We start from the raw sequence: 72,089 nt of genomic DNA, 5'->3' as shown, positions 1-72,089 counted from the left end.
TTTACTACTGTGTATCATATACCTAATCTTTTCCACTGATCCACCAATCTATTTTCTTAGCCAGTACCAGATTGTTTTGGTGATTACTACTTTATAATACAGTTTGAGATCTAGCACAACTAAGCTACTTTCCTTCACATTTTCTTCACTTATTCCATTGATGTTCTTGACCTTTTGTTCTTTCAGATGAGTTTGTTATTATTTTTCTAGTTATATAAAATAATTTTTGGTATTTTAACTGGTAAGGCACTAAGTAATTTAGGTAGGATTGTCATTTTTATTATATTGGTTTGGCCTACCCATGAGCAATTAATGTTTCTCTAATTGTTTAGATCTATCCTTATTTATGTGAAAAGTGTTTTGTAATTGTGTTTATATAATCTCTGGATTTATCTTGGCAGGTAGACTTTCAAGTATTTTAAATTGACCATAGTTACTTTAAATGGAATTTCTTTTTCTATCTCTTGCTGCTGTACTTTGTTGGTAATATATAGAAATTCTGGTGATTTCTGTGTCTATTTTATATCCTGCAGCTTTTATGAAGTCATTAATTGTTTCAATTAGTTTTTTAGTTGATCTTCTAGTATATCATGATATTGTATGCAAAGAGTGAGAATGCTGTTTCCTCATTGCTTACTCTAATCTTCAGATTCTTTTTCTTGCCTTATTGCTAAAGCTAGCATTTCCAGTACAATATTGAATAATAGTGGTGATAATGGGCATCTTTGCTTTGCCTCTGATCTTATCATTACAGATAATACTTGGTTTTAGATAGATACTACTTATCATTTTAAGGAAAGTTCCATTTATTCCTATGCTTTCTAGAGTTTTTAATAGGAGGGCATGTTACATTTTGTCAAAAGCTTTTTCTGCTTCATTTGAGATAATCATATGATTTTTTATGTTTTTTTTATTGACATAGTCAATTATGCATCTGCATTCCTGGTATAAATTTCACCTGGTCATAACATATGATCTTTGAGATATATTGCTAAAATCTCTTTGCTAATATTTTATTTTTAAAATTTTCATCAATATTCATTAGGGAAATTGGTCTATAATTTCTCTGGTTTTGCTCTTCCTGTTCAGGTAGTAGCACCATATGTGTGTCATAAAAAGAATTTGTTACAGTTCCTTCTTTGCCTGATTAACTGCCTCAACACTGTTTAAAACTCAAAGAGTTTGAATTCTTAACATGGGGGCATCTCAGCAGAGAAGAGGATATAAGATGCATACAAAGAAGTATTTTAAAGCCATCTTATTTATTCATGAACCTGTGCAAGCAATATAAGATGACAGGGTAAATGGAGAACTCCTAGAACTATCTGTCTGATGGTCTAGGTAGCACGTTGGAGGATCAGTACTTCCTCTTCTCAAGGGAGTGGCTTAGAGAATTAAGCATGACCATTAAAAATGTTTTGACCATATAGGACATTGTTTCCCATTCCCTGTGGTCCAGTCAGACTGGCCTTTTTGTTGTTCTTCACATATGGCCTTCCATTTCCCATCAATGTCTGTTTGCTTTTTCTCCCTGCTGCAGATAGCTGGTTGTTGTTCAGTCCTGGCACACTCTTCATGACCCCATTTGGGTTTTGGGTTTTTTTGGCAAAGATGCTAGAGTGATTTGTCATTTCTTTCTCCAGCTAATTTTACAGATGAGGAAACTGAGGCCAACAGAGCAAAGTGACTTGCCCAGAATCACACAGTTCATAAGTGTCTGAGGTCAAATTTGAACTCAGGAAGATGAATCTTTCTGACTCCAGACCAGGCTATTCTTTCCACTGTGCCACCTACCTGCCTTACAATAATGTTTTTGTATTGTCTAATATAATACAGATGAACTTTTCATAATAATGACAGCTAACATTTATAGCACTTTAAGCTTTCCAAAAGGCTTTGCACATATTATTCAGTTTGATTCTTACCAACAACCTGGTGAGTCAGGGATTATTATTACCCCTGTTATACATACGAGGAAACTAAGGCTGAGAACACCTTGCCCATGCTCACACAGTAAGTTTCTGAGGTAGGATTTGAACTGAGGTCTTCCTGACTAGAAATATGTATACTAGGTTCTAAAGATATCTGAATTTATACAAATCTTTGAGTCAAAAATGTTTTGGATAGATGTCTATCTTTCTCTCCAAAGCTCTACTTTTCCCCACAAGTGCCAGAATTTCTCTCTTTTTTCTTTTTTAGTTCTTCAAGTGAATAGGAGGGAGGGGGAACCAGATTTTTATGTGCTAATATTTAACAACTCTCTTTACCACTCACCCATCTCCCTTCTAATGAGGAAAGGGGGTGTGCCCAATCTCAGGGCATTCTCCAGACCAAAGGAACAACTGCAGGAGACAGCAAAGCCAGGGTGGGACCAGAGTGGAGATCCCCCCAGAATTCCCCAGGACTCAGGTGGGTGTGTTTGTCCAAGAGGGGTTGGTAATTAAAGTCCCATTCAATTCAGTAAACATTTATTAAGTTCCCAGAGTGTGTTCCATACTGTGGCTCTATCCTCATGAAACATAATATTGGCATTTACAGTCTAATATTTTGGGAGTTAGGGCAGGTAGGTGGCAAAATGGATAGAATACCAGTCCTAGAGTCAAGAAGACCTGAGTTCAAATTTGACCTCAGATGCTTACTAGCTATGTGACCCAAGGCAAGTCACTTAACCCTGTTTCCCTCAGTTTCCTCATCTGTAAAATGGACTGGAGAAGGAAATGGAAAACCATTCCAGTATCTTTGCCAAGAAAGCCCCAAACAGGGTCACAAAGAGTCAGACATAATTGAAACCACCAAACAACAAGATGTTTAGGATGGTCAAGGGGTGTGGCCCATGGTTATAGGAGTGGTAACAACTTGAGAGTATGAATGGGTGAAAAATTCAGGTCAGCATGGATCAAAGGCAGGAAACTGAGTGCAAGGATAGAAGTTCAGGTTTAATCTAGGAAAAGGAGATGTGAGGTTGAGGCCCTCACTGGACAGGTGAGTAGGGTGGTTAATGGGAAGTCAAGGGAGTGTGGCCAGCTGGCCAATCAGGATCAGATAAGTCTTAGTGGTGTAGTAGCACAGAATTAGATGACTGGCTCAGTGCCAGGATGACTAAGGAAGTTTCTTGGTGCTCTTCAGCTATTGAAGAATCTCACAAAAAGATTCATAGATACAGAAGTAGAAAAGATCTCAGAGGCCATCTAGTATAATCATTTCATTCTACATATAAAGAAACTTAGGAACAGTGAGTTTAAGAGACTTTCTCAAGGTCACACAGGTTATAAGTATCAGAGGTAGGACTTGAACCCAGGTCTCCTGACTCAAGACCTCTTTCCACTGTACCATGTTACCTTCTTTATGTCTTCTTCTATTTCTCTGAAATATTTATGTGCCCTTTCTTAAAGTGATACCTAATAATTCTTGCTAGGTAGATGCTACCGAAGGATTGTAAATGCTATCAACGCCCTCTCAATTTTGGCATCCTGTGACAAAGTCTCCACTGCTTCACTCTAGTTATGGGTCTGCTGGGGGTTTCAGCTTGGATGGCTGCTAAGAACACTAACAAAGGTAGCCATAAGGAGTTTAAAGGAAGATGTGACTGCACACCTGAGATTCTTAAGTGAGCAATAGGAAAAAAAATTGTGGGAAGGATTGCTTTTGTAAACAATGAATAGCAGGGAAACTGGCAACTAGCAGGAAAGACCCCAGGAGGGACAGGAATCAGATCAGAATTTAGACTAGGTTTTCTTCTTCAGAAACTCTAAGAGAAAACTGTATCTTTGCCAAGAAAACCCCAGTTGGGTTCACATAGAGTCCAATATGATGGAAACAACTGAACAACAAAATTATCCTATTTTCAGAGGAAGTCCCACTTCCTTGTGAATCTCTAGTTCCCATAGGGTGACATCTTTTTTTTGTTTTTGTTTTTTGCTTTTTGGAGGGCAATTTGGGTTAAGTGACTTCCCAAGGTCACATGGCTAGTTTTTGTGTTAAGTGTCTGAGGCCAGATTTGAACTAAGGTCCTCCTGACTCCGGGGCAGGTGCTCTATTCACTGCACCACGTAGCCGCCCCCCATAGGGTGACACCTTCACTTCCTCTTCCAAGAAATCTGTTGATTCTGGAGATGAGAAGACAGCTCTGGATCAAACAGAAGACTGTCCCCTAAAAGCAAGACCCTTTCTGGTATCCTTGGGGTTCCTTGCTGGGAAGCTTGGAAGGGTGTGACAAACTACAGTAGCTTTCCAGAGTTGTACAGTATGATCTCATCTTTTTGCTATGCCTCCAAATCTTAGGATCAGAAATTTTTAGCTAGGAGAAATGTTAGAGATTATCTAGTTTGACTCCTCATTTTATAAATGAAGAAACTCAGGCCCAGAGAAGTACACTAAGACCTGCCCAGTGTCACACAGCCCATGAGTGTAGGACTAAGATTTGGCCCCACGTTCCACAATTCCAAATCTAGTGTTCTTTCCACTAGACTACACTGAGTTAAAAAAATCTCTTTGATTAAGAAAGTAAAAAACAGATGCCGTCATCCTCTCCCCCTTCCTGCCAACAATCACGTTTAAAAGTTCTGACATCTGTTGTTCTTTTGCTGCTTTGAGAAACAACTTAACTTTCATCCATCTTTAAAAGTTGGCAAAAAAAAAATATCTCAGATGAAAGCCTTCCAAGAGACTGATTGCAATTGTGAAACGGCTGTGTGTTTTAGGTGCTCCAGTGGGAGCGGCATCCCACGTTTACCACTGGAGGGAAAAAATGTTGGAGGCAGAGGGGTCAGTACCGGTTGGGAAGGACAGCTGTGCATGCAGCTCACTGGAGACTAGCACCATCCAGTCTTCTTCTGGATCTGCTCAGGCACCAGCATGCAGGACAAACATCAATAGTGACTTTCCCTATTTATCTTTATCTCACTGTGTGATGATTCTGGCTTAAACCTGTGACTTTCAAGAAAGAGGTGACAGATCTGTGGTTCTGCATCTTACAGAAGAAAGAGGCACTGTACGTATGCTATGCATAAGAACACAGCTGACAACCCAGCAGCAGTTTGTTTGGAAGGGGGTGTATGCCCAGGCGTCCAATGGGAGCAAAGCAAGCTTTGGGACTTGATCAGCTGCCAGATGAAGATGTTCATTTAAAAAAAAACATTTCCCTTTTGGTCTTTCATTTGCCTAAAATGTTTACCCGGAAGTTGCCTGCTGTTTTATAGACTGGACATTCAGTTATATGCCTTTTACATCTAGGTAAATACTGATATATGAAGACTCTCTACAAAGATCTGAACTTCAGAACTGTCTAGATTGGTTCTGTGATTCATTCATTCACTCTAGGATTTCATTAGACATGAACTACACAGTGAGCTTCCTGAGCATAGAGACCACATCTTCAAAATTTTTTACCCCCTGCAGGATCTAGCAGAGTGAATGAGGCAAGCACTCAATCAATACATGCTGATTTGACCTCACTATTTTTTTCTTGATTATTTTATCTTTTTTTTTTTTGGAGGGGGGAAGGCAGGCCAATTGGAGTTAAGTGACTTGCCCAAGGTCACACAGCTAGTAAGTGTCAAGTGTCTGAGGTCAGATTTAAACTCAGGTCTTCCTGACTCCAGGGCCAGTGCTCTATTCACTGCCCCATCTAGCTGCCCCTTGATTATTTTGTAAAGTAGTCAATAGCTCTAAAAGTGGTGGGCCTGTGTGCAGTTAGCTCCCTCCCCACCATCCCCCTCTGTTTTTGCTGGGATGGTGAAGTAGTGAGTTATATGGTGGGAGAATAGGAGAAATATTTCCATCAAAAGTTGAGGAGATTTTACTCTATATTGTCCTCTGGTGAAATAGATTGGGAGAAAGTTTCTCTGCTATATTACAGAAGAGAAATGGGAACAGAGTCAAGCTAGAGACTCACAACCTGATTGACTAGGCACCACAGTTACTATAATGTAGCACTAATAAAATGTCTCACTACTGGATTAAGTCTTCTGACTCCAAGATCAGTGTAAAGATATAACAAAATAGAAAAAGAAAAGGTTAACTAACTGCATGTGCATTTTAAAATGTTACAAAGTCAACAAATAAATTATAAGCACAGAAAAGAAGATATTCAAATTTAGAGGGGAATTAGATAAGTTAGGAAAATAACCATAAAAATGATAAATAAAACTAAAAGATGGTTCTCTGATAAAAATTAATAAAATTGATAAACCCCTTAGTTAATCTGATTATAAAGAAGCAAGAAGAAAATTAAATCCATAAAATACCAAATGAGCAACGTGGAATCACAGCAAAACCAGAAGAAATAAAAAGAATAATCAGAACATATTATGCACAGTTATATATTTAACAACAATAAAAAAAAACCCAAGGACACAAAAGAAATAGAATACCTTTGAAAAGGTAAAATACCCAAACTATCAAAAGACCTGATAGAGATCTTGAATAATTCAACCTCAGAAAAGGAAATTGATCTAGCTCTAAAAGAACTAATTTTTAAAATGGGTTATCTATGGTGATCTAAGAAACAAGACATTAATAAAAACTTTTTTTTGTTTGTTTTTTGGAGGGCAGTTGGGGTTAAGTGACTTGCCCAAAGTCACATGGCTAGTGTATCAAGTGTCTGAGGCCTGATTTGAACTCAGTCCTCCTGACTCCAAGGCCAGCGATCTATTCACTGCTCCACCTAGCCACCCCATTAATAAAAACTTTTTAAAAGGTTCAGAGAATACTAGATCCTGCTGCATTAATTAGTTGTTTTTTTTAAAGCTTTGCCCAACAGTAAAAGGCTCTGCTTCATCACTGATTCTCTCATGCATATGCTAAGATTACATAGAATTCCTTAATAAATATGATTACAGAAGTAATAGTTAAATAACTATTTGATTATTCATACCAAAAAGAGCATAAAACAGAAAGATAAGTGCTCACCAGAGTGCAAGATGTCCATTAGTAGATCAAATGAAAAGGGGCTCCTCCCTTTGCTCCTGTTTTTGAATGACATTGTGGTAATTACATCAGCACCCAGAAGCTTATAGGACTTCCTCAAAGTGATCCACAATTATTAAAAAAAATTACCAGCTAACTATTCCCCAAAAAGGTTAAAGAAAGAGGAAAAGGACTCATGTACAAAAATATTTGCCTTTACTCTTTATATTACTCATTTTATAGTGGCAAAGAACTGAAAACTAAGGGAATATCCATCAATTTGGGAATAGTTGAAGAAATTATAATAGAAAATTGTAATAGAAAACCATTGCACCATAAAAAATATTTTTTAAAATGTTTCCAGAGAAACCTGGGAAGATTTGTATGAATTGATACAGAGTGAAATAAACAGAATCAGTAGAACAACTTATATAATAACAACATTATAAAGATAAACAACTTTGAAAGACTTAAAGATTATCAGTCCAATGACTAAGTATGATTCCAGTATGATGAAGCACGTTACACATCCTGAAACAGACACATGATGGACTGAAGATGAAAAATGAGACATGTTTTTGGACATGACCAATGCCAGAATTTATTTTGACTGACTACATATTTGTTACAAGGGGTTTTTTTTCTTTATTTTTTATTGGAGTGGAGTAAGGGAGAGATAGGAAGGAAAGAAAATGAATCTTTATTGAGAGATAGAGAAGAAATGAGAAAGGGAATAAAGGGAGTGGTGGGGTAAAGAGAAGAGAAAGAGAGAAAAGAGACTAATAATACATAGAGGGGGAAAGAACAGATAAAAACAGGTAGTCAAAACCATGATATACAGTTGCATGGCCAGTCCACTGGTTCACCTATCAGGTAGAGGCATTGAAGATGAACAAGCAGTTGGACCCAGAGTTTTGTAGGCAGAATAGAGTGGGCTAGATTGCATTTTAGAAATTGGTAGAACTTTTACTAAATCACACACACACACACACACACACACACACACACACAACTTCTGGATCAAAAGCCTCTTTTTAATGCAAGTATCCTCCCAAGGATGTTACATGGTTTTTCACAATCCGCAAAGAATCAAAACTGTGGGTGATATAAAGAGCAATAGAGAGACATGGTAGGCACAAGTAATAAGAAGTACACTCTATCCCTCCATGGAAGAAGTGGCCTAAATGGAAATGTATGACCCCAGGTAAGTAGGTAAGCCAATCATATACAGAAAGTATGGTACAACACACAGAGAGAGCCTTGAACACACAAAATGTAAGATCTACAAGAACATCTCCAAATGCATTGGGTAGATCCTCTATGAAAGATCTGTGGAAGAGGGCAGAGCAGGATGAGAAAGCATAGATGGGTCATAACCTAAACCAATGGAGAGAATTTCTACCTAATCATAGACACTCTTGAAACTGTAAACATTAACTATATTACTGATCTTATGTGAATATATCTTGTCTTCCCAACTAGGCTATAAGCTCATTGAAAGGAGGTATAATGTTATTCTTTGTATTGATCCAAATACAGGCTAAATGAATAGGTGCCATATGAATATATATGCCACATCCATCAACTGAAATCTCCATGAAAAGTAAAATATCTAAGAATCCCCTGAAAAAAGAAAATTTCTTAAAAATATAAAGTTGTATTACTCATTTTTAGCATCTCTGCTCTCTTTACCTTCATTACTAATATTGCTGTCTTCTTCAGGATTCTTCAGATCATTCTTCTAGAAGTGACCTCAAAGGTCATCAAGTTCAACTCTCTCGTTTTACTAATGTAGTAACTGAAGCCCAGTGAGGTCAAGCAACTTCCCCAAGGTAACACAGGAATAAGCATCAGAAGCAATATTTGAATCCAGGTGCTCTGACACCAGAAAAAGTGCTCTTTCTTTTGCACACAATTGCAAACTTCACACCAATCATTGCATTTGAAAACTATCATGAATGTAATTATAGGTCATACTCAGGTTTTGGATAAGTTAAACCTGTGTGTTGTATGTTGTACAATGTATGGTGCCTATTTGTACTCTCTATTGCCGCCCCTCCTCCCATTTCCCAGAACAACTAGCACAGCAAACTTTAATTGACTGATATGCCTAAAAAATTCTGCCACCAAAAATCCATCTTGTTTACACAGGCAATTCTGTATCTTATAAAATTCCCTTTTAATTTGGGCAGCTAGATGGACCAGTGGGTAGAGCACCCAGGCCTAGAATCAGAAAGTCTCATTTTCTCGAGTTCAAATTCAGCCTCAGACACTCATTAGCTGTGTGACCCTGGGCAAGTTACTTAACCCTATCTGCCTCAGTTTCCTTATGTGTAAAATGAACTGGAGAGGAAGATGGCAAATCACTCCTGAATCTTTGCCAAGAAAACCCCAAGTGGGATCATGAAGAGTAGGATGTGACTGAATGATAACAAATCTTTTATTTGCATAAGGTTTTAATAGATATGTTGTCCATGGATTGTTAGCTCCATGAGGACATGGAATGTCTTCTAATTTTTCAACATCTTCCCAAAATGTTTATTTTAGTGCATTTGATGAAAAAAAATCTCACATGGCAAGTATTTACATACAAGCCATCTGTTGGTATAATTATTACCCTTTGTGAATCTATGCTAAATTACTATAAATATAAACACATATTAACAAAGACATAAAGGACAAAGTTAAGAGTTAAATAACTCATTTTCTATAGAGTAAATAAGAGATGTCCCCTACCATACTAACTTCCTGCCCCACTTGCTAGACTGACTGACTTTTAGAATCCTACAAATAAGGGATCCCTGATGTAATTCTAGGTTCCCATCTATATCAGTGCCATGAACTCCCATAGTGCATGGATTTTGTACAATCTCTAGCTCATTAGCAATCCATTTCATAAATTATGTGTGTGATGAATATGAAATAATACATAATTACCACTGAGGTTCACTTCAAGTATGCATGATTTCCTCTCTATCTGTAGTACACAAATCTCCACCCACACCCCCAACCTGGGTCCAATGAATTAAAATTCTGCTTGCCTACACATCCATCCATCAGAAGCTGATGGGTTTGGTTCACTATGCTCTTATCAACCAGAGCTCTTGCTTCATTCAGTATCTCAAGGAGAGAGACTACAGAGGAGGTCTTTGATCAGCCAGTCACATATACCAAGTCACTATAGTACAAAGTACAGTCAGGTCTCGTTAATCCACACTCATTCCGTCCAGATGTCCAAGTTTCCAAAGACATAAGTTTACAGGCTTATATTATGCAGCTACTTCTGATTTGTTAACAGGAGTTTGGTTTTGCTCAAATAAAACTGTCTCTAAAGTTCAAAGGTAAAGAACAGAAAAGATTAGAGTCATATCCCATAAAGTTGCTCCAATCAATATACTTTCTTAAAAACATCATTAATAAATTCTAATCAAACCCCATTACAATGTCAAAGAGCTATGCTATAATACAGTTCAGCCACGCCTTAGATGTGCATCAAATAATTGGAGACAATCCAGTCCTAAAGCTTAAGCCCCAACAGCATTCATCCAGGGAATGTCAGTCTGTTTATCTTCACCAAATTGTATAACATTAGTGATTTTTATTAATTTTATTAATCATTTATTAATTATTGAATAATGCCTATAATATCATTCAAGAATACTATAGTAGTAAAAATTAAAGTTTTATTTCAAATCTTAAGTTTATTTTATTATGTTCATTTAATGTTTATTACCATTGAGAGGCAGCTGAGAGTAATGACTAGAGGGACCGCTTTCCCAAAGATTCAGTATCTAGTTGCACCTATAACACACCCTAGTTATGTGACCATGGGAAATCTCTGCCCCTCCTCCTCTCCCCTTCCATTCCCCCTTTCCTCTCTCCTGCCTTACAGCCCTCTCCCCCTTTTCTCTCCCCCTCCCCTCTCTCCCCTGTCTCCTGTCCCTGCTCCCCCTTTTGGATACTAGGTCTCTACATGTCTAGAAATATAGGAGCTACACACAGGTCTGATTCTACTATTTATAGGTATGGGAGCTTTGACCTCTTCTACTTCTGACCTGTGTAGCTAAGGTAACAAAATGGATAAGGGGACATGGCCTGGAGTTGGGAAGACTCATCATCCTAAGTTCAGATCTGGCCTCAGACACTTACTAGATATGTGACCCTGGGCAAGTCAAGGAAACGGCAAACCACTCTAGTATTTCTGCCAAGAAAACCCCAAAGAGGGCCCCAAACAATCAGACATGACTAAAATGGCTAAACAACTTCTGACCTGGCTCATCCTTCCTTAGACAACTGGGTTGCCTCTATTTACTGGGGGTTCATCATATTGATGCTGGTCTTAATGTGAACACCTGATCAGCTTCATCCCCTACAGCTCATAACTCCAGAGTTCAAGATATTCAACAGCTTCAGCCTACCCAAGACCTACAATTACAGACCTGCTCCACCATGCCTGGCCATGGATGAATCCCTTAAACTCTCAGTGCCCCCAGGCATTTCTCTAAAACCACAAGTTACTTATCCATTGAGTTATCAGTTGGTAGAGGGAGCTTTCACACCAAGTGTTATCTATACCAATGAAGTAACAGGTCAAGATAAATTTTAAAAATTGTATTTCCATTGTAATAAGATATTTTGATGGGCTTCAGAACCACTTCTTGTACCTGAGCAGCATGCCCTGTTCCACTATTATTAGGATTCTATGGTCTCAGGTATTTATAAAGTTCTATTTTAATCTTTTGTAGCCCGAATTTTGCCCTCCCAGGAATGTGTCTCCTATTTATAACACTGCTCCTGTTGAACTGTCCCCTGTAATGGGGCTGTAACCTACATTTCCATGCTTTTTATAAATTACTACCCTTTCAGTACTCTCTGATTCCATCAAATTCACCTTCTTGCTGTTCCTCACATACCACATTCCATTTTCTACCTCTGTGTCCTTGCAGATTGTCTTTCATGCTTTCACTCCCTCCAAAAAGCCACTGAAAATCTACTTCTTTTAAAAATCAGCTCAAGGGCCTTCTCCTACATGAGGTTTTTCCTGATTCCATCTCTCATCAGATGCTCTACCTCCCCACAAAAAACCAATTAGTTGGAATATATTTTTGTATTTGCTTACAAGAATACACATTGTTTTCCCAATACACTGCAAGCTATCTGGGGGCAGAAACTCTTTTATTTTTGTCTTTCTCTTTCCAGTGACTAGTAGAAAGACTATAACTACCCCATGCCACATGGTGCTTAATAACTGAATGTGGACTGATTGATTTAACCTTATATAGAAGAACCAATTCAGGGCAGCTAAGTGGTGCAGTGAATAGAGCACTGGCCCTGGAATCATGAGGACTTGAGTTCAAATCTGGCCTCAAACACTTATCACTTACTAGCCGTGTGACCTTGGGCAAGTCACTTAACCCCAATTGCCCTATTGGCAATATTCCCCCTCCAAAAAGGAAAAAAAAAGAACCAATTCACAAAATTAGACAGGTATGCCTGTAATCTCTTAGGAATCATAGATCTATCCATCCTTTAAAGTCCAAAGAATACTTCTGCCTTTAAAATATATTAAAAAATTATAGTGTGAGAGATAAGCTTTAAAAATGGATAGGGATTTAAGAAGCCGGAGGAATATAAGAGAAAGGGGAAACCACTTGAACAATGGCATCTTAAATATAACACAGGCTGTGTGTGGAGGAAAGACAAGAAGTCGGTTTTAATTTTACTGGAAGTCAAGGGGGTGGAAAGGCATAGTGTGGCTTCAGGAAAAGAGAGCCAGCCTTGAATTAAAGAAGATCTAGGTTCAAATTCCATTCCAATATATACTGGCTGTGTGACCCTTGATAAGTCACCTGATCTCCTAGTTTCCTTGTTGGAAGTTTCTTACACTATTGAAATCACAGGTCTGATGACACATCAGTTAGGAAGTAAGTTGGCAAGCACTGAGGATACAAAGGAAGGCAAAAACACAGTACCTGTTCCTGAGGAGCTTGTGTTTTAGTGAAGGAGACAACAGGCAAGGAACTCTGTAACACACAAGATATATCTTGTTGTTGTTTTCAAAGAGGACCGATGATGTGAATTAGATTTAAGCAAGGCAGAGTTCACAAAGTTATCAGCCTCACTCTCTCTTCTAGAGTCATGGATGTCCAGTGGCAAGACTAAACTCAGGATGCCTGTCGATGGCCCAGGATGCAGTGGATGACCTTGGCATCTTTGATGTCTGACCATGCTCTAAGAGCTCCACAGCACCTTCTTCAACTACCTTCACTGTCAAAGGAACAAATTGTTCTCATCTACCCATTCCACCCAGGAAAGTCTTCACGTGCTTGGGGTAGATATGTCCCTAACTCACTGATGGGTTTGAGACCCCTCAATTACCCTCAACCTGGTCTACCTGCCAGTTTTTCCTCTTAAGCCAAAGACAACTACCACATTCCTCAGTTAGTTTCATGGATACAGGAAGGGACACAGTTTTCCAAAATAGACATTTCTAAACTTCATTTGCCCAAAAGATCTGAATCAGAACATGTGATGAGATAACTTTATTTACTAGCTGCCAGCCAGCAATAAACAGAAGGTCAGAGGGAAGGCACTAGCAGCTGGAGGAACCAGGAAGAAGAACTATAGAAGATGAACTTTGACCTGAGTCTTAAACAAAACCAGGAAAGCTAGGAGACAGAGGTAAGGAGAGAGCATTCCAGGCATAAAAGATAGCCAGGGCAAAGGCCTAAAGGCTAGATATTGACTATTGTGTACAAGGCTAATGTATTTGGGTTGTAGAGTATATGAAGGGGGACTAACAGTTAACAAGACTGGAAAGATAGAAAGGAGCAAGTTTGTGAAGGGCTTAAAAATAAAATACTTGATATGTGAACTTTACCAACAGTGCATGTGTGTTCCAATTTTCCCACATCTTCTCAACATTTGTCATTTTCTTTTTCTATCATATTAACCATTCTGATAGGTGGGAGTTAGTTGCTCAGAGTAGTTTTGATTTACATTTCTCTAATCAATAGTGATTTAGAGCATTTTTTTCATGTAATTATAGATAGCTTTAATTTATTCATCTGGAAACTACCTATTCATTCATATTCTTTGATCATTTATCAATTGGTGAATGACTTGTATTATTACAAATTTGACTCAGTTCTCCATATATTTGAGAAATGAGGCCTTTATAAGAGATACTGGCTATAAAAATTGTTTCCCAGTTTTCTACTTTATTTCTAATCCTGGTTGCATTGGTTTTGTTAATGCAAACCCTTTTTAATTTAATGTAATCACAATTATCCATTTTATATTTCATAATGTTCTCTACTTTTGTTTCATCATAAAGTCTTCCTTTCTCCATAGATCTGACAGGTAAATTATTCCTTGCTTTCCTAATTTGCTTATGGTATCACCCTTTATGTCTAAATCATGTGCCCATTTTGACCTTGTCTTGGTATATTGTGTGAGATGTTAGTCTATGCCTGGTTTCTGCCATGCTATTTTCCAGCAGTTTTTGTCACATAATGAGTTCTTATCCCAGTAGTTGGAGTCTTTGGGTTTGTTAAACAGTAGATTTTTATAGTCTTTGATTACTATGTCTTATATACCTAATCTGTTCCACTGATCCACCACTCTTATTTCTTAGCCAGTACCAAATAGTTTTGGTGATTGTTGCTTTATACTACAGTTTTACATCTGGTATGGGCTAGGCCATCTTCCTTTGCATTTTTTTCATTAATTCCCTTCATATTCTTGACCTTTCATTCTTCCAGATGAATTTCATTATTATTTTTTCCTACAAATAATATAAATATAAAATAATTAAATAATTTTGGTAGTTTAATTGATTGGTATGGCTCTGAATAAGTAAATTAATTTAGGTAGAATTGCCATTTCATTATGTTAGCTTGGTCAACTCATGAGCAATTAATATTTTTCCAACTATTTAGATCTGACTTTATTTATATGAAAAGTGTGTTATAATTGTGTTCATATAGTTCCTGGGTTTGTCTTGGCAGGTAGACTCCCAAATATGTTATATTGTCTACAGTTATTTTAAATGGAATTTGTTTTTCTGGGCTTTGTTGGTAATGTATAGAAATGATTATGATTTATATGGGTTTATTTTATATCCTGCAACTTTGAAAAAGCTGTTAATTATTTCAAGTAATTTTTTAGTTGATTCTCTAGGTTTCTCTAAGTATACCATCATATCATCTGCAAATAGTGATCACTTTGCTTCCTCATTGCCTATTCTAATTTCTTCATTTTTTTCTTCTCTTATTGATAAAGCTAACATTTCTAATCCAATATTAAATAATAGTGGTGATAATGGGCACACTTGTTTTACCCCTGATCTTACTGAGAAGGCTTCTTCTACCTTATCCCCATTACAGATAATGCTTGCAGATGGTTTTAGATAGATACTACTGAACTTTTTTTTTTGCTTTTTAGAGGGCAATTGGGGTTAAGCAACTTGCCGAAAGTCACACAGCTAGTAATTGTGTCAAGTGTCTGAGGCCAGATTTGAACTTAGGTCCTCCTGACTCCAGGACCGGTGCTCTATTCACTGCACCACATAGCCACCCCATATACTACTTAACATTTTAAGGAAAGCTCCATATATTATGCATCTGCTTCCATTTTTTGGAGAGTTCATGCTATTCATATTCACAGCTATGATTACTAACTGTGTATTTCCCTTCATTCTATTTTTCTCCCTATTTATACTTTTTACTTTCACCTGGTCCTTCCTCACCAGTGTTTTGCTTCTGACCACTACTTTCCTCAATCTGCCCTCCTTTCTATCAGTCCCACCCCCTTCCCTTTTCTTTCCCCTTTTCCTTCCTACTTCTCTATAGGGTAAGATTTTTTTTTACCTTTTTGGAGGGCAATTGGGGTTAAGTAACTTGCCCAAGATTACATGGCTAGTTTTGTGTGTGTGTTTGGAGGGGGAGGGGTGTTAAGTGTCTGAGGCTGGAACTGAAGTCAGGTTCTCCTGACTCTGGGGCTGGGGCTTTACTCACTGCACCACCTAGCCACCCATAAGATAAATTTCTATACCCAAATGGGTGTGTATGTTACTCCCTCTTTGAACCAAATTTGATGAGAGTAAGGTTCAAATAATGCTTGCCTCCCTCCATCCTTTCCCTCTACTGTAATAGGTCTTTTGCAGCTCTTCATATGATGTAATTTACCCTATTCTGCCTCCCCCTTTTCTCTTCTCCCAGCACAATCCTTTTTTTCCACCCCTTGATCCATCACATCAAAGTCAACTTATATCCACACCCTTTGTCTATGTATACTCCTTCTAAGTGCCTTGAGATATAGTCCTCAAGAGTTACAAATATTATCCTTCTGTGTAGGAATATAAACAGTTTAACCTTATTGAATAATGTTGTTGTTGTTTTTCCTGTTTACCTTTTTGTGTTTCTCTTGAGTCTTGTATTTAAAGATTAAATTTTCTGGGGGTGGCTAAGTGGCATAATGAATAGAGTACCAGCCCTAGAGTCAGAAGGACCTGCGTTCAAATCCAGCCTCAGACACTTAACACAAAAACTAGCCATGTGACCTTGGGCAAATCACTTGACCCCAATTGCCTTACCTTCCCCCTCAAAAAACAAAACAAAACAGAAAACATAGTTCCTGGGTTTGTGTTGGCAGGTAGGAACAAAAAAACAAAAAGCAAAAAAAAAAAGTTATTCTTCTTTCTTCTTCTTCTTCTTCTTCTTCTTCTTCTTCTTCTTCTTCTTCTTCTTCTTCTTCTTCTTCTTCTTCTTCTTCTTCCTTTTTGCTTTTTTAGAGGGCAATTATGGTTAAGTGACTTGCCCAAAGTCACAGGGCTATAAGTGTGTCAAGTGTCTAAGGCTGTATTTGAACTCAGGTCCTCTTGACTTCAGGGCCAGTGCTCTATTCTCTGTGCCACCTAGCCACCCCTATTTTCACTAATTTCTAATTGAAATTTAGCATTTCTTTCAATTATTTACAAACATTATTTTGAGGAATCCACAGGCTTCACCAGACTACCAAAGGAGTCTATGACACATTAAAGGGTTCAGAACTCCCAATTTGATGGTGAAATCACTGACTACCAAAGATACTAGCTAGAACACAAACTGTATACCTTGATAATTTCTGTCTTCTCGCTTTAGAACAAATGGAAGAAATGGGATTCAAAAAGGCCAATGCGTTCTTGATACAAATGACTCTGAACTTAGGCAAATCACCCTCTTTGAGTTGCAGGTTCCCAAACTGTGAAATGAAGCAAAGAGGCAGTGTACAGAGGAAAGAATATGGGTCTTAAAGTTGAAAGACTGAGTTGCCACATGACTTATTGGCCATATTATTTTGGCTATTGCCTTTCCCGTTTGAGCTTCAGTGTTTTCACCTCTAATATGAGGATCTTACTTCCACAAGGTCTTTGTGTGTGGGAGGCAATATGGTAAAGTAGAAAGAGTACTGGATTTGGAGCCAGAGAACTTGGGTTCATAACAAGGCTCTGCCACTTGTGACTGTAGCGGCAAGCACCCCAAGCGTCCTCAGGGTTGCTTCCACCACAGGTTCTTGGATCTGCTTTGATAAAGGAAAGCAACTCAAAATGGGTTAACAAGCTTACTTTAATCAGTCAGACATATATCGTTTACCTTGTTCAGGGGAAAAGTCGGCACCCCGAACTTCAAAGCCTACAGGCAGAATTATCAGGACATTAACAGATCAAGTAGACAGATTTCCAAACTGTCCAACCATTACATCCATACCAAATCAGCATCTGGGTTTTTCAAAGCCGGGGGGCCCTGGACAACGGCTTCCCAGAATACAGATCAAATCACAGAACACTTCTCAAAGTGAGCCCCCAAAACAAAGCTACACATCAGGGCTTATATAGCCTTCTCCTGGCTCAGAGAATGTAACAACCCTATTGGCTCACTGGCCAATCAAGAAGTATCTACTGAAAAACAAGCCTCCCACCCCAGGCTTCAGGTGCACTTTAGCCTAGGGGCAGGGAAGATCTTCCATTCCCATTACAGTAACCTACAAGTCACTTCACCTCTCTGGACCTGTTTCCTCATCTATAAAATGAGGTTGGACATAATAGCCTTCAAGATTTCTTTTAGCTATTACAAACAACTGAGATGATGTACTATAATACTGTGAAAACCTTGGAGACCTCTGTCAGTCATCACAGTTATTACTATTACTATTATATAATAATTGCTATTATCATTAAATTTTGTATTTACGTGGAATGATTGGAAAATAGAGTGACATGGAAACTAATTTCTAAGAAAATGTGAAATTATCAGCTCATACATATAGAGCCTGAAGGGTCCTCTAGGAAGGATCTCTGAATGGTCCAGAAGCTACTAATCCACCCCTTCATTTAACAGATGAGAAAACTGAGTATCAGAAAGTTTAAGTGTCCAAGGTCATATAAAAATAAGCAACAGAGATAAGATTTTAATACAATTTTTTTTCACCATACCACACCTTTTCCTATTTAAAGAATTGGTCAGCATGGGATTTGATACAAATAAGAGAAATGGCATCATCCTATACCCTTTTGTTTGTGAGTGCTGATCTTTTACTAGCTACCATGGAGAACATGGCAGGAGGTTGGTTGCCATACAACATGAAGAAAGAAATGAGAATTTTCTATGTAAAAAGAGGTGAAAATGACTAATAGGAAGGACCTGGATATCTAATTTTGAGTGTGCAGAAAATACTTAACACTTTCTCTCTGATAAGTATAAGCAGGGAATGAAACTGCCCTGATAATAAGGAATCCGTTAATATGATCAGTCAAGCTATAGACAGTATGGTTATCATGTGATTTGTCCACCCAAACAGTGAAAGAAAAGTGATGTCTCTTTAGATTAGAGTACTGATCTTCATAAATCATTCACATTATTGCACATAGTAATTATTTAGAGACAAAGGTTAGTGGGAGAAAGAATCTGATTGTATGGATTTCTTTTCATTTTGTTCTGAGCCAGACATACGACCATAGATTTATAGCTGGAAGGAACATTTAGAGGTCATTGAATCCAATCCTCTCATTTGATAAAGAAACTAAAGCTCGGAGAAGTCTAGAGGAATTGCCCAGGGTCACACATTTACTAATTATTGAGGGCAGGATTTGAACCCAGATCTTCCTTATTCCAAGTCCTAGGCTTCCTATGATACTACCCTGGTTCTTTCATGAAACATTCACCATGTTTTGAAATGTCTAATCCTTGTCCTATTATGATACATAGTTTACAGTAGTTGTGTGGCACTTTTGATTAACAGTGACAACAAATGTGGATCAAATCATAAAACTGTGATTATTAACGACTCTAATGATCTTTGTTTCCTTAGCTACCAGAAATCCTAAATCATGCACACATTATTCATTCATTTTTAATTGAACTAAATTAGTTATATTTTCACCTAAAAAGAATGTTTCATTTACTTGAACCAATACTAATCAAAACCTCCTGAGTTACTCTTGCCTACTGAAAACCATAACCCCAGGCACCATCTTTCAATGAAAAAAATGGTAAGTAATGACTAGGAAGAAGTAATCAGTGTTCTTAGGGCTGGATTTGCAAATTAAAACCTTCCACAGCAACAGAAAGATTTTCCTAAAACTCTAGTAGCCATCTAGAAGCAGATGTCAAAAATGCTAGAGAATCCATAACAGCAGAAGTGGACCATTTGGGAAACAGGGGTTGTTTTGTTTTGTTTTGAACAAACAAGGTATTTGTTATTTCAAGTTTATACCCATAGTATCACATTCCTTGCCTTCTCAATGAGTAGAGTTGGTCGTTTATCTTTATACAATTCACCATGAGGAAAAGTTTCTCAATACTGTACATGATATGCTTTTTCCATTCATACCTACCATTTAAAGACTATTATTACCCAAGGCAAGAATCTTATCTTCTAATATTTCATTTTAAATAAACCTGAAATCTTATAGGACTCAGTAGCAGTACTGCCGTCACTAATACAGATTATTTGTCTGAGATGAATTTTATTACCAGATAATATAAGGTAATTCTCAGATAAACTGACCTGTTTCTCATTGTATGGGGACAACTTCCTGTCTTCCCAGTATAATCATTCCATTCTAATCATTTCTAATAGTTTCTCTTCAATTCCAACAATAAGCTTTCCACACAACTCAGAGAGAGGCCTTCTCTCTAGCTGTCTCTCATGCCAAGAACACTTCCTTATCTTCCTGCTCCTCCACTCAGGCCACTGACCTCCCTGGTTTCCTTCAAGTCCCAATTAAAATGTCACCTGCTACAGGAAGCCTTCTCCAACCCCTCATAATTCCAGTACCTTCCTTCTGTTAAATATTTCTTATTTATCCTGTATAAAACTTGCTTTGAATATATTTATTTTCATGTTGTCTTCCCCATTAGATTGTAAGCCCCTTGAGGACAGGGGTTATCTTTTGTCTCTTTTTTGTATCCCAGAACTTAGCATAATGCCTGGCACACTGTAGGCATTTAATAAATGGTTACTGAATGATTGTGTGTTGCATCCCTACCCAATGTTTCATAGAGCTTATCAGGTACAACGTTTTTAAGAAGTGGTTGGACCTTATTTATTTCCAAAAGAAAATCTTCCATAAGATAGACAGATGCAACTATATACAGACTGAAATTTATTTCATACCACCAGACTCATCACATTTTCAAAAGTGAAACATTCTGCTCAGCATCACCTACACTTAAAAACAGGGAAACCCAACTTGGTAAGGCACAATATTGAGAAGAGGCAATGTGGAGGACTTTTTCCTCATTTTGGCTTTGTAAAATACCTGTGGTTTTTCAGAATATATCTAAGAACAGAAAGCATAGTGTCCATAAATTTGCAAGAATCTAGTTTATATACACATAGTAAAAAAAAAAGATAACAAAACAGGCTCAGGTACATCACATTTTCTGAAATAGTAATATTGCCCTAGAGTTTAAGATTTACATCAGACTAGCACACTATAAAATAGAGTGCTAATAAGAAATCATCTTTGCGATACCAAGCTGCAAGTTTACATTTAACAAGTTTTCTGGGTTTTGAAATGAGTTGACTTCCTATCCTCACAAACACATAAAGTTTTCAAAGTTTCCCCACCCTGCCTAATTTAACAGAGAAATAAATAATGAAGGGAAACCTCTGGCCCAACCCCAGCTTTCCCACTCCATAAAACATTGTAAAATATCAAAATTCCTGCACACATAAAAACAATCCACCAAACTTTAAGCATCAGGGTTAGCCCAAGCACTACTAGTACTGGGCTCTGTTCTTGGCTCAATTTCTAACTTCAATGGTGTAGAATCAAGCATCCAATAAGAAATAAAAGCATTTTAAATGAAGCTTTCAGAACTGGAAGGTGTGTGGGCCTGATTTCCACCACTACCACCACCCAGTCCCTCCTTTTTTTAAAAGACTAAATGCTTTTCACAGAATCCTTTAAGTTAGGCTTGGGAATTGTCTAGAATTCATTCGTTCATTCAACAGAATTCGTTTTAAGAATCACAAAAAGTTAAGCAATTTTTTTAAATCAATCAGGTTGTAACTAAACATTTCCATAAACTATAGCAACCATTTCATCATAACAAAGGATAAATAATAATAAGAGCCTATGTGTATTTAAGAGGTTTATAGGTTAATCTTTTGTTCCATATATATTTGAAAGAGGTTTTTTTTGATAGCTACTAGCAGGAGCAAGAAAAAATTATAGACTGGTATTGAACTTCCTCTAGTGAACATAAGTTGGGACTTATTAAATACTTAAAGGCAAAAGGAGTTAGGACGATACCCCACGACTATACAAAGATTCCCTTTCAGGTTAGATACAGATGTAAATATGGAAAAGCCGGCTTAACCCAGGGTAAGCCTGAGATCAGAGACTAAAAAGAAAAAAAGAAAAAAAAAAACCCTGATGCATCCCACCTCTGTCAGACAATGTGTTAAAGGCTGACGTGGCATTTTCCAAGAGAAACAATGCCTTGTAAATATCACCTACTAGCAAATCTGCATGACTAACAAATGAGTGACATTCTCCAAGTCCCAAGGCAAGCAAGGAAGCTAAGGAGCTGTGAACACAGTTCTCCTGATCCATAGAGCTCAGCTGCAGCCAATTACTAGCTTCCCATTACTAAGGCAGCAGCATTCTCATGATCTTTAAGACACATGGCACTATTCCGTTGCCAGTTCTTTGGGAAAAAGTCATCTGTTGCATTTAACTGAATGCTTTCACGGGTTTTTAGGGTAGCTGGTATTTTTTAAAGCAGTCTCAGCAGACGATTAAATTAAAAGCCCTCTAACGGCACACCTGGGCTGGAATCAAAAAACAATCTCTCCTTATAAAAATCTTTCTAATGAGGAAAAAGCCAGGCCTTTCCTTGAAAATCCAGTAATTGTGGCATATCCTCTATTCTCATTCATTTTTTTTTAAGTTGGATCAGCAGCATAAACAGCCATTATGTAAAGGGGAAACATTGAGGAGCACATATTGGCTAACTTTAAAAAAAGATACACTGTGTCACACAAACATTTGCTACCTCCTTTCAAAAGAGCATTCCCATGCCTTACAGATGGTACAAATTAGCCATGCAAGCTCTCAAGATACACAAAGAAAAGCCTGGGAGTTAGAACAAAGTGGGAAGGAGGCAGTTTGGGGCACATATTACAGAACCTAAAAGAGGAGACCTTTGGGCCAGGAGTCAGGAAGTTCAATATGGTTATTCCCTAAAACCAAATGGAGGAGACTTTCCAACAGACTCACTCAACATCAGCATGTCATTCGACCCATGTCTGCCCAATGCCCACAACTGATTTAAGTATAATTTTTTTTTTAAATCATGGCTTTGGAAAGAGGGCTACACAATGCCAAATAACCACTTGGATGAATTCCACACCCCCCCCCCACACTGAAATAGCCAGGCACTTCTCTTTGCCTAACATAATTGAATTGACCAATTGTTTTGAGGTTGTACACACACAAGCCTTTGGAAGCTTCCTCAGATTTTTTTTTTAAATAAAAGTGCAATCTGCATGGAGTTCTAAGGCTAAAAATGTTGTTCTTTAGCAGGCACCATGTTTCAGAAAGATACAAATGCCCATAGAAGACTTTGCTCACAGTTCACTGTTTAGCCTTGAATCAAGTTTTCTTCTTCCTCCCATAAGCTATCATGCTCCTTTGTCCTTCTATATGTTAAAATACAACAAAAACTCCACAATCTTTACCCAGGTTTGGAGTGTCTTCTCATGAGGTGTGATATAGCTTTAAATGATGAGATTGCTGGAAAATTCTTAATCTATTTAAAAAATCATTTGCATAAAAGTACGGCTGCCCCCTTTGCTTGAAAGAGAAATTGAAGAGAAAGAAAAGAACAAAGAACATAAATTGAGCTCTCCCACAGTGACATGTATTTATATAGGTGTATATATGTACATATATATACACACATTATATATACATATGTACACATATTTTCTATACAGTGAAAGGAAAAGTCATTTAAGCTAATATAGCTTCTAATTTGTATTTCTTCTAAAAATAGTCTTTTCTGGGTCTCTGGCCAGTAGCATTATACCAAACAGCAATATTTCTTCCACCAAGATTTGGAGATATTTTTCATTTTGTCTGGAGTCCTGTTCTTGGATTTCTTTGGTTGCTGTTGAGTGTCCGAGTGCTGAATGCCAGCCACAATGGCTGCATCAAAGACCTCTTTGAGGTTTTTCTGAGTCAAGGCAGAGCACTCAATGTAAGAGGTAGCTTTGATCTCCTCTGCACACAGCTTAGCGGCCTCCTCAGCCACCGGCTTCTCCTTGCATTTGTCCAGTTCAATGAGGACTTTGACATCTTCTCGGAGGTCTGACTGTGTGCCAACGAGTATGATGGGGGCTTTGGGGCAGTGACAGCGAATCTCTGGGACCCATTTCTCACTCACATTCTGAAAGGATGAAGGGCTTACGACGCTGAAGCAAAGCAAAAAGATGTCCGTGTTGGTGTAGCACAGAGGCCTGAGTTTGTCGAACTCATCCTGTAATGAAACAAAGCAGTCCAGAATTATTTCTTTTAGTCACGGTTTACAGACTCAAGGTAGCATATTCCAAGGTTATGAAAATCCAACTGGTTGTGGAAGGAGAATTGCCTAAGTAATAACACCAATGCCCCTTTGAGGTCCACAGTCACAACGTACCAATGATGATGATATCAATCTTCTGGGTATGGATACCACTAATACCTCCATTCCCACATGCTTCTAACTCTTGTCTCTCATGACATCAGACAACTACCAAGGGGCACTACAGCTGGCTTGCCGTGTACATACAAACACTGCATTAAGAGATTTACCTTATTTAGTTCTCCTACTACAAAGAGTAACTCAGGGCTAGATTCTCCAAATTGTAGGTGTATACAAATCTTCCTATTTATTCAGAATTTAGTTTCTGTGTCCATATCCACAAATAAAAAATGGAGAAAATGTCTATATAGTCCAAGTGGAAGGTAAATTTCTTGAAGATAGGAAGTCTTATATCCTTAGTTCCCTGGCCCAGAGTAGGCACTTAATACTTTCTCATTGATTGATTAATAAATATTTGGTGAACTGAATTAAGAGTACAAAACATTTCAGGGTACAGTGGAAAGAATTTGGAGATAAAGGACTCAGTTCAAAGCTCTGTCAATTAGTTCTATATGTGACCTTGGACAAATCATTTAATTTCCCTGGTGCTCAGTTTCCTCCTCTGTAAAAGAGAGAGGATTGGACTAGATGGCTTCTGAGCTCCTTCCAGCTCTAGGTCCATGATACTCACAACAGCTAGGAAATTAATATAGCATAGATTTGTCTGTTTCATAGAGGGGGGAAAGTATATAGGGTACAGAGATTATTACCTTAGATCTTCTCTATGTTAATCTTGTATGTTCTGACTGATATTGTATTTCCTCCATTAGAATATAAGCTGCTTGAGGGCAGGGATTGCTTTTTCTTTTTCTTTCATCCTTACCCCCCTGGGACACAGTAAGCACCTAATAAATGTTTGTTGGTTGATTGATAACTTGATTATTAGAAAGTAAAGAGTCACATACTAGCAGAGTTTAAAACCAACCACAAACTTGCATTCAGTGATATGCTCTAGTCTCCATGTTACCCACTCAACATCTATTCTCTTTTTCTCCCCTTTCCCAATTTTTCCTCCTTTCCTTTCCCTCTTAGGCCACCTGCTTACCTTTTCTTTTCTACCCTGTCTGGGCCAGTTTGTTCCATTGAGTATTACCTGTCCCATCCTAGAGTTACCACATAGAGGCTGCTGAGTCCCTCCCTATGCATCCTTTGTGAATCTTGGGACAAGATAAGATATGTTAGGATTATTCCAAATGATCTGAACTGGCAGTCTGTAAAACTTCTGTTAACTAGAAAATTAACTATATCTTCCCCTTTTACTCTGACCTTAAAAGTGAGATCTTCTAACCTGTATGAATCTGAAATCTATTTTTTTCCTCTGTGCATGCAGTTCTATTTTCCATTGTGTGAAGATTCAAATAGTTTCCTACTAAAAACTTGGATAGAAATGATCTCATTTCTATTTAAAGTCCATATTTATGGCTGTCATCCATTTTAATGTGCATTATACAGACTTAGCTATCCAGTGGCATGCAAAAATTAAGCATTATTCCATAGTCTCCTCTACACAATTCTTCATTCTGTCACATTTATTTACAATCCCACATTTATACAATCTCTGTCAAAGCGTTCCTAGTCACCACCTTTCCTCCCTCCCATATGAAGGCTTTTGGTCTCTTTTCATTGGAATTTATTATCTCCAATCAAGGTGTCATATTTCAAATAGAGGTCAATCAACTAATATGAAAAGGATGTCCAGTTGAAACCCTGGAATTGTTCAGGGTATTTCTGAAAAAATCACAGTAGCTCCCTGAACTTTCAAAAGCCCAAAGCAGAGGTCAAATTTGCCCTTATGGATCAAATGCTGAATAAAAACAAGCCAAATAGGCTTTTACTTGGCTCAGAAAATATTTTAATTAAAAGTTCTCTCACATTCTCAGAGGATCTCAAATTAAGAAGCACAAAGAACAAGTACAACATAAAATTAGTCCCGCTGTACTTGACTGCTAAATGAGGCCAAAAACCACTTGGATATTGGTTGGGTTTGGAGGGCTTGCATTCCCCATAAAAAGCAGGCCAACTTAGACAAGACGAGACTAGGTCTATGACAGGAGTCCAGGAAGCAGGTTTCACCAGACTCTGGAGACTGAGTCTGAGAATCTAAGAAAGCAAAGCAGAAACTTAGCCCCCAGCTCCCTTTGCCCTAAACAGACCATCTGTATTCAGTGATGTGAATGCAATATGCACATGAAGGGGAAGCCCAATGGAAGGGTACTCTCCATTCAGTGAAATGGATTCTGGGAGCCAAGTGGTTTGTATAAACTTGCCAGGTATGTGTTAAAGAAATTAAGCATGATTAAGTTTAGTCATATGGGGAGATGGGAAAAAAAAACCAGACAGCAGAGGTTCCTACTGTGAGGAGGATACAACTTGGTTCACAGACTAAAGGAATTCCTGTTAGCAACTCCATTGTGAGCCACACCATTTTGGCTATGATCTCCTTTTGTTGAGCCAAAGAGTGTCTCTTTAAAAATTCCCAATCCCTTTCTGTTTTCACTTAAAGTGAGACTGTGGGTGATGTGTTAACCTCATTTTGGCCAATGTGTCTATATCTATACACTGCCTTCAAGAGAAAACCTGAATGCACAAGGAGTAATTTGTATTTGGAAATTCATGCTTCTACCCACCAGCTGTATCTTCCCTGACAGGTTACAGAATTAGCTTCTACAGGATCACCTCATTTCAGTATAATTTCACACACTGGGGGATCTGTGCTCCAATCTCTTGATATCTAAAGTAAGGACAGACATGGAGGCCTCATCCACCATGCAGGGATGGCATGAGGATTACCTTAATCAGGTAATGTCTTTAAACTTGAGTTCCCCTGGATGACTATTAGGGAAATACTGCAGGTGTTAATCCAAGTCACTTAGAAGGGAGATTAACTAATCTAGGGGGAATGGAATGAGATTTGCATGGGATCAGATTAGAGCTCAAAGGGTCATCTGGTTCACCCAAGTTCATCTAATCTAATCCCCTCCCCCCCAACTCCCTTGCACCTTTTATAAATGAAGTCAAGTTAGGCTAAGAGCCACATGGGGAGCAAAACCAGGATTCAAACTCAGGACCTCTTTACTCTTTAATGGATGTTTCCCATTTTGGTTCAATTTAGTCTAATTAGAATAATTCTAGAGCATCTATTCCACTTTAAGGCACTAACTATACTAGGCCTAGAAGAGAAACCGAGATGGACCAGACATTTATCACCTTTCTCTTCAACCCTCTAGTCTAATTGGAGGGCTCATTGATTTAGAACTGGAAAGGAACTTGAAGTTTGTCTCAACCAACCCATTCATTTCAAAGAGGAGGAAACTATGGCCCAGAAAGGCCAAGTAAGTTGTTCAAAGTTACCCAGGACATAAATAGCAGAACAGATTCTAGCTCAAGTCTTCCAACTATAAACCCAGTGTTCTTTCCACTTCACTCGGGCCAGCTAGGTGGTGCTGTGGATAGATCTCAGGGCCTGGAGTCAAGCAAGACTCATCTTCCTGAGTTCAAATCTGGCCTCAGATACTTCCTAGCTGTGTCATCCTGGGCAAGTCACTTAACCCAGTTTGCCTCAATTTCCTTATCTGTCAAATTAGTTAGAGAAGGAAATGGCAAACCACACTAATATCTTTGCCAAGAAAACCCTAAATGGGGTCACAAAGAGTCAGATATGACTGAAATGACTCAAGAACAAAGGTATAAGTACACACACACACACACACAAAAACAACCCTATAGTAATATACAGTAATACAACAAATCACTTTCCTGACAATTACTCATGACAGAATTATAATTCCATTTTACAGATCTGGAAATTGAGTTTCAGGGAAGCAAAATAACTCACTCATGATTATACACCTATTATACGTAGCTCTGCTACTGCAGAGATGGAATTTAAACTCACTTCTCCTATTCTGTCACCTTTTCCTACTTCACCAACATTTGCTGCTGTCATAACCTTAGTTCACATTTAATTAGCAGTATGAGAGTTAAATTCCTTTCCTTGGGGTGGCCAGTGGCTCAGTGAGTAACAGCACCGGCCCCAGAGTCGGGATGACCTGGGATCGAATCTGGGCTCTGATACTTAGCATCACACCCAGCAACAACTGGCTGTATAACCTTGAGCAAGTTACTTAACCCCAATTGCTTATTAAAAAAAAATTCCTTTCCTCACAGGTCTCTAAGAGAGGTAGTAGAGTCAAACACACATTTGTTGAGCACCTACTATGTGCTAGGAACTGTGTTAACTGTGGAGAAATAAAGAAAAGTCAAACCAGGTAACATAAGTATTAGTATTCACACTTATCAGAGAAGGAAACTCAAGGTCAGGGATATTCCATGACTTGCATTAAATGACTTCCTAAGAAGAGAATGAGCTAGGGCTCAAACCCAGATTGTTTCCTGATATTAAGACTAGAGCTCTAATTGTAGAGTAGAATGTGCTGAACAACAGAGAGATAGAAATGAATTGTTGTCAAATTCCAGTGGTAGGTAAGGGAAAAGGCATACATAAGAGGCATACAAGGGTAAGAAAAGAAGGAAAAGAGCATTTATTAAGCACCTACTATATGTTAGGGTGTACCCCTTAGAAATATTATCTCATTTTATCCTCACAACAACTTTGTGATAAAGATGCTATTATTATCACCATTTCTAGATGAGAAAACTGAAGCGTACAGAAGTTAAGTGATTTGCCCAGGGTCACACAGCTAGTGTCTGTGGTCATAGCTGAACTCAGATCTTCCTGACTCCAGGCCCAGCATAGGGGCAAGGGAGGAATTCCCTAGATTAATTGACCTAGATAGGCAAGGGAAGGAATCTGAGACAACTTCACAAAAGGGAATATCTGAATTTGAAGGATGGGTAGGGTTTTTGATAGGTATGAAGGGGAAACATCTTCCACGCAGAAGTAACTTCATGAATAATGATAAAGACAGAGAAATGGTGCTACAAATAGTTGTTTTGGTGGATGTAATTACTATAACTATATGATATCAGACAAATCACTTAATCTTTATGGACCTCCTTTTTCTCATTTGTAAACTAAAGGGGTTGGGCTAGAGAATTTACTTCAATTCATAAGCATTCATTGAAATCCTACTATGTTCCAGGCACACTGTTAGGCACTGGGGATAGTTTTAAAAATAACAACAAACTATCATCCCTGCTATGAAATAGCTCAGTAGCTTAGTGTATATTTCAGATCTAAATCCCAGGATTCTGCAATATCTGGGATTTTCCATCCTTTCAAATGAGTTTCAAAGTCTGAAAAATGTCAGACTATTCTAAGGTATCCAGGCAGTGATGGGTTGTTTTTAAATAGGGAGCATGGTTTCAGTGGTTTCAAAGTCAAAGAGAAACAGATATTGACTCAGAAAACCACAATATGACCTCATCTATATTGTCTTGTATTTTTATTTATTTTGTTAAACATTTCCCAATCACATTTTAATCTGATTCAGTTGCATTTGAGAGCTTTGTGGACCTTACTCAGGGAGTGTGACACCTCTTATGTAAACCGTGGGCAGAACTAAAGTCAGGAGACCCAAAGTCACAATCTTACAGTAGACTCTTACTTAGCTACAGGATGGTAGACAAATTAATCTCTCAGAGTCTGTTTCCTCATAATGATGCTACCAACTTCCCTGTCTTTTTAGACTGTATGAAGATAGCTAATGATAATAACTCACATTTAGGTTGTACTTACTCAGTTTGGCAAAGCACTATGTAAATAACTTCTTATTAGTTATTATTAGGCTTTTAAGCTACCTCCATATAGTCAGCTACTATTGTTGTTATTTTATAATTAATAAAATGCTGTTGGACTAGCTAGGAGATCTTATTTTTTTGTGTCATAGACCCTCTTAGCAGTCTGAAGCTTATGTACAACTTCTTAGAATAATGTTTTTAAATATCTAAAATAAAATACATAGAATTATAAAGAAAACCAATTTATAGAAATGCAGTTATCAAAATATTAAACAAGTTCACAGACCTCAAGAACCCCTGAACTAGAGAAACTACAAGGTCTTTTCTAGAGCTAATGTTCTAAGCTCTGTGCTAACTACTCAATTCATATGAAGAAGCCAAAAAATCTGAGTTGTAAACCAAGAAACTCTCTTATTTGGGGATCTTTCAAGAAACATTTCATTTTCCCTTAAAAGTAGAGTTTTTCTTTTTTTCTTTTTGTTGTGATTTTGTCTTTTTTTTCTCTCCAGAAATTATGTAGAGTAGGTATTTAATAAATAATTGATTGATTGATATAAAGTGTTCCAATTAAATAGATGAATAAAGCTTAGCTATGTGCCAAAGTGTTTCACTTAATATATTCATGATTGGAATCTCTATAAAATTTAATGAATGCTTTCCTGCCTTCTTAAAAAGAGTATACTGAAAATAATTTAACCATCTCTTGGTAACTAAGTATAATCATAACAAACAAGTATTAATAGCAAGGTCCTCTGAACCAATGAGGTACACAGAGCCTTGGACATAACAACTCAGTAATAATGTTTGTAAATTGAATTGCAGGGTTCTTTGACCCTTCATGAAATGATCCTATACTTTCTGATTTCTTGTTTACTTTTTAAGATTCCTGTCTCTCCTCTTCCTGTCACTTCAACAAATATGTATTGCTTTTGTTAATGTATCTGCCTTGAGCATCTTTTTGCTTGGCACCCTCTCAACCCCCTGTGTACACACGTGTACACACACACACACACACACACACACACATCTGACAAAAGAGATAATGTCTAAAATAAAGGTCAACAGGTTCTAAGTGGAGAATTGTCTTTTTTTTTTTAACTACATGTGTGACCTTTGGAAAATTCCTTAACCTCTATAGGCCTTCATTTCCTCATTTGTAAAATGAGGAGATTGGGCTAGATGGCCTGAGGACCCTTCCAGATCTAAATCTATGATCTTCTGGATGGTGAAAACAGAGAAGAGTTCTCTTGAGAGTAAAGCCTTGATTTTATCACATCTTTTGACTGCCCCAAAGGCCTCTTCTCCTTGCTTCTGATTTCCCAATAGGCTGATGGATAAGCAGATTTCTCAATAAGTGAGATTTCACTGCATCAACACTATTTATATTGTTGTTTATATTTATTTATATTATATTGTATGAAGGAAAAAATTAACTTTAAAAAAGTGAATGAAACTTTCATCATAAAAAGCACCACAGTATATTAACTACAGTAAAAACTGCAGATTTTGCTCTTCCTATGCCTCAAAGTATTGATTTCTTTGTCCCCAATTCTGTACTTCAGCAGTTCTTGCTTTTTTTTCACACTAATATAATACTAACGCCTCTATAACACTCTTATCCCATGTTCATATCCCCCACCCACCCATCCCATATCATCCACACACACCACATAGTAGGAATTGTGGCAGTGGGCAGGAAGTAAACAGTTAGGCATGGTGGTGTGGGGGGAGAATAATGGTAGTTCAATAGTTTATGAACAGAAGGCCAGGCTGGTCCCCCTTGGAACTCTTCATGTCTGAAACGCTCTCCCTTTCCAGTTTTCTACTTGACTCTCCCACAGAGTAGGAGCACCAGGATAATGAGCTGGCGTTAGCCCTAGTGACAGATGGCACGAGGCTTTAAGTCTCTTCAGAAATGGAAGGTTAGCCTCATTCAGAGTGGCCATGTGGTTATCAGCGGAATGTCTCATGGTATGAACTGTGCAACTTTGCCCCACCAGTTCTCCAAGTCTGCAAGTACTTATTAGAAACAAAGGGAAATTATTGGTTGGAATCAGTTTCAATGGTCTCACAATTTAAAACCTGGCTAGGAATGGGTTATATAATGAATAAGGGTGTTGCTATATCCTTTACCTTTGCCATTGGTTAATATGTTGATCCAAGCATGAGTTTATAGAGACCAAATCCTCCCCTCCTCCCTTTTATTACACCATCAACTCAAAACTCCTAGTACCTCACCTTCTTTTTGGCAAATGTCTGATTCTTTTCATTTTCATTTTACATTTAAAACCTAGGAATCATCCTCAACTCCATACTCACTCACCACTACCCCACTTTGTCCAATTAGTTACCAGAGTCTTGTCAATTCTACCACTGAAACATCTTTTGCATTCACCCACCACCACCTCTATTCACTAACACCAAAACTTTTCTGAATCAGACCTTCATCATTATCCCTCACAGGGGTTTTCACCAGCATCCTAATTAGTCTCACTGCATCCAGCCTCTCCTGTTTCAAATCTATCCTATATACTGCTATCATGTTGATATTCCTTAAGTATAGATACAAACTTGTCACTCCCCTGCTCAAGAAGTGTCAAGGACTCCCTCTTGACTCTAGAATAAAATGTAAGCTGATCTGTTAGATATTTTACAATCTGTCTCCAATCTATGACAAACTTCCTTAATCTTAGTGTCTTCCTTCTGAGACTACCCCCAATATATCTTATTTGTATATTGTTTGTATGTTGTCTCCTCCATTACACTGAGAGCAAAAACTGTTTTTTGCCCTTTTTTTGTAACCCCAGCACTAAGCACAATGCCTGCTTAATAAAAGTTAGTTGACTATCTTTCTATGCTGACTGCACATTATTCCCTTTAACACACTCTCCATAACTAGACTAATTACTGTTCTTCTCCCTAACAGGATGGAACCCATGAATAAATTGTAACTTCTCCCTCTACTATCCCACCTTTTGGTAATCTAGCTCAATTTAAAAGGCCACCTCTTACAAGAGGTCTTTCCTATTCTTGAGACCCCTAGTAGTTAGTACTCTCCTCCCACCTACTCGAAAACTACTTTGTATTTATTATGTAGAGTTATCTGATATAAGTAGCTTCTCTCTGTTAGAATGTAAGCTTCTTGAGGGCAGTGACTTTCATTTTTGTCTTTGTATTCTTAATATCTAGCATTATTCTTGGCATATAACAAGCACTCAGTAAAAACATATTAAATTGAATTTTATGAAAGACTTAGGAACTCTGATCAACACAATGACCAAGCACAATTCCCAAGGACACAAGATGCTGCCTACCTTACGAGTGGTAGTGGACTCAGAATTAAGACTTTGGGGTTGCGGGTGGGTTGGGGTGGTGGCAGGGTGAATGTTTGAATTTGTTTTGCTTGATTGTACATGTTTGTAACAGGTTTTGTTTATATTGCTTTCTCAGTTGGGGTGGGAGGGAGAAAATGCAGATCTGAAAATTAAATTTAATTAGGGAAAAATAGAATTATACCAGCCCAGAAGTTTCCAGTATTTAACTTTTAACGTTTCAAGGATATAATATGTTAGTACAATGGGGCAAAGGTGCTGAATTTGAAGTTAGAGAATGTTATATTCAATATCACCTCTGGCATTCACCACCTGTGTGACCACAGGTGAGTCATGTCACCTCTAGGGAATTTCAGTTTTCTATTGAATGAGGGAATATATGCTAGATGACTTCTCGGATCTCTTCCATTTCTAAATCCATAACTGTTACATTGTGCATAGATCACTTATACACACTTATAAGTGACCTGAGGACATGGTGAGAAGAGAAAGAGACTAAGGTTTAAGATTTGCCTCCTTGCCTACTGACCTTGGTCACTACCACTGGGCCTGGCCAAACCTTTCAGCAAGTTTATTAGAGTGGTCTTCTCCCTGTTCATGATGTGAGAATAGCCAAGAGCAAGCATGAGAAGGATGATTTCACAGTGCTCTGGAAGGATAGCTCAGTCTCTTTGTAAAACATTTGGAAGCCCATAACCTCTTTAAAGAAATTATTTTCAAGGAGTTATTTTACTGACCTGACCGGCTGTGTCACAGAGCTGCAATCTCACTGGCCTGCCATCCACAGATACAACAGCTAAGAAGAAAAGACACAAAGAAAAGTGTGATGAGGGGCTTCTTTAATCATTCACAAGAGAATAATACCTTCTACCCTCCACCTCCATCCCTACCAATGCCCTCCCACCAATGCAATTTCTTTTAGTTTCTTCAATTAATTTAGACTTAATAGCCTCAAGAGTTGGAACCTGATCAGCCACAAACATTTGGGTATACAAACCCTTCAGGGCTTGACAATTCACTTCACTGCAGCTGATGAAGTAGCAAATCACCGAAGGAAAACCCTTTGATGAGACCAAAAGAGACACAGCCCTTTCCTCTAGGTCCAGAGGATTTATTCTCTTGTCACATTTATGTTTCAGAAAGACTTAAAAACAACAGGGGGGTGGTGTGAGAGAGGGCTGGGGGTAAGTGGGAATCAACCTCACAGCTCTAAATCACTGGGAAGCCACAGTAAATATTTTTGTTTTCCCTTGGGAAAATTTTCAGACTGCAGAGTTTATCACAAAACTCAAGCTTGTTTGGAGACCATGTGCAAACAGCAGCTACCTGCATTGTTCTGTTTATAAAAGAGGTTTCTGCTTATCTCTTCGTTCTGTTCAAATAAGGGATTTTTTTTAAACCGTTCACCTTTTGACCAGGATGAGAAGTTTTGTTGGGAGTTTTTTGTCTCTTATTCCAACAAGCCTTGGTGGAATTTTTTTTTCTTCAACAATGCTGCATTCTAGAGTGCTTTTAAATGACCCCACCATTAATTGGGGAGGAAGAAAGGAGGGAAAAGGAGGGGAAAAAATCAATTGTTAATTTTTTTAAAAATTACCCCAGATAATGTCCATCCTGCTTGTCTTGATGGATTAAGAAATTGCTAGTTTTTCGCCACGAGTTACTAATAGCTCAGAAAAGAGGGTCGTTAAGGGGGTGGGTGCAGAAAGAACAAAAACTAGAATAAACGTTTGCTAATCACACATTCTTCAAGGGTACCATAAAACTTCCAGAAAGTGAGAAAGACTGGAGGAAAATCACAAAGAAGGTAGTAATTAAGGAAGACAGTTTGCCTACGCCTCAACAGACCCTCTAAGAACCTCATGGTTGGGGCTCGAAGTAGACTAAAGAGATACTTAAAATCGGAAATAGACCTTGCTATTGTTATGGGGAGGAAGGCCGAGAAGAAAGAAAACCTGCCCATACCGGGGAATAACTCTAAGAGGATTTGTGAGTTGTGATTGGTGCTATTTTGATGCAAATTAATCCTTATCTGGCAGTTTCTACCGCTCTTTAAAGTTCAGCAGGCACAAAGTCAGGCACACCACCAGAAAGGACTGAAAGTCCCAGGCCTGGCTGATAACAGCACACCCAGTTATCACCCTCCAATTAAAACTCCCAACCCAGGCGCCAGGAGGTTTCGCTCGGACTCAGCATTTTTCGCCCCAGGACAACTGTACCGGCAATCGGAGGTTTCCCTTTTTAATTTGTTTCTTCCTCTCATTAAAAATGCGGCTAGATCTCCGGGACTACTCCCTCCCCCTCGCTTTTTTTTTTTTAATTTCCATATGCACTTGACTTCCACCTCAACAAGTTCGGGAAGACGGGATCACCTCCTTACATTTTGCTCCAAACATGCCTTCCCTCGAGGTAGCGCAAGTGAGTAGTGTGATTAATTTACGGCATTTCTCGGTCGAATGCACAGCAAGACCCCCCCCCCCCCCCATTCCCCCAGAAGGAATCATTTCGAAAGCTAAGGCTTTGCTTCTTAAATAACATTCATTTATAAGAATGAATACGTTGCTCTTCGTCCCTTCCTCTCCAGTACAAACACGAGCTCCGTGGAGCCCAGTCTCCAACTCCTGCCTTACCCGAGAAGTTGTCGAAGGCGGTAGGGATGTACTCCGTGGGGTACCCATTGGTGGTGTAGCTCACCACCAAACTCGTCTTCCCCACCGCGCCGTCTCCGACCAGTACGCACTTGATGCTCCGCCGCTCCGCGCCCCCAGCCCGGCAGCGGTTCCCCAAGGCTGCTCCGAGGGCGGCGGCTGCTGCGCCCCGGCTGCTGCGCACCCGGCGTGGTGGCACCGGCGGCACCTCGCAGCTGCAGCAGCCCGGCACTGGCTTGCTGATGTACTCCGCTTCCCCCTGCTGCGGCGGCATTGGCCTTTCTCCCACGGGCGAGAGAGCAAAGGGGAGAAAGTGAAGCCGGCGCTGGGCGCTCGGGGAAGTGGGAGTGGGAAGCCTTGCTCCCCGGAGCGCAAAGGGCACTTCACCGCCCGGCGGACAGAGCCCCCCTGAACGTCCTTGGATAGAGATCTCTTCCTCGCTCCCAATCCTCTGGGGCGTAGGAACCCGGTATGGTCCGGGCGGCGGCTCCCGTCTTCTTCTTGCGTCCAGGCAGCTTTGCAGGAGTGCACCGGGGGAGCCGGGAAAGATCCGCGGCCCCCCTCCTCCCTCTCCGCCCCAAATTGTTTCCCCACTCTCTGGTGACAAGAGGAGACTGACCGGCCGGTTCTCTCCTCACCAATCTGTAGTCTTCAAGCCAGAAGGCGAAACGGTGGAACACCCTCTTCTCAACGAGCCACCCAGGAAAAAACTGGAATTCCGTAGAAAAAGTGGCGAGACAAAGGAGAATTTGGGGGAGAAATGTGTCTGGCGCGGTTCCTTAATGGACAGCCACCAAGGCAGAGCGCGATCAGGAGTAAGGGACTGACCCAGGAGAGCCCAGCACAGAGCCTACTGAAGCCAAAGCACTCCTTGTCTCTCTGTGTGGGTCTCTCTAGCTTCACGATGACATAACTCGAGGGGAGCCGACGGGGAGGGGGAAAAAAGAGGCGGGACCTGGCCCTGCGCCGTGGCTGCTGGTGTCGTAGCTGCAGCCCTTGGAGGCTGAGGCTATAGCGCTCTCTACCTTCTCCCTACACCTCTTACACCTTCTCCACCCCTCAGCACCAACCACTGGCGGGAGGCCACGGGGACCAGATCCGCTCCTGGGGGACGCCAAGGAAGGAGCTCCAGCCTGAAGTCCAGTACAGTTTCCAAGGTCGAAACAATTTGACCAATGCCTATTGGCTGGAATCTTTCTCCTCCTTCCCTCTCCCACGGCTCTGATCTTTAGCTCTCTTTCCTTTGGCCTCTTCGTCATCTCTTCCCTCCCTCCCCCCCCCCCTTTCCCCTGATTTCCTTTTCCCTAAACTTTCCCCTCTAATCCCCTCCAGCCTAAGAATTTCTTCCCGATCTTCTGATGCTTCCTTCCCGTCTCTGCAGGTCCAGAGCTCAGCTGTAAAACTCCCTTTCTCTTGTCAGTGTTTCACAAATGATGAGTAAGCGAAGTATGTTAGATTATGTCTTTATTAAACTAAATAAACGCTCAGATTTGGAACTTTTTTTTCCTCTTTAATACAAGTCATTAAAGGCATCGTTGTTAAGATATTTTGATCTTTACAAGTCATTCTTTTTTTCCATTAAAACAAAGACAGTGTCCAGAAGACCAACCAACCCTCGTTTTAATTTTTTTCGTTAAAAGTTCAATTCAATTCGTTTCCACATTTACTACGACAGTGGTGCAATGACTACTCTAGGAGACCTGAGTTCAGATTCTGCCTCAGACTCTCACCAGCCCTGTAGCCCTGGGCAAGTCATTTAACTTTTCTCTCTCAGCCTTTGTTTCCTCATATACCTCACAGGTTAAGAGGAAAATTATGTAAAACATTTTGCAAACTTAAGGCACTCTATAAATTCGTATCATCATTATTCATTCTGTGTCTTGTGATGTGTAAGGCTACAGTACAAAGGATACAGAGATACAAGCAAAATATCCCTAAAAAATTTGGGCTAAATAATTTCTTTTGCTCCAATTTCTCTTTTTAAATCTAGTTCAGCATTAATACTGAAGTAATCTGAAATCTGAAAAGGAGGACCACTCAATCATTAAGTTCTCTTCCTTTCCATTCCTATTGTTACCACTCTAATTCAATCTTTTCTGGGTCCATAGCCTGTACTACAAGGATAATCTCAAACTCTACCACCACTCTCTCCCACTTCTAATCTGTCTTTCACCCCTCAGTTAGACTAATCTCAAGGCATTTTCCTGTTCTCCCTTGCCCACTTCGATTACTGCATTTGCCTGGTTCTCCATCTACCTCTGCATCACTGAACCTTCATTGTCTCTTTCTGTCTCTTCCCAATAAATATCTCCTCTTCCATTTCATTCCAACCTTTGCTTTGACTTTCAAATCTTCGTTTCCATTCCCAGTCTCTTCCCTGCCCTCCAGTCTCATATCTCAGACTAAGAATGTTAGTCTATAAATTATTTAGGATGCAGAGTATCCTCATTTTGCAGATAGTGAAATTAAGGCCAAGAAAGCTGGTGATCTCCATGTTCTTGAAAGGCATCTCCACTTGGATATCCACATTTCAAATGCCACATGTTCAAAACTGTATCATAATAATTTCCTTCCCTCCAAAAAAAAAGTATCCCTATCTTTCCAACTAACTTCTCTTTTTTTTTTTCGATGTAACCAATATGTATCTAGTCATTTAGGTTCATAACCTTGAAGTTATCTTTGACTCTTCCCTTTCTCTCACCATATATATCCAATCAGTTGCCAAGGTTGTAATTTGTCTTCATAATCTCTTGTAAAGAGTTACTACTTTCTGTTCTAGCTGCAATCATAGTTCAAGCCCTCAACTCTTCTCACTTAAATTCTGAAGTTTTCTAACTGTTCAACCCGCCTCTAGTCTATTTCCCTCCCAATGTTTCTTTCTCCCTCATAGCCTGAATGATCTTCCTAATGACATTCTACAAAACAACACAACCAAAAAACCTTCAGTGTCTCCCCATTGCTTACTAAGCAAAGTATAAAATACGGGCATTTTCATTCATTGTTCCCCATGACCAGAACTCTGTCTCTCCTTTATCTTGTGCCTCTTGGGATAAACACCAATATTCTGCAAGAAGGCTTTTCCAGACCTTCTTAAACTTTAGCCTTCCTTCTAAGATCATCTCCAATTTATTCTGTATATATCTTGTTTGTACACAGTTGTTTTTACGTTGTTTTCCCTATTAAACTGTGGACTTCTCTAGGACAGGAAATGTCTTTTGCCTTTCTTTGTATCTGTATTACTAGACAGTACCTGTCTCATAGTAGGTGCTTAATAAATGCTTGTTGACTTGACTAATGCAGGCATTCCTGATCCTCCTCAGTCTGGCCCCAACCTACCTTTCCAGATGTTTCTCATACTAATCCCTTTCACATACCCAATGTTCTAGCCAAACTCAGTGCTTTCTGTCCCCTAATCTCATCAAGTTTTCTCCCATCTCTAAGCCTTTGTTCATGCCATTCCCCATGTATAAAATAGATTATTTCTATCTCTTTCTGTTACAGTCTTTCCCTTAATCATGGTGTAGTGGACAGAGAACTGAACTTGGAGTCAGGAAAAACTGGGTCTGAATCCCATCTCTGATACAACTGAGAGCAGTTTGAGCTGAATAATTAAGCCAGAAATCAGCCTTCAGAGGGTTTAGAGGGGAATGAGAGTAGAGGAAATGGAGGCACTGATTATACACAACTTTTTTTTCAGGTGGTTTAGCTGAGAAAAGAAGAGATACAGAACAATAGTTAGTGGGAATATTAGGATCCAGTGAGAGTTTTTTAAAGGATGTGGGCATGTTGAGCAAGTTTGCAGGGAGCAGGAAAGAAGTTGGCAGATAGAGATTGAGTATTAGAGAGAGAAGAGATAATAATTAGGTTAATCTTCTGAAAAAGGCATAAGGGGATGGGATCCAGGATACATATAGAGGCCTCATCTGGAAAAAAAATAAACTTCTTCAAAAGAGACTGGAGAAAAGGAGGAATAATTAGGGAATGATAGCAGGTAATGAGAGGGAGAGAAAAGAGAGCTCATAGTGAATGGCTTTAATTTTCTTGGCAAGCAGGCAGAAGTTAATGGAGAAGACTGTGAGTCAACTTAATAGCCTTTTTTCCTCCATTAGCTAAGACCTTGGTTGACTGATGCTGTCCACCTCGAGGTTTCAGGTGCTACTGGTTTATAAGTTTCTACCTGTAGAAGTAAGGCTAACTTATGTAATATCAATATTGATGTTTTAAACTATAACCATAAATGCAACCCCCATTTTTAGAACACTCCTAGTCAGTGATTAAGTAGATTGGAGTTCAAATCTAGCCTGTGTGAACCTGGACAAGTCACTTAACCTCTCTCTGCCTCAGTTTCCTCATCTGTAAAATAAGCATAGTAACAGTACCTATCTCCAATGGTTGTTATGAGGGTCAAATGAGCTAATATTTGTAAAGCATTTAGAATAGCATCTGGCACATAGTCTACTGGTACTTAATAAATGTTCCCTTCCCTATGTAGAGGAAACTTTAAAAAATATATATGGTTTACTGTAATCCTTGTTTGCATCTTAAGAATTAAGTACAGTTGTTTATAGTCTCATAAATTTGCTTTTTCAAAAGTTCAATAGGGTGGGGTTTTTCTTCTTTTCTAATAACTTCTGCAAAAGATCTTACTTCACTTACTGATCCCTCACCCCCAGACTAGGATAAGAGTAGCTTCTGTCAAGATCATTTTCAGAATATTTATGAGTATCTAAGCTAAGAAGATGGACCATCCCAAGGTAATTGTTGGATTCTAGTGCTACTAAGTATATATCATCGTTAGCTTAATTATGAGAACTAGCCCATCATAGTTTCCCCTGGACAATAAGCACCTTCATCTGAAGTCTTGGAAAGTCTTGGATATGTGCCAAGGTGGAATTATCTCAACAACCAGTCATAAGTTTGGAAAAGACTGTTCACAGCTAGGCTCCTGTGCTCTGGCCAGTTAATAATAATAATAATAAAAAAAAAGACTATCCATAAGTTCAAGCATGACCAGTTAGTGCTTTTTAATCTTCAAGCACTTGAAGAGGAAGGGCCTTTATTGGTAAGTAGAGCCTCAAATCCCAAAATTGCTAAAGATTTATCTTTTGACTTATCCAAACTTTGTCTCCCAACACCTAGCACAATGTTCTAGCACTAAACCTACCCCTATTACTGTAGAGGACATCACCATCCTCCCAGTCCCTCAGGCTATCAACCCAGGAGTCAGTCTGGATTCCTCACTATTTCTCATCACCACCACCCCCATATCCAAGTTGTTGACAAGGTCTTTCACCTTTACCACACCTCTGGAATATGTCCCCTTCTCTCCTCTGACACTACTACTCAGGTGTGCCTTCCTCATGGAATGCTCTCTATCTTCTTCTATAACTATTGACCTCCCTGGCTTCCTTCAAGTTTCAGCTAAAATCCCACCTTCTACAGAAAGCCTGCCCCAAACTCTCTTCACTTTAGTGCCTTCCCTCTATTATTTATTTCCTATTTATCTTGTACATAGAATGCTTTGCATATATTTGTTTACATGTTGTTCCCCTTCTCCACCCCCCCCCATTAGATTATAAGCTCCTTGAGGGCAGGAGCTGTCTTTTACCTCTTTTTGTATCTTCAGTGCTGCACATAACACCTGAAACACAGTAGATACTTAATAAATATTGATTAATTCTAGCAGTTGTTGTTTAAATGTTTTTTGAATTGAGTCAAATTATAATTAAAAGGGTAAAACAGGGCATAAGACCCACGAATAGATCATTATAATGATTAAATACCTAGATAGCATTTTCTATTTTACAGGGTACTTTAATATCAGAGCACCTAGGTGGCACAGTGATTGAGCTCTGGGCCTGGAGTTGAGAAGACCTGAGTTCAAATCCAGCTTCAGACACGTCCTAGGTGTGTGACCCTGGGCAAGTCACTTAACCCTGTTTGCCTCAGTTTCCTCCTCTGTAGAATGAGATAGAGAAGGAAATGGCAAATCACTCCAGTATCTTTGCCAAGAAAGCCCAAATGTGGTCATGAAGAGTCAGACACAATGAAATGACTGAACAACAAAACAACAATCTAACATCCTTTTATGTTACCTCCAGGAACTTGTACCCAGTTTAGGGCATTTATATTCTTCAATTCTTGCTCTAAGTCTCCATTTTCCCCTCTCTGAATCCTGCCTCATTTCCCTCCAGTACTAATTACAGGGTATACATGCTAGTAGTGAAAAGGAGATAATTGATTTAAAACAGATGCACAGGAAAAATAGAAGGAAAATACATCAATCGATGAAAACTTTTAATATCCATTGTTCAAGTCAAATCACCTTTCAATCACCAGGGACAAAAGTTTGCAATCCTAGCTAGGCCCTGGCCCCCCAATTTTATTACAGTCCCATGCCCAGGTGAAAAAAATAGGAATAAGTGGGTTAACAACTTATCTATCAGATGCCAGTACTATATCTCAATATCAGAGTCACTGTGGTCCTGCCCATGGGCTGAAGAGTCTTTACAATTTTGTAGCTGCTTTTCCTGACACAGGAAAGAAGTCTCACAGCTTTGGTCTCAGCAGGCAGGAAGGGGAGAAAGCCCCAGGATATGCAAATCCTGACAGTAAGAGGAATGGCACCCAAAGCACCACAGCAGTTCTCTGTAGCAGTTTCCTCCCTTTTTATGTAAAAGAACTCTTCCTAACTGCTTTTCTCCCTTTTTTCCCCTCAACCTTTGTGTTTCTTTTGTTTTAGGGTTTTTTTTTAGGTTTATGTCCTAACCTCCTATACACCGTCCTAGGTGATATTGTATCAGGCAGCAGACTTGAACAGAATTCTAGACAATGTAATTTCCAAAAGAGCATTGTGTCATTTATAAGTAGGATCTCAAGAATATTTCTACAACAATATGCTGATATATCATTTTAAATTGGTAAAGCATTTTTTTCTCATAACAAGTCTGTTAAGTGGTACAAGTATAACTGTCCCCATTTTACAGATGAAGAAAATGAGTTACATTTTATGTAAAATGAGTTACAGAGAAATTTCTTTGGCTCATAATTGTTATGGGTTTTACAGATCATCCAGTCCTAAAGTTCTCAACCTTTTTTGTATCACAGACAATTTTGGCAATTTTGTAAAACTCAGAGGAACCCTTCTCAGAATACTTTTTAAATGCATAAAGTAAAATATATAGGATTACAAAAGAAACCAAAGATTAGTAAAAAAAAAAAAATAATCTAAATTCATGAACCTTTCCTCAGACTCCAGGTTGAGTCACCTTTATTTCACAGATGAGAAACTGAGGCTCAAGGTGGTTACATGACTTGCCCACGGTCATATCCTCAGTAAATAGCAGAGCTGAGTTGTAGATCTTCAGCCTTCAACTACAATGCTCTTTCTACTCCGTCATGAGACTGTTAGTTACTTGATCATCTAAAACTAATTGAATCAATTTGAATTTTACAAACAAGTTTAGATTCTAATTTGGGATTGCTTTGGCAATCAATCATTTTTTTGTCTTACAAGTAGTTAGATGCTTTCTGAATAAAACCTGCTCACGTCCACCATGTGTTTTTCCATTGCCCTCTGTATGATAATTATGTTTGATTCTTCAAACAGGGTTGTAGTACACATATCACTGCCATATAGAAACACCAGTAGAATGATGGTATTAAAAAGATAGGCCCTTGCCTCCATAGGAAGCTCAAGGTCATTACCGTAAATGGGCTTTGTAATTTTCCAAAGGCAATCCAGCCTGCTCACCTCCTATGTTTAACTCTGGGTCCAACTTGTGGTTCATCTGTATTGCTTGTTCCAAATATATCTATCAATAGACAAGCTCTGGAAGGTTCTTCATTCAAATGCAATGTAACTTGGGCAATAAACATCTTCATCCACTTGGTTTTTCCTCTGTGGATTGTTTGACCAAACTCTTTTGAATGCCTGTGAACTGCTTGAGGGCAGGGACTGCTTCTTTTTCTGTGCCCAGCACTTAGCCTAGTGCTTGGCCCATAGTAGGTGTCTAATACATATTTATTGATTCATTTATTATCTCTTCCAAGAGGCTCTGAAATGTTCTGGGGTTTGATACAATCATCACAATGGCATCCACAAAAAGGAGCATCTCATGGAGAGCACCATCCATAGAAAAACCCTCTTCAATGTGAAACCTGTGGTGGATCTTCTCCAGCACAGAAGGATGGAGTGATAGAATATAGGTAAGAACCTTTTATAAACTATCGATGTCACTATAATATTGTCAACAAAAATTAAAATCCTACCTCTATGTAAATCAGTAATAGCAAATCAATAAATCAACATTTATTAAATACTTACTATGTGCCAGACACTGTGATAAAAGCTGGAATGAATAAACAGATACAATAAAGTATGAATTATATTTCCATATTTTCGCTGGGTACTTTTAATTTTCTCAGCTCCCCAGTCATATATTTTCTATTCAAATTTACACATTCTATTTTCCTATAATGTTTGCCAATATAATTTATATTATTAACACATCTTAGATGACTACCAACTGCCAATTAATACTTCTACAACCTCCCCCTCCCCAACACATCCCCACTCTGAAAGAGACTATCAGAACCTGATGCCTCCTATCCAGGAATTTCCTTTAGCATCTTTTTCATTACCCTATGCCATTCAAGTGATTGGACTAGACAAGGACCACAGTTATAGCATTCATCACTAAAAATAAAGGAGGGAGTTTAGTGGATAACATTATTGCCATTTAGACCTTTTGAAGGCATAACATCTTTCCACATCAGTTAATTTAGCCAAGGCTGGAATACTCCTGTTAATAACCCTGAACCACTGAGGTGTTCCTCTTATCATTAGCACTGGTAAGTCAAGGTATATATTGCCAAATGTGTTGGTTCTGATGCCTATATTTGGTCCTTTGGTCTTCTGCTATCACCTGACTGTAAATAAAGGAGATGACTTATGGAGGTTCCATTGGTATTTTAGTCACCATATTTCAAGAATCTGTGATTTCCTGGGTTTCAGAAATCCTCCTTTTCTCCCCTCCCTCTGCCAATGCAGAATACAGACTTATCATTAATTTAGTAAATAAATCTTAGAGTTTCCTGAGGTGAGGGTAAGTGATATCTCCAAGGTCACAAAACTAGCAATAGTCAGAAAGAACTATACCCAAATCTTATTGACCTTGTACATTATGCTAGGCTGCCTTTCCATAATCATTGCAAGATGTAAAAATCTATAATCATTTTGATTGTTAATGATAGCAACTTGCTGAAATTAAATAAGCTCCAAAAATAAAATATGCTATTTGCTTTTTGAATTTCTTTTTGCAATAATTGTAAACCTGATCTGGCATTTAATTTTTTTAAAGCCTTATGCTTTGAAAGTTTGAAAGAAAACCAGCTTTTAATTCAAATTCATTTCAGTTTTCCTCCACAGTCATGCAATCTTGAAAAGGAATGTTTTCATGGTTTCAGAAACAAAATGATCCTGTTCCTGATCCCTATCAGATTTTCTAATACTATGTTATGATTTGTCTTCAAGTAACTCCATCTTACTGGTGGCTAGGTGATGTAGCCAAGAGCAGGTTGGACTGGAAGTCAGGAAAGACCTAAAATCAGATACTATCTCACACACTTATTAATTGTGTGGTCCTAGGCAAGTTACTTGACCTCAATATACCTCAGTTTCTTCATCTGTAAAATGGAAATAATGATAGCATTTATCTCACAGGGCTGCTGTGAGAATTGACTGAAATATTTTTAAACCATTTTGCCAAATTCAAAGTGCTCTACAAATGCTTATTATTATCACTATTATGATTATTTAAATCCTTCACTCATAGGAAATTCTTCCTTGTAACTATTCTAAATAACACAGAGCCAAGTTTGGTCATTATAATTAGAGTATTCCGTTTCATTTTGTTGCTGCTGTTTTTTTTTTATGTTGTTCTTTCATATGCTCTCACTGTTCATATTGTTCTTCTGGTCCTTCTTACTTCACTCAGCATCATTTCATATAGGTCTTCCAATTCTTCTCTGAATTCTTCATATTGGTCATTTCTTTATATGCCACAATTTTTTTTTACTTTTCCTCAATCAGTAATCATCTACTTTATTATCAGTTCTTTGCTAAAAAAAAAAAGTGCTTCTATTTTGTGTCTGAATATTTATTTATATCTTTGACTGCATTAGAGTACATTCCTTAGTGGCAGGATCTCTTGTCAAAGTGTATGGCCTTCCTAATCACTTTTTTCCTTTTTCTTTTTTTTTAAACAATTGGGGTTAAGTAACTTGCTCAAGGTTACACGGCCAGGTGTTTCTGGGTGGGTGCTAAGTGTCTGAGCCCGGGATTCGATACCCAGGTCACGCCGACACTGGAGCCGGTGCTCTTACCCGCTGTGCTACCTGGCCGCCCCTCTAATCACTTTTTTAAAAATATATAATTTCAAATTGGCATAGTCTGTTCTGGATGAAGTCATGTTGGCTCTGTGTGATCACTGGCTCCTTTTCTAAATGTTCATTAAATCATCCCTTTAATAATACATTCTAGAATTTTATCATGAATTGAAGCCATGCCAATTCCATTCACTTCAATTTTTTTTTGGAAACCAAGTCATTTGCCTTTTTCCAATCCCATAGCATTATTTTCATTTATTAAAATCTTTCAAAGATAAATGACAATGGCTCAGCAATCATATTTGCCAGTTCTGGAAAACACTAGGTTATAATTCAACTGGGTCAGGTGATTTGAATTCAATAAGGACAACTAGGCACTCTCTAATTATCTTCTTACTTAGTAGTTTCCAGATTATTTCCCTTGGCAGAGAAAACAGAGTAATTATCATCATCTCATTCACCTGAAATAGTCATCTCACATCCTTCTTTCCTCTTCTCTCCAGCATAGCTTTAAAACTATTTTTTGTCACCCTAAGCATCTTTTTGCCAGCCTCAATTCATTCAGAATTCTAGCATTTCTGACATTACCCTTAGGGATAAGCTTTTGACAACACCCTCTTTTCCTTCCCATCAAAGTTGTTTCTTTTGAAAGTGTCTTCTGGACTTCACTTTTGGGAGCTTCCCATCCCTTGTGGACTGAATTCTATTATGGAATTTTAGTCCTTTTCTCTTCTCACTTTGAAATCTGTGCTCTGAATTCTAAGATGGAGTGTTCACTTTCTTTCGAGATTTCCATCATTTTGGGGTGGCTAGGTGGGGCAATGAATAGAGTACCAGCCCTGGAGTCAGGAGGACCTGAGTTCAAATCCAGCCTCAAACACTTATCACTTACTATCAGACATTGGGCAAGTCATTTAATCCCAATTGCTCTCCTCTCCCCCCTCCAAAAAGAAAAAAAAAAAGATTTCCATTGTTTCAACCCCAGTTCTTCCTTCCTGAAGAGAATCAGAGGCAGACTGGAATTTCCCTTTGTAGGTTCCTCTACCTTTTGAAGGATCATTTATATGAGTCAAAGGTTATCGGCTACTCTGCTTCAGGCATAGTGTGGTCTAGCTAACTGAAGTTGTCACTCTTCTACCATGCCCTATTGCAAGAGCTGGGACGTTTCCACAACTCCTTATCCATTTTTTCTTTCAGTCCAGGTGGTCTGTAGAATACTGCCTCTCTTCATCTTCATACAAATGTCTACTACCATGTTCTCTCTTTCTGGTCCTGGATTTTCTCACATGAATGAAAATATGCAATACCACTTTTTTGTTTGTTTCACTTAGCACAATAAAACTATTTGGCATTTAATCCTTGTTGACTTAAATAATAAGCTCTACTTTTTTGGGAGGGGGGAGGGTGCTCTGGATCTGTTTTTTCATTTGTATAAGAACTCACAGTAAGGAAACTCCCTCTAGCAAAACAGGTCTCTGAAACTTATAGTCAAGAGAATTGCTTGGGGAGCTTGGAAGTTAAGTGACTTTCCTAGGGTCACATAGTCAATGTGTATCTGAAGTAGCACTTTAATCCAGATATTCCTAACTCAGAGGCTAGTTCTTTATCCAATATGCAAAAGAGCCTCTCAAATTTTCCTAGTATATTTCAAATGTGATTTATTTTAGAAAAATTCTATTTATATACAACCCTTGAGGAATATATCTTTTACATAAAATGAGGCACACCTGTATATTCTTTCCTTATCCCCATGCCTAACCATAATATTAGTTTTCAATAGATCCCATTGCTATGGTACAGTGAAAAGAGCACCAGTCCTAGAGTCAGAGGACCTGGGTTTAAATCCTGCCTACCAGTGTGACTGTGGACAAGTCCCTTCACATCCCTGAACCTCAGTTTCCACACATGCAAAATGAGAGGGTTGGACTAGATGCCCTTTGAGGTCTCATTCACTTTAAATGACTTTCAGAGACCTTAGAATCAGAACACAGGACTGCTTGTATTCTCACACTTCGGGGTTGTTTTTCTTTTTTTGATGAACTACACAGCTTGCATGGGCTCATTGAGGAATAAATTAATTTCTGTCATACACATTATATTTCTAAAGAAAATGGAAGTCCGTGGAGGAAGAGCTGATAGTTTTGTACTGGTAGACCTCTAGAGAGTATCAGTGGGCCAGAGTCCCACTAATGAGGAAAGCAGATACAATTTGATGTGAGTCACACTGGAGGCACCTTTCCCCCTCAAGCTCTATTGTTTGTTTTCCCCCTTTCAAATCTCCTGCCCAGGGTCTTCCCAGCTGCTGCAATTCTGCCAATCCAGCATGATAAAGAGACCCTGGTTCAGTCCCCATGGAGCTGCTGTAACATTCCTGATTTGCCCTCCCAGCTGTTACAACCCTTCTGCTACCAGGATCTCCCTCCTAACTCCTTCCAACAACTGATACCCCTCCTGCTCCCCCTCCCCATCACAGGAACTTCCCTGCCTAAACACTGACCAGCTGCCAAAATCCTTAGCAGATGATAAGTGTTCTTTAGAAACCCCCATCTCCCCATCTCAGCTATTATGAAATCCCTGCGCCTCTGACTTTTCCAGTTACCCTAAAGATAAAAGCTTACTACATAACCATTTCCCAACAGCCTAAATCTGCCTTCCCAGAAACTCTGAGAAGACGGGCTTGCCATTCTCATTCTGCTGCAGCCCTCCTCATTTGTCTCAAGGTTTAAGCCATGGGATCTTCCCAAATCAGAGAATGAATATACTCACCCCTCTCAAGTCCAATAAAATTAAAGAAGAAATGGGGAAAAAAGAAGAAGAAAGAAGAAATGGGTAATATTTCCTTGAACTGTCTATAAAAGTCAGATCTGGGCTTCCCCTGATAGTATAATATTCTGAACTGTCCTGTGGAAAGTCCAAAATCCATACAAACATTGACTCATTGAGTCACATGAAGAAATGTGCCTTGTTATGTAAAATCATTGTTCTGATCAGTATCCCAGGAGGATTAGGGAGGAAGCAAATAGTACTTCTTCACAGTTCAGCTAACAAAGATATTTAGATACTGCTCACTTAGCACCCAATTAATTTTCCCCAATCAGAGGATACTTCCAACACAAACTAATGGTCAAATTAATCAGAGCCCTTTTAGAAAGTCTAGAACATCATAGAAATGCTCATTAATTTATCCATTCCACAGATATTTGTTGAGTACCTAGTTTGTATAAGACACTGTACTAGGTCATTATGGAGGACAAGAAGATATTTTTCTTATTTGTTTAATAGAATGAACTGTTGATAGTTAAGTTTATAAATACAATAATTCAGTTAAATTCAAAAAGCATTTATAAAGCATCTATTATATGCCAAGTATTAGGTCTGATGCTGGAATACAAAGATAAAAACAAAACTGTCCATGACTTTAAGCATGTTCTTGCATGAACACACATGCATGTGTATGCATACACACATGCACACACACAATCACATACAGAGAAATTTCCAAGGAAAGGACACTAGCAGCTGACAGATAGTCTTCCTATAGGAGACTGAATTTAAGCTGATCTTTAAAAAGAAATTCTAGGGTGTAGAGAAGTGCATTCCAAGAGTGCATTCCAAGCAGAGAAAGCCAATAAGTTTGTGTGGAATACAGACTGAATGAAGGAGAATAATGTACAATAATCCTGGAAAGGTGGCCTAGGGATTAAAATAAGAGAGAAGAGAGAAACTGGATGTGTGATTTCATTGGTATTGGGAACTGCTGATGATAAAGCTCTCTACCAAGGCAGGTCAACACCTTCTCTGCAATGTATAGTCTTAAAGACTTGCCTAGAGCACTGAGATTGCATGACCTACTCAAAGTTCCTTGGCCATGTGGCACTCTGTAAGTGTGTGTCAGAGATGCCAGGTAATGCTGGCTTCAAGACCAGCTCTCTGTCCAATACACCATACTGACACTCATTAAAAAAACAAACAAAAAAAAATCTCCTTAAAATTAGTTTGGTTTTAATTAGCACTGTAATGTACTTGACTCCTAAATCTGTGCTTCCATTCCCAATCCCTCTTCTGAGCACTAATCCTACATCTTCTGCTACCTGCTAGACCCCCTCTGTCAACATGTCTTGCTCAGATATCTAGCTTAGTGTTTAAAATTGAACTCAACATCTCCCCTCCTAAATCATTCCTTCCCTATTGCTATTCATAGCTGCACCCTTCTCACTTTCATGGACTCAAAACCTCAGTAGTGTCATCTACCCTCTCTTGTCTCCACCCCCCATCAAACCAAGGGATTAAATAAGTCAGTTTAATTTCTGCTTTTCTAATTCCACAGCATCTCTTCTCCCCATCCCCTCCTTTCCACTCACATTGCCACCAAATTAGTTCCAACTCCTAACTTTCCCCCTGAACAATTAGAATACCCTCCTAATTGGTCTCTTTGTCTCTGGTCTCCTCCTTTTCCACTTTCCACTCCATCCTTCACATAGTCGACAAATTAATTTTCAGTGTGTAGGTTTGATTATGCGATACCCTTTTTTAAAGAACTTCACTGGTTTCCTATTTCTGATGGTATAAAATACACATCTCTAGCTAGAAATTCTAGTACACACGATCTTTGGAAGGATGAAGTTGGAGGATCAGTTGAGTTCAAGAGTTCTGAGCTCCAGTAGGGCTAAGGCCCATCTGGCATTTGTAGTAAAACTGGTACCAATGTGATTAGCTTAGCCCAGTGCCTGGTAAAGAGTAGACAGTTCATAAATGTTTGTTGATTGACTGATTAGACCCAAGTGAGGAAGAAGGGCACCAGGCTTCCTAAGGAGGAGTGAAAGAGCCCAGGTCAGAAAGGGAGCAGGTCAAAGATTCTGTACCAATTAGCAGTGAGATAGGTAGGTCCTGTGTTTCCTCATCTGTAAAATGAGTTGCCTCAGTTTCCTCATCTGTAAAATGAGCAGGAGAAATAAATCGCATAACACTCCAGTATTTTTGTCAAGAAAACCCTAAAATGAGTTCACAAGTTAGACACAACTGAATAACAACAAAAACATAGGTTCCTCTGAGTAGCTGATGATCTCCCAAACTAGGCAAAACAAGGAGACCTAGTCTCAAAAAGGAAAGAAAATAAGAAAGAAAAGAAAAGGGAGAGAGAGAGAGAGAGAGAGAGAGAGAGAGAGAGAGAGAGAGAGAGAGAGAGAGAGAGAGAGAGAGAGAGAGAGAGAGGTGTGATCTGTACCCTCCAGGAAGACATCAATGATTCCCCCATCTGAAAATTGAATCTTCCTCCTCAGATTTTCCAGAGCACTCTGAATGGCACGGATCATTCTATAAAATGAGAAGACAGAGATGGCTTATGTGTGTTTGGATTAGAAGAGGGAATATTCACATCACTGAGATTAAACAAAGTTCCTTGCCCATCTCACACTTTATCTTGTATCAGACTGTTAGCAACCATTGTTTGTAGAATTTTAATAGCAACTTATATTTAACCATTTATTAAAAATAAATTTTGTTGTTTCACAGTGCACAATCAGATAATTAATATCTAAACACACCAAGCATCCCCCTTAGAACCAACATTTTAAGCATGATGTGAAACTCTTTGCATTTTAATAGAAATCTCCCAATCTGAGGCTGCAGAAGTGTCTGAGTGTGAAGAAAACATTGCCTCCAGAAAGCAACCAATTTGCAAACTGATTGCTTCATTGACCTCTGGTTCTTGGGCTTACAATGATTCAGAATAAAGAAGACCCAGGGGTCATGGTGGATGTGTCCTCTGTAAAGTCTCAAGGAAAAAAAAGGGGGGGGGGGGTATGACGACGACTGACTATGCTAATTTGTACAGTCAAAGGAAATTAAAAACCTCAGAATCTAAACAGTTTGCTTAGTTCTATACCCTTAGGATTCAGAAATTGGTGCTAGTTTGTTTTGGTTTTGGTTTGTTTGTTTTTTGCTAAATAGAATTGTACTGTGTTGTCAGGTAAAGCCCCTCAGTTTTCTAAGCTGTGCTTCATTAGACTTGAAAAATAATAATTTCAGAAATGTTAATGCTAAACACAGTTTTGGTCAACCACATTACAGGATTTTAAGATCATCTAGAGTAGACCAACCTCCCCATTTTAAAGATTAATTAACTGAGCAGCACTTACTAAATTCCTGCCTTGAGCCCGCATAGTTTGCTGGACATTAGGGATGCAAAAGCAAAAACAAAATCTTCCCTGCCCTCAAATAGCTTACATTCTATAGGGGAAATAACACATACATATATAAGTAAATACAAAATAAATGCACATTAACAAGTGAGGGAAACAGAGGGGAAGGGCGAATTACTTAATGTGGGAAATAGTGCTTGAAATGAAGTAAGCTTTTGTTGTTCAGTTGTTTAGGTTAAGTCTGACTCTTTGTGACAACATTTGGGGTTTTCCTGGCAAAGATACTGGAGTGGTTTGCCATTTCCTTCTCCAGCTCATTTTACAGATGAGGAAACTGGGGCAAATGAGGAAAGTAAGGCAAACAGGATTGAGTAACTTGTCCAGGGTCACACAGCTAATACGTGTCTAAGGTAAGATTTGGATTCAGAGGAGTCTTCCTGACTCCTGGCCCGGGTGCTCTGTGCTCTCTGGCACCACCTAGCTGTCCTAGTTGGAGGAAGCTAAAAGTTCTAAAATGAACAAAGTAAGACAGAGATAAGCAAAGTGATTTGCCAAAGGTTACAAAACTATTAAATTTCAAAACTGGGATTCTCCCCTGGTCTTCCATTCCAAACCTAGTGGAAATCACATTTTCCTGTGTGCTTGTATCCCTAGCACTTAGCAGGCTAAGAGCTATAAGCCCTTACCAAATGTTTGTGGAATTTGTATCACTTTCATATACTAAATATATACTAATTTATATACTAAAAGAAGAAAAATAATTCTTTTTGAACCTTTATATTATGCATGAAGCTTTTACAGTTACTCTTTTTTATTTCAAGGCAAGACTCCAGATAAATTCAAAACTAATCCTGATTGAGAATGAGAAGACCTGCTACAAACACAAGCTGAATTGGTCAATGGTTCCTTAAGCCTGTGTAATTACATCCTATAACGACCTGTGACTCAGTTTACTCAATTGCAAAAACCAGGCTCATCTGTTCCCTCCTGAAAGAATTATGAAAAGCATTAGGGAGAAACTGTCTATAAGGGACTCCACTGGAGAAAGGCATTAACTAGTTGATTTCTAAGAATTGTCCCATTCTGGGGTGCCTAGGTGGCACAGTGAATAGAGCACTGGCCCTGGAGTCAGGAGGACCTGAGTTCAAAGCTGGCCTCAGATACTTTACCCATGTGACTTTGGGCAAGTCACTTAACCCCAATTGCCCCTCCAAAAAAAAACAAAAAAAAATTGTCCCATTCTTTTGTAGTAGGCTTGGGAGATTGAGGCAATTTCTCTAGTCGCTTTATATTCTTAATTCCATTACTCTCTTACCATTCCCAAGTTTTATTTCTATACTGCCTTGAGTCCAGAAAGGTGAGAAGCAGGAGATGGAAGGTAAAATTCTAGGATCAGCATAGAGGACAACTGGACTGAAACATAGAGTTTGTGACAAGTCTGGAAAGGCTGTCCTGGATTGGATTCCGAAGGGCTTTAAATCCCTGATGGAGGAGTTTGTTTTGTATTTTAGAGGTAATGGGGAACCATTGAAGACTGATTCCTGGAATTCCCTGAAATTGTCTCCTATATATTCTTATTGGCTAGAGTGCCCATAGAATGTGAGCTCCTGAAAGACAGGGACTTGTTTTGTGCATAACCTGACTCCCAAAGTGGGACAGAGTTGGTGAGAGCAGAAGAAGAGGAGAGCTCCAATCTTACCAACTTCTCCCAACCCCTCTCACATTGAAGAGAGACCCAGATCAATGGGCTTTGGGACTTGTCTATACACACACAGAGTAGAGGCAGGTAGGTTATCCCAGGGGATAGAGTGCTGTACTTGGAGTCAGGAAGACCCGAGTTGAAATCCTGCTTCAAACACTAGCTTTGTAACCTTGGGTAAGCCAATTAAAGGAACCTCAGTTTCCTCACCTGCAAAATGGAGATAATAATAACACCTAACCTACAGGGTTATTGTGAGGATCAAATGAAATAACATTTGTAAATTGCTTTGCACACTTTAAAGCACTATATCACTGCTATCCATATTATTACTATTACTATTATTATTATTATTATAGTAGTTAATTAATGTTGGTTGGTTTGAACTGAATTGAAAATTATCAAACTATCTTGGAGAGCGAGAGCCTCCTCCCCACCTTGTGCTGGTGTGCGCAACTGAGCATGTCTTTCCTATCTCTTGTCCTAGGTACAAAAATTTCTGCTTATGGCTCTGTAGAAATGTAGGGAAAACAGCATGGTAAGGAGAAGCATTAGCTCTACAATCTGAAGAACCAAGGTCAAATCCTGCCCAGGATACTTACTGCCTGTTCGATCTTTAGAAAATCACTCCACCTCCCTGGGCCTAATTTTCTTATTCTGTAAAACCAGGGGGTTGGCTCCTGAGGTCCCTTCCAGCTTTAGATATCAGTGAATTCTCTATTTCATTTATTTCAGAAAGGCAGAGTAATCTGGAGAAAAAGCAATGGGCTGGGTGTGATGGGACCTCAGTTTAAATTCTAGCTTATACATTTATTACATTAAACATATCACTTTGAATGTTGAAAACTAAAAATAATCTAATTAAAAAAAACATATCATCGGGGCAGCTAGGTAGCATAGTGAATAGAGCACCAGCCCTGGAATCAGGAGGACCTGAGTTCAAATCCAGCCTCAGACACTCAACACACACACACACACAAACTAGCCATGTGACCTTGGGCAAGTCACTTAACCCCAATTGCCCTACCTTCCCCCCCCTCCAAAAAGCAAAAAACAAAAAATTAAAAATTAAGAAAAACAAACATATCATCTAACCTTTTTTTTTTTTTAAACTCTTTGTACCCTCATTTATACTGTGGAGGTAATAAGACTCATGCCACTTACCTGGAAAGAATATTGTGGAGATAATTTTTTTTTAATGTTTGAAAACTGCTGTACAGATGTAGGATTAGGGTCTGAACCTGTGATTTCAGTAATATAGAGGACAAGTGGGTGATAAAACTTCCTCTACAGAGGGCAGCTTCTCAGCCCTTTGGAGTCTTAGTGATTTGCCTGGAGCACCAGAAGATAAGTGACTTGTCCAGAGTCACTCAGACAGGAAATATTAAGAGCAGAATTTGAATTCAGGTCTTCCTGACCCCCTTCCCCAAGACTACTCCCCCATAAACATGAGGTACTGTTGTTGTTGTTTTGGGAGGCAGTTGTATTATTATTGTGTATATAAGATCATTTGTTGTGGTTCAGCCATTTCCGACTTTTCTTGTTGTTGCTCAGTTGTTTCAGTTGTGTCTAACTTTATGTGATCCCATTTAGGGTTTTCTTGGCAAGGATACAGGAGTGGTTTGCCATTTCCTTCTCTAGTGGAGTAAAACAAACAGAAGACAAGTGACTTGCCCAGGGTCATACAGCTAGCTAGTCAGTGTCTGAGGTCTGATTTGAACTCGACTTTTCTTGACTCCAGCCCCACTGCTCTATCCACCGTACCATCTAGCTGCCCCATATGATATTATGCCTCTTTGTAAATCAGATTATTTTCCTCCTCATTTTGAAGAAAAACACAAAATAAGGACAAAATGATCCTGTCATGTATGGAATCAGTTGTCCTAGCCATCTGGATTTTTGGCTTAAGAGTGAGTTCTGCATCTGGTCTGCACAGAGGGAGGGGGAAAATCCGGAAGGGAATGACAAATGAAGAAAACAGAGCAAATGAATCCCTGAGCCAGCAGCAGGTTACATACCAGTTCAGAGGTCCTGGGCAGGCTGACTCAGTGGATGAGACTTGCTGTTTTACCAACCCCTGGAAGAGCTGCAGTCGCTGCACCTGGCATAAATAACAGATGAGATGAATCAAACTTCGACCTGCCTCAGCACGGATAGTGAATGGGATCAGCTAGCTGCACTGGTCTTAAGGGAATGAAGTCAGTCTGCTGGCCCATAAGGTTGGCAAGACCAGCACAGTAACCCTGGGCAAGGGTTGGGTGGGATAGGGGAGGGTGCTAAAAGTGGTATTGCCCGGCTGTGAAGGAAATGTTTAAGATTATGAGAAATGCCCTTGGAAAACTTTAAGGCACTATGTAAATGTGGTTATTATTACCTACCAGTTTCAAAGCTGAGTGTGGGTTACAATAGGCAGAACAACCCAGACAGTTTCCTTTGTTCATTCATTCTGATTTCACACCTTAACTCTTACCTCTGTCTATCTTGGGGCCCCCCACCCTTCCTTTTGTGGGAAGTCCACATTAGGGAGAAGTAAGGCAGCCAGAGGTGACGTCCCTCCTGCAGGAATTTGCAAGACACTAAATAGAGATTAGCAATCTGGGATGCCCTTTTTCAAATGTAATTCAGGCAGAAATGTTGGGAATGCAGAGGAGAAATGCGATGGAAAAGCAGAAGGGGAAGCTAGTGAACTTTGAAACTTGATCAGAGGGATATACCTAAAAAACCCTGTCCTATCCAGTTCAACCATCATTGATTAAGCACCTTCTAAGGTATTGTGTTAAGGGCTGGGTAGGAAAAGATAAAACAAAAAAGTTCTCTTTGTCCCAAAGGAGTTTATGAGGAATGTGTCCTGTCCAGGTGATAGGAATGTTCTAGGTCATTTTGACATCTATGTTCTATACAGTGGGAGAAGGGAGCCTCACTGGGCTTTTGCATTATACCAGGGGCAATTAAGCTTTTTAGTGTCTTGGACCTCTATGGCAATCTAGTGAAACCTATGGACTCCTTTTCAGAATGTGTTATTAATTCATAAATGAAATATAATGAGTAGACTCTTTGCCTTCCTTTCAAAGAGCCAAGCATGCCTCTCAGTGTTCTAGGGTACCCATAGGAGTGTGGGATGCTTTTCTCCACTGCCCAAGCCCCCAATGTTTATTTTTTTAATTTATTTTATTTTTAATTTATGGAATAAAACAAACATTTCCATAACATTATATAATAAAAAGATCTTTGTACATGAAACTGCAAATCTGTTATGTACAACTTGCTATTCCTTTTAAAATACATAATAGTTATCATGTAAATTTATTTTCCCCCTTCCCCCCCACCCTAGAGATGGCTACCATTATAGACAAATAGGTAAGTGGTATGTATCTATATATACACACATATGTAAAATTGTTCTATACATACTTCTGTTTATCAGTTCTTTCTCTAGATGCAGATAGATTCTTTTGCTAGTTCTGATCCCCCTAAACTTGTCAGTAACTGGTACCCCAGTTCCATTTAATTATGTAACATCCATTAGCTTTTACAAAGGGACATTTACTTCAAATACATAGCAAGAACAAAATATAAACATTTTCCCCTAATATGTCAGGGATACCCTCTTAGCTCACTCAGTTACTATATAACATCAAGTTCACATTCAGCTGTAGCCATACTACCAGATGAATCCTCATCTCAGTTACCACTGGCCTGGGTCCCAAAGGTAGCTACTGAAGGTCACCCCTTGCTTCTTGGGGCATCAATGCTTCATTGGCTGTAAATTGGAAAGCTGGGATGCCAAAGCCTTCTCCTGACCTTTCAAAATTCATAATATTGGGGAAATCAATCACTTCACCTAAAATGTAAAAAACCAAATGTGGAGTCTAAGAACTAACTAAGGCTCTTTCACAAGATCACATTGCCTTGGAGAGGAGAAGGCCCCAAGGCCTCTTCCCTTACACACATTGTTTTTCACTTAGCACAGTTAATGAAAGAGTCACCAGGATTCTCCCAAGACTGCAGCTGGAAAAAAAACCAAAACCAATAGGCAGAGCCTTCAAAGTCTATCCACATCCCCCTATGCAGGCAAATGAAAAAGGCTCCTCCTAACCATATGTTTCACAGACTGGTACCAGTTACAGAATGTCTCTGTATGATTCACAGGCTCCAAGCCTGCTTGACCCAAGAGGTCCAGGTGTACGATATCTCAGAAGGGGGGGGGGAGGGGGAGGATAGAGAAGAGGTACTCCAGGATAGAAGATGCCATGCTTAATTTGGGACCACAAAGGGGCAAGGGACACCTGGCTACACTGGGCTAAGTTAGACCAGGGGAATAATATCTATAGGGAATAACTTTTTAAAATTTAGAACCATTTATTGTGGTACTAGATAGATTTTTCTATATGTACTTATAATTATTTTACCCTAATGTATTACTTCTGAATTTGTATATACTCTTTCCCTTAAGAAATAAATTCTAGGGGCATTTAAGTGACCCTGGAGTCAGGAGGACCTGAGTTCAAATCCAACCTCAGACACTTGACACACTTACTAGCCCTGTGACTTTGGGCAAGTCACTTAACCCCAACTGACCTCCAAAAAAATAAAAGCAAAATAAATAAATTCTAAATCCTAGGTGTGCCCACTTTTATGGTTTCGAATATGGAAAGAAAAGAGTTCCATGGTCTAGATTCTAGACTTACTAAAAGGATTTGATCTGTGAAGTCTGGATTCAGTCAAAGGGTAGCACTTGAGGACCTAGAGGGTCCTCACACATGAGTGTTTCCCTACCCTGGTACTAGCTGATAGAGGAACTACCCTAACCATAGAGCAGCTAGTCCTGCCCTGAATCTTGAGCCCAAGAGTCCTAAAGCATCATAGACTCCCTCGTCCTCTTGTGACCTGAAGACCATTGTGTCTGAGGCTCCTGTATCAGCAATGCCATATTCACAATGCCTATAGAGATTACAAATATGCTGATATAATTATCCATCACAAAATACATCAGGTTTGCCATTTGGGGAAATAAACTAGAAAATTTATTAAGATACCAAAAGACTGAGTCCCAAAACCAGAAAGTGAAAGCCATCAGAGTAGTTATGATATTGGCACAGGTAGATAAAGTAGGAAGCACCCACATTTTCAAGCCTTTAAAACAGAACAGGCTACCTCAGGCAAAGGTCCTCCTCTCCCCACTCACAGCAACCACCCAGCGCGCTCCCAGCAGCTCCGGCCCCTGGCAATGCTCAGCAGGGGTCCTTAGCAGAAAAGTCCTGCTCCCAGCAGCTCTGGCCCCTGGCAGTGCTCAGCAGGAGTCCTAACTCAAAAAAAAAAAAAAAAGGCTTCGCGCTGCCGCTGCCTCTGCTGCTGCCGCAACCGCAACCACAACCGCCGCCAACCGCCAACCGCAGGACCGTTAAGCTCGGCTTTTCACTTTCTCTCGCTTTCCGCTTTCTCTTGCTCTGCTATGTCAGCACGTCCATGGGGCATGGGAGATCTTTAAATCCCATAATTCTTACATTCGGCCCCAAGATCTTTCATGTCCTTACTTGGCAAAAATACAGTAGGAATAACTGGTGTCAACAAAATTTCACAACAATATAACAAGAATAGCACACAATAAACACAAAAAACCATATTTTAGGGTGAGGCTTGAGCACAAGCTCCCCATCATTCCCCCCACCCCGAACAAATGGGGCCCCAAAATCTTGTGGTAAGGGGTGAAGATCTCTTCTTCTATAGCTACTTGCTGCTGAAATCGGATGTAGAGCTGTCCCTGTCCTGAGGGGTCCCATTTGAGAGGTCAGTTCTTAATATGCTTGATGCCAGGTCCAAGGGTGACACATCACAGTTGCAGACAGGGGGTGACATCCAGCTTAAGCTATCAGGCATCTACAGATGGAGGGTACCAAGCCTGTGGAAACAAATCGAACAAACAAGGTGAACAAACAAAAAATCAAGAAGAAGCAAAGAGACAATAACCAGACTATTGTAGCCTCACTCACGGTAGAATAAATGACTTAAGGGTACAATTTTGTAATCATCTTCTCCAGAATAAACAATAGTTACAGTGTTATCCTTCCCATATGCTATAATCTCTGCAGCCTTTGGAACATCATCTGGCTTCCGTTTTACCCATACTTTAGCTCCTGATTTTATTCTATCAGTAGAACCAAATCCTTCAGTTCCTGTGACAGTTATTTTGGAAGGAGGGTCAGTTTTTACAAGTGGCATTGTTTTACAAGGAACGATAATCACTTGAACTATCCTATCATTCTTGTGAATCTGTATGGGCCCTTCACCTAAATTCTGGAATGTTACAACAATTTCTCCTTGATAATTAGAATCTATTACTCCAGCCAATACATGTATTCCTTGAGCTGCTAATCCTAATTTGGGTAAAATCTGTCCAAAGTGATTTTTAGGGATTCTTATGCATATCCCAGTGGAAATTTTTCTTACTTCTTTCCTGTCCAACCAAAAGTCCTCTAAACAATGTAAATCATACCCCACCGAACCAGGTGGTCCTGGGTACGGTGCTGGGACATCTGGCCTCAAGGTCCAATACTCAATATTTGGGATCTTGTGTGTTTGTTGTTTTCTAATTTGCAGATTGGGGGTCATCATTCTGGCTAGAGGTGTACTTCCTCCCAATGGTCTATTATTCAAATTACGCAAAGCCATGAACAAATTATCCTTCCAATGTTGATATGAATTATTGGAACTTAACTTCCTCAACTGTTCTTTCAGTAATCCATTCATTCTTTCAATTAACCCAGATGCTTCTGGATAATATGGAATATGATATATCCATTCTATATTGTTTAGTATACAATACTTCTTCATTTCATTGCCTTTGAAATGTGACCCATTGTCACTCTGAATCTGCATTGGGGTTCCATAATATAGACTTATGAGATCTAGGGTTTTACAAGTGTTTTTCTGGGTTGCATTCTTATAAGGACAAGCTACTAGTACACCTGAATAGGTATCAACACAAGTACATATAAATCTGCATCCTTTATCCAGTGGTAGTGGACCAATATAATCTATTTGCCAGATTTGGGCTGGGACTTTTCCTCTTGCTATCTCTCCAGTTACTACCCGAGGAACAGTTCACTCCTTTTCCAATTGACATATATGACATTCTTCTGCTATCTGTTTTAACAGTGAATGAGAGATACTAATACCTCGATCTTGTGCCCACTGGTGTGTGGCCTGGACCCCCAAATGGCCTGCCGTTTGGTGGACCCATTTTGCTAATACCGGATCATCAGTTGTTGTCAAAGTAGGGACAATACATTCAGTAGCAATCTTTGCCAGTCGATCAGCATGAGCATTGTACTCACGTTCTGGTGTGGTGGGGGCCACGTGAGCATCTACATGAAAAACTGACAAGTCAATGACCAAAGACATGTTCCAGATATCTTCCCATAATTCTTTGCCCCAGACTTGTTTACCATGAATTTCCCAATTTTCATTTTTCCACATGGGCATCCATGTAGCTAACCCATTAGCTACCGCCCATGAATCAGTGAATATATGACACTGTCCTCCTTGTTCTATTTTGATGGCTAGATATACTGCCATAAGTTCAGCATATTGGCTACTTTCACCTATCCCAGTACTTTCCAAAGTCCTTCTAGTGCATGGGTTATAGGCCACTGCTTTCCAATGTCTTTTTTGCCCCAAATATTTTGCTGTCCCATCAGTAAACCATGCATGTCTCTTTTGTTCCTCAGTTAATACATCATATCCCTCATTCCATTTTACAGTGGACTGTACCAACTGTTGCTTTGGCTCAGGGGGTGTGTCATTCCTCTCAATTTCTATGTTTGCTATAGATTCATGCAGAGCAGAGACTCCGCTTCTGCCTGTTTTCGCTCTATTTTGAATATACCACTTCCATTTGATTATACTAGCCTCTTGGGCATGTCCAATTCTGTGAGAAGCTGGGTACTCATTACCCAGGTCATAATTGGGATTCCAGGTCTTAATATCACTTCATGGCCCACAGTCAGTTGTTCAGTCTCCACCAAAGCCCAATATGCAGCTAACAACTGCTTTTCAAAAGGTGTATACTGGACTCCAGATGAAGGGAGTTTCCTACACCAAAATCCCAAAGGTACATTTCGGCTTTGTTGTTTTTGCCATAAGCTCCAGTTTGCATAATCATCTTGTACAGTCACTTGCAATTCCACTGGACCATTTTGCATGGGCCACAAATCTAGGGCCAATTGTATGGCAGCCTTGGCTTCTTCAAAAGCTTTACTCTGCTCAAGTCCCCAATCGAATTCATATTTCTTCCGTGTGACTCTATATAAAGGTTTTAAAATCTGTCCCGAATGTGGTGCCTCCAGTATCCAAACAATCCTATGAACTTTTGGGCCTCCTTCTTATTGGTAGGGGTAGGAAAATCCTGACTCTTTTGTCGGGCTTGAGGAAGAATCTCCCTTAGCCCCTTGTTCCATTGTATACCCAAAAATTTCACATTTTGAGCTGGTCCTTGAACCTTTGCAGGGTTAATTTCCCACCCTTTACTTTTCATATGCTCAATTAGAAGGGTCAAACTCCTTTCCACTACTTTCGCATCTTTTCCCTGTATCATGATATCATCAATGTAGTGGGTAAGCTGTACACCAGGTAGCTTTAATTCATCCAACTGTTCAGCCACAATCCTGTGACAAATAGTGGGGCTATGTATGTACCCTTGTGGCAAGCGAGTGAAAGTATATTGTCTACCCTGCCAAGTGAAAGCGAAGTGGTCCCATTGTTTAGAGTCTATTGGGATGGTGAAGAAGGCATTTGCCAAGTCAATAACTGCATACCAAGTCCCATCATATTTCTGGATCCTTTCTATTAAGGTGATGGTATCTGGAACAGCAGCATACAAAGAAGGAGTCACCTTATTCAACTGTCTATAATCCACAGTCATTCTCCATGTCCCATCTGATTTTCTTACTGGCCAGACAGGATTATTCCATCTTGTGGTTGTAGGGACTAACACTCCTGCTTCAACATATTCCTTTATAGTAGTGGCAATTTCATCTTGCCCACCTGGCACACGATACTGTTTTAAAGTAATTACTTCAGAAGGTTCAGGTAAAGTGATTGGGTCCATTTTTAGTTTTCCTACTAAAATTGTATTAATTCCTATCTTCCTCACAGCAAATTGGTATCTTCCTTCAGGTAAATTCAGAGTCATGCCTCTCAATACATCTATTCCAATGATGTATTCAGGAATGGGTACAACAACCACAGTATATTCCTTCTTAGGTAACTGCCCAATTTTCATTGTTATTTTAACCTGTCTGGCTGATATTTCAGTGTCTCCTAGACCTGTGATGGTAATAGGAGTTCCATGTTTAAACTTATCAGGGTTTCCATAGATAAGTGTGGCCTCAGCCCCAGTATCAATCAGTGCCCTAGTCACAGTAGTTGATCCATTCTTCCAATATATTGTTAAACCAATATGGGGTCTGCAATCTCTTCTGCATATTTCTTTTATCTGGGCTGGGGCTTGGCCTATCTCCTATTCCCCCTGAAGGTGGGGCAAACTTGGATACAAAGATTCAGATTCAGAAATACCTGCGGGGGTGGTTCCTGCTTCCCTGTTCATTCTAATGCTAAGTACCTTTTCTTGGTACAGCTTATGCAGCTCTTCAGTTGGAATACCATCTATTCTTCTAAAGTCTACCCCAGCTCTTAATAGAGCAGTAAACAGTTCCCTTCTTGTGGGTCTATTTTGTCTCTGAATCCTCTGGCTGTTTACTCTTCTCTCTCCAGGCAATTTGTCTTTTTCCCATTCCCCTAAATCGCTTAATTGTGAAATCTTATCCAGCACCTCTGAAAGAGGGTGCCCTATTTCTCCAATTAAAAGAGTCAGAATTAGGTGCTTATATGCAGGAGGAGCCATCTTCACTATGATATTTCTATGAGGAACTCCTAGGGGGGTATCATAATATGCATTTGCATCTCCAATCAGGATAGCAGTTTTCATTACCTCCTCCTTTAGTTTTCTCATACAGTCTCTAAGTGAGTACCAGGGTCTATCTCCCCTAGGCCACATAGATTCAGTTGGATATTGCTTTTTGCAACCTTCTGCAGCTAAAGCTAGAAGATTAGTTTTGTTATTTCCTCCTTGCATATGGTGATCCCTAAAAGCCTGGTGTACAAAAGGATTCTGACTGATACTTATGAATTTTAAACAGTCCTCACTGTCCAGTGTTATTCCTCCGGTGCCTTCATCAGTGATTCTTACTATCCAAGACACTAAAGACTCCCCCATTCTTTGGGTAAATCTACTCAATATATCAGTGATCTCCTGTTGAGTGAAATCCTCAATTATCTCCCTGGACTCTGTTTTGCCTCGGTGGTTCTCCTGCCTTCTTCTTCGTATGGGGAGAGCTTCTACATTAGGAGACTCCTCATCTAACCTTGTTCCATTCTCCTCACACACATTCTCCTGGAAGCTGTCAGGGCAACTCTGCCCAGCCTGTACAAAAGCTGCATGCACATTCCTTCTGCTAGTTTTTTGCTTCCTTTTAGCTACATGAACAGTAGCTTGCTCCTGGACCACATGAGTCCCTCCAGTTTGCTCTTCTGAGTGCTGTGACACAGAAGAATCCTCAGGCAAACCAGCTGACTCCCTAGCCATCCTAGCTCTTTCCTTCAGCAGCTTATCCCTACTTTTACACATAAGGCGATAACTTGTTAGCAACACCCAGCCTCTCCTGCACACTCCTGCCAGTTCTTTGCCTGGTTCTATGGGTATTGTTTTCAAACATCTTTCCAAATCTCCAGGTTCTCCCTCTTTTAGCCTTGGTTCCCAGTTTTCACAGGGCCCTGTGCTTTTAGCCCATTCTCTGGCTAGAGAGGAATAAGGCAAATCCTCCCATTCTGGAATAGCCATTTCTCCCTCTAAAGCCCCACTGCTTCCAAATAGAGGCCTGACATTTTATGATCCCATCCTCGTCGCCAAATGTATCAGCAATGCCATATTCACAATGCCTATAGAGATTACAAATATGCTGATATAATTATCCATCACAAAATACATCAGGTTTGCCATTTGGGGAAATAAACTAGAAAATTTATTAAGATACCAAAAGACTGAGTCCCCAAACCAGAAAGTGAAAGCCATCAGAGTAGTTATGACATTGGCACAGGTAGATAAAGTAGAAAGCACCCACATTCTCAAGCCTTTAAAACAGAACAGGCTACCTCAGGCAAAGGTCCTCCTCTCCCCACTCACAGCAACCACCCAGCGCGCTCCCAGCAGCTCCGGCCCCTGGCAGGGCTCAGCAGGGGTCCTTAGCAGAAAAGTCCTGCTCCCAGCAGCTCCGGCCCCTGGCAGTGCTCAGCAGGAGTCCTAACTCAAAAAAAAAAAAAAAAGGCTTCGCGCTGCCGCTGCCTCTGCTGCTGCCGCAACCGCAACCACAACCGCCGCCAACCGCCAACTGCAGGACCGTTAAGCTCGGCTTTTCACTTTCTCTCGCTTTCCGCTTTCTCTTGCTCTGCTATGTCAGCACGTCCATGGGGCATGGGAGATCTTTAAATCCCATAACTCTTACAGCTCCCTGGCAGCATCCCTGGTTGTTTTTCTTCCTTGTTCTTTCCCAGTCCTACTCTGAAGGAATTAGTCTTGGCCCCAGTGTAAGGGAAGTTAATTAGGAAGTATCAATCCCAACCCATTGTAAAATGGTTGAAGGGCTACCCTAATTTGGAGGTGTTAGTACCAGTTAGAGAGAGACAGAGACAGACAGACAGAGAGAAGAGACAGACAGACAGACAGAAAGAGAAAGACAGAGACAGAGAGACAGAGGGAGAGAGACAGAGAGAGAGAGAGAGAGAGAGAGAGAGAGAGAGAGAGAGAGAGAGAAATTTGTTGGGCTGCCCTAGTACCCTTCCATTATTTTCCCTATCCCTCATTCCTTGGATGTATCCAGTTAAGACATGTGACTCTCCCTTTAGTCTTCCCCTTAAATAAACAAAATAAAAGAGTTTGTTATTTTCAGCACTGAGTAGCCCATTTAATTCTTGCACAAAGCTCTTCTACTCCCAATCCTATACTCTGACAAGAATACAACAAAGTAGTAGTGAATGCTATGCTGACCTGTCTAACTATAGTGCTAATGGTGGTAGAAGGGGAAAGAAGTGTTAGGGATTGAGTGTGGCAGATACCTCAACTCAGGGACAAAAAAAAGTCCAAGAGGTTCCTTGCTTTAATTTTGGGTTCAGCAAGCTAGGATATTTAAAGGTAGAGGCATTGGGCTTGAGGGCAAAGGTCCAGAGAATCACAAAATCTCCAGGATAGGAGGGACCTGTGGAACCTTTGGATTCAACCCACACCTGAACAAGAATCCCCTCTACAAGGTGCACACAAAGGGATTATTCAGACTTTTCTACAAGACTTTCACTGAGGAGAAATTCACTACCTGCTAAGATATCAGAGAGTTCTAATTGCTAGAAAGATTTTCTTCATCTAAAGCTAAAATCTGCTTATTCTCAACTTCCAGACACTGCTCCTAATTCTAAGAACAAGTCTCATTCCTCTTCTGTCTGAAATCTCATCAGTTCTCACTCTCCCTTAGAGTCTTTTCTTCTCCCAGATAAACATCGAACAATAGTTCCTTCAACGGAGGCTCATATGGCATGATCCCAGGGTTCCTTACCATATTGTCTGCCATGCTCTGGATGCTCTCTAACTTACTAACATCCTGGGCAGGGCCAGTGTGAGGTCCAGAACTAAGGGTTGGATCCCTTACTGAGCCAATCATCATTCCCAATCATCTGTAAAATGTCTCATTATTTTTTGTAGAAGGAAAGGAATTCAGGGTATTTTATGAGGTCATTCCACTTTCCTCTGGGCAAATTCTTCTTGTTTCCCTGACAAGTATTAGAATTGACATTTAAGGAAGGAATAATTCAAGAAATCCAAGGGCTGAGATCATCCAAGTGATTGACCAGGAGAATCTAACAGTGATTTAGAGTAGTTACAAGCAATGAATTCTTGATGTGGAATATCAAGTGAGCCATTTGAGCTCTGCCTTGTTCTCAGTGACCAAGTATTAAGAGAATAAAAAGTCAGTATTACAAGTGAAACTAACTTAAGCTCTCTTTGGCAGCCTTAGCAGTTCCAGATATATAATTAATCAGCTATAAAATTTGTGTCTTTCAGAAGAAAAACCCTTTTTTTGGCAAGGCTATATGGGGGAAACTTGCCAATCAATCAATATTTATTGAGGGCCTACTATGTGCCATTGCACTATTTCTTTCTAATAACATGACTACAACCCAAGCTCATCATCTCTCACCTGGACCTTGCAATAGATTCCTAATTGGTCTCTACCTCAAATTTCTCCTCTCTCCAATACTTTCTCCATTTAGCTGCCAAAATGATTTTCCAGTGCCTCTGTCACTCTACTGTTCAGTAAACTATGGTTGTTCTCTATTATCTCTAGGACCAAATGCAAACTCTTCTATGTGATGTTTAGAGTCCTTCCCAACTTGCCTCCAGGTCATTTTTCTAGCCTTATAATGCATTGTTCTCCTTCACACTTTCTAGGGTCCAATTAAACTGACTTTCTTGCTTCTCCCCACCCCACCCCCCAACTCTCCATTTCCCATCTCCATGCCTTTCTCCTGGCTATTCTCCATACCTGGTATGTACTTGCTCCTTGCATCTACCTAGAATCTCTAGCTTTCTTCAAATGTCACCTCCTGCATAAAGCCTTTTGAACCCCAGCTGCTAGTTCAGTATTCCTGAAAGCCACTCCTGAAACCAGGAAGACATACATGTGTCCCTAGATGAGTCATTCAACCTCTCAATGCTGTAGGCAACTCTCTCAGACAGATGAGCCACAGAAAAGGCACAGACCAATTGGTAGAAGGGGTTTCCTTACCTGGAAGCTCCCTATTCCAGTGAAATCACAGGTCAAGTCTCTGGCCTTCTCTTCTTACATATGTACATGTTCTCTCCCCCAGCAGAATCTAAGCTCCTGGGGGGTAGGATCTATGTCATTTTTGTCTTTATTTCCTGAGGGCCTAGCACAGCACCAGGCATATAACAAGTATTTAATAAATACTTATTGATTGATTGATTCTACTTCTTTAGTAATAGAGCATAATAATGGAAAGAAAACTTGCTTCAGAGGCAGTAAGACCTGGATTTGATTCCTACTCTGACACTTATTAGCTGGGTGACTGTAGCAACAATGCTATATTCACAGCACCTATGGCAGCTATGAATATCCTGGCATAATTCTGAATTACAAAATATAACAGATTCTCCACATGGGAGACAGAACCAAAACATTTATTCAGATACCAGAAAGCCACATCCATCATAGCAACAAAGAAATCTATACACAATAACAATGCAGGAGGCACCACCATCTCCAAGGCTTCCCCCTGCTAGGGCCTTCCCACAAATGAACACTCACAATCCTAACCATCTTCTTGCCTGCATCCTCTCCTCTCTCCATTCTAACTGCTCTGACTTCCAGCTTCTTCTCAGCTCTGCTATTCAGTAAACTCCTCCTACCACAGGCTCCATGTGATTACATTTGGCCTATTAAGGGGAAAGGAAGGTCTTTAAATTCCCATTATCATTACAGTGACCTTGGGTAAGTCATTGTATTTCCCCTGAGCTTTAATTTCTTGTCTGTAGAATGAAGATAAATAGAATATGAACTCTCTGCTTCATAAGGTTCTTGTGAGGAAAGTATTATAAATGTGAAGTGTTGTTAATTCTTATCTTCATCTGTCATCTATATTCACTGTCCCTGAGTTTTTGGATTTAGATTATTTATTTAAAATATTTATTTTCCCAAGCATTTGTTGTCTTTCCTTCCTACTGCCCCCCCCCAACATCAAACTTTTTTTAAAAAACTTATAAGCTCTCATAAGAAATATACATATATTTCTTAGTCAGTCAATAAACTTTTATTGAATACCTACTATGTGCCAGGTACTGTGCTAAGCCCTGGAGATACAACAAAAGGCAAAGGAGATTCCCTGCACTTGAGGCATTCACAATCAAACAGGGGAGATTCATTTGCAATCTAAAATGGAAACAACTGTGTACAACAAGCTCAGTACAGGATAAATAGGAAATAATCAACAGAGGGAAGGTACTTAAACTAAGTTGGGAAAGGCTTCCTGGAGAAGGTGAGATTTTAGCTGGGTCTTGACGGAAGCCAGGGAAGCCAAGAGGCACGAAGGAGGAGGGAGAGCATTCCACAGATGAAAAATAACCTGCAAAAACGCCTGGAGTTGGGAAACAGATTATTGCATTTAAGGAACAGCACGTCCTGGATGTCTCCAGTTAAGACATATGGTCATCCCCCAAAATAAATTCCCACATTGACCATATACCAAAAAAAGACATATATATATATATATATATATATATATATATATATATATTTCATTCTGCATTTTTAAGTCCTTCACCCCTCTGACAGGAGCTAGATGATATGTTTCATCCCAAGTCCTCATCATTTACCATTATATTCACCCAAATTCTAAAGTCTTTCAAATTTGCTTTTCTCTATAATGTTGTAGCCAACATATAATTTGTTCTGCTCACTTTACTATGCATCAGTTTATAGATATTTCCCCCAATAGGTGAGCACCATCTCTTTCCCCCCCTCCCACCTTAGTTTACAGTTTGGGGCTACCATGAAAAGAATTGCTATTAATATTTTTGTATATATATATATATATATATATATATATATATATGTCCTTTCCTTCTAGCTTTTATTTCTTTAGGGTATAAGCCTAGTAGTGACATTGCTGGACTGAAATGTACAAAAAAATTTAGTAACTTTTGAGATATGATTCCAAATTGCAACGGCCAGACCAATTCACAGCTCAAGCAACAGTACACCAGCGTACCTGTTTTCCCATAGAACTTCCATTTGCCATTTGTCAATTTGATGCACATAAGATAGAACCTCAGAGTTGCTCTAATTTGTATTTCTCTGATTACTAGTGATGTGGAGCATTTTTACATAGATGCTGGTAGCTTAGATTTACGAGGACTACTCTTGAGGGCCATCATTTATCAGTTGTTAACCATAACCAGGCATTTAGACTAAGATCCTGCTTCTAGATTAAAATGTCTAAGGTCCTAGTATTCTAGAAAGAAAAATTTGAATTCCCATTTGGAAAAAGCTAGAATAGGTCATATGGAAGAGTTTTGTACAGATGGGTTTCCAAAAATACTTATGAGAAACATATTAACATAACTAAGTATGGAGAGAACTTTCCACCAGTACCTTCTAGTATCCCAAATGGGGTAAATGCTCCAGGATCTCCAATATGGTTATAACTCTGGGCTGAAGCCAATAGAGCTAGCTGTGTGAACAAAACTGAGTGGAGGAAAGTGTTCTTATTGTGAGCCTCTGTGCCTTATAGAAGATGAAATTTCATTATGGAATATACAACCAAATATTCCTAAGAGAGGACAGATTTCCAAAGTAAATACAAAAGTGCTGACACTCTTCCCTGTGTTCTAACCAGCCTTCTACCCTAGTTATTGAAGCTTTGAATGTAGCAGACTGGAATTATTTCTAGTACAGAGGAAGAGTGTCAAAAATGGTTTATTTTTATTGCATCTAATTATGCTGAGATTTCAGTAATCCCATCTGCCCACTTCTGTCAGCAATGAAAATATGATCCAGTAAAGTGGTCCTGAACCCAATCATGATAGTTATACCATCTAGCCTGATGGGATATGAAACTGGACGTAGGGGAAGCACAAAATTCAGAATTTAGGACTTAGGAAATCTTATGCCTTCTGTATTGAATGCTCAGATGCTCTAAGCTGAAATTCCTTAAAGGAGTCTTTCCTCATTTCCTGTGAACACTACCCTTTTCAGCATTTCATTGACAGTTTTAGTCACTTACAGATGAATTTTAAAAGATGGTTACATATGGAAATATGTTTTGCATGACTGCACATGTAGAACCTTTGTCAAGTTGCTTGCCTTCTCAAGGAGTGTGGGAGAGAATTTGGAACTCAAAATAGTAAAAAAAAATGAAAGTCAAAATTGCTTTTACATTTAATTGGGAAAATAAAATATTAATTTTTTTAAAATATGGTTACAAAAATAAATATGTATGCCTGATTATAAATTACTAAGAGAGAAGGATAAGGCAAAAATGGGGAAAGAAAGAAAACTATGAGGAAAAGCAAAAAGGAAGAAAAAAGAGATCAAATTTTTAAAATAATAAACAAACACCTTTGAAAATAATCATAATTTGAAAGAGCACCAAAAAAACTTTCCAAAGAAAGCAAAAAAAAAAAATACTTCATACCCACTTTCCATCATAGACTCATAGATTTGGAACCAGAGGGGACCTTGGAGATTATCTAGTTCAACTCTCTTATTTTACAGATGAGTAAACTGAGACCCAAAGACATTAAATAATTTGCTCAAGCACACAGGTAAATATAGCACCCAAAATTTGAACCCTGGTCCTCTGCCTCCAAACCCAGCTCTACAAACTTGAACCATGCCAACTCAATGAATAAGCTCCTTCTCATTTCAGTTCTTAATTGGCTGCTAAAGAGATTAGAACAAACAGCAACAGATCTCAGCATTTGAAATACCATTTACTAAAGATTCTTATTGACTTTTTAATTCGCCTTTCCTTCTATATATCAGTGTTAACACTCAGAATGAAACTTTTGTTTTGGAGGGGGAAAGTAGGGCAATTGGGGTCAAGTGACTTGCCCAAGGTCATGGTTAGTAAGTGTTAAGTGTCTGAGGCCCTCCTCAGGTCCTCCAGACTCCAGGGCTGGTGCTCTATTCACTGTGTCACCTAGCCACCCCTGAAACTTTTTTTTTAATATGTGAAAAAAATGTATTTATTGTGTCCTATTCTGAAACATGCAATTGCATATTACAATTCCAATAGCCCTGAAGCTGTTTTCTTTGTCCTTGAAGTTGTTTTCAGAATGAAACCTCTTATAGTGCGTTTTTTTCCCCCAAGTATAACTGGTGGTCCAAAAAGTAAAGTGACTTTACCTGGAAGTTGGCAACAGAAGTCAGTGTTGTGTTGTCCAGGGAACTCGCAGCCACCTCAGGAAGACAGTTTCAGGA

The 72,089-nt window shown here is 39.4% G+C and overlaps 1 protein-coding gene across 1 annotated transcript; it reads right to left on the bottom strand.

Moving 5' to 3' along the window:
* Positions 1–20,466: 20,466 nt before the first annotated feature.
* On the bottom strand, positions 20,467–36,795 carry RHOU (ras homolog family member U). Its single transcript, XM_069064878.1, has 3 exons — positions 35,743–36,795; positions 33,850–33,908; positions 20,467–23,936 (listed from the first exon to the last, which is right to left on the bottom strand). The coding sequence occupies exons 1-3, from the start codon at positions 36,032–36,034 to the stop codon at positions 23,481–23,483; spliced, it is 807 nt and encodes a 268-aa protein (XP_068920979.1). The 5' UTR covers positions 36,035–36,795; the 3' UTR covers positions 20,467–23,480.
* Between the last annotated feature and the right edge of the window lie 35,294 nt (positions 36,796–72,089).

The sequence above is a fragment of the Petaurus breviceps genome, unplaced genomic scaffold (genome assembly GCF_028583685.1).
Source record: "Petaurus breviceps papuanus isolate PSGF00001 unplaced genomic scaffold, PetGlider_PUasm1.0 90650, whole genome shotgun sequence".
Classification (NCBI taxonomy): domain Eukaryota; kingdom Metazoa; phylum Chordata; class Mammalia; order Diprotodontia; family Petauridae; genus Petaurus; species Petaurus breviceps.
The sequence above is the reverse complement of the archived record's forward strand: the minus strand, read 5'-3'. Positions and strand labels throughout refer to the sequence as shown.

What these genes read in the sequence shown, in the direction of transcription:
- RHOU (XM_069064878.1), bottom strand. Translation starts at nt 36,034, where the DNA reads ATGCCGCCGCAGCAGGGGGAAGCGGAGTACATCAGCAAGCCAGTGCCG. An exon ending in CGCCTTCGACAACTTCTCGG is followed by an intron (nt 33,909 to 35,742) that starts GTAAGGCAGGAG and finishes TTTTCTTCTTAG; the next exon opens with CTGTTGTATCTGTGGATGGC. An exon ending in TCTGTGACACAGCCGGTCAG is followed by an intron (nt 23,937 to 33,849) that starts GTCAGTAAAATA and finishes GTTTCATTACAG; the next exon opens with GATGAGTTCGACAAACTCAG.